General features: G+C 38.7%; 1 protein-coding gene across 1 annotated transcript; it reads left to right on the top strand.

Annotated features, from left to right (window-relative positions):
* Positions 1-30,305: 30,305 nt before the first annotated feature.
* RIPK2 (receptor interacting serine/threonine kinase 2) lies at positions 30,306-66,318 on the top strand. The gene is made up of 11 exons (XM_043880021.1): positions 30,306-30,715; positions 39,640-39,793; positions 43,799-43,954; positions 51,052-51,209; positions 52,201-52,250; positions 53,084-53,245; positions 57,830-57,915; positions 60,904-60,993; positions 62,038-62,131; positions 63,866-64,021; positions 64,578-66,318. The coding sequence occupies exons 1-11, from the start codon at positions 30,543-30,545 to the stop codon at positions 64,919-64,921; spliced, it is 1,623 nt and encodes a 540-aa protein (XP_043735956.1). The 5' UTR covers positions 30,306-30,542; the 3' UTR covers positions 64,922-66,318.
* The last annotated feature ends 5,771 nt before the right edge of the window (positions 66,319-72,089 follow it).

The raw sequence follows: 72,089 nt of genomic DNA, 5'->3' as shown, positions 1-72,089 counted from the left end.
TTAAAAATGACCTTTGTTGGTGCATTGGCTGTCTCCATGCCCCTGGCTCCCTACCTTCAAATTAGTATCAGCAAAGAAGTTCCTTCCGGGGACACGAGAAGAAAATGTAATTCTTGAGAAAGATATGATTATACAAGTGAAGAGAAGGAGGAGAGGGAGAGGGTCTCACTCGAGCTATATTTGGTACTAGACATAAACCTTCCATTTTGTTTTCTCATTTGTTCAAATTTGCACAACAAAAAACTGTTTATTTAAAACTCAAACTTTTAAGTGCTCATAAAAAGACTCCCTTTCTCTCTAATTGACATTTTTTTCTTCATTTAGCCATTTATATTGTCCCCAGACACAGTCTTTTGTGTCTAGCTCTTTGCTACAACTATCAAAATAATAAACAAATTCTAAGAAAACAACTTGCTTTTTCTTACCCTCTCCTATTACTTTCTTTAGAAACATAAGAGACAGTCCATCTCATCGTTATCAAATTACAGTTATTTCAAAAAGATTTTTTTCCATATAACACTAAGCCTGTTATAATATTCTCTAATGTTAATCTTCAGGTCTAAACATGTTTCCCAAATAAGAAAAGAAAGTAGAAATCATAAACCCACTTCTTCTTTACTGAATCTTCTGTTTTTTTGAAGAAGCAAACCTTCTCCTTTGGTAAAATATGCCAGCTGGTTCTGACAAACACTTGTGAAACTCCTGTCTTCTTGAAAATAGCAAATATCTGAAAATTCACAAAATTTTTCACAGATTATAAAAAATTAGTTGGAATAGGTGTGCTCTCAGAGGCCCAACCTCCCAAGTTCCAGCCCTGCTTTTCCAGCGGTCTCTCCGGCATTATCAGGTGGAAGTCCTGCGAAAACTTACACTCAGCTTGTTCAAACATGCACTCTCCACCCTGTCCTCCAACCTTCCTCTGACGGAAAAGGGCGTCCTCAGCTTGCTTTGCCAATGTCTTCAGATGCTCCCTCCTGTTTACTACTTTAACTCAGGTCATCGCCGAGGGCTGTGTCTTGGAGTCAATGCTCTGACCTGTCTCCTGTCTTCCATACGCATTGTTGGACCCTTGCTGTCTCTCAAATGACCTAGTGCAGAAACCTTCTGAGTGGTCTTCTTCACCTAATACTCTTCACGCAGTCACCAGCATTATCTTCCTAAAATACAGAATAATTTCCAGCTCCCCACAGAAAACAGTCAGGACACAGCCTAGCATTCATCTCCTCTCTGATCCCATCTCATTCCAGTCTCCCCACATGGCAGATGACACAGCCACAGTGGAAAACTCCCTGTGGCCCCACCATGCTTCACACTTCTTAGACAGTCTGCCTCTGTTGAAGGTAACCTCTTTTCCTGGAATACTCAGACAGCCTATCTCAATGGCCAGCATACCCCTCCTTCTCCATGCTTTCCCTGACTTGTCAAAGTCAAATCCCTCTTTGACTCATCCCAGTGAACACTATAGTTCTTCACAGTAGCCAATATGATTTTTTTTTTTTTTTAGTCAAACAATATCACTTCCCCACTTAAATGTTTAGAGGCTTCCACTAAACTCAAAGTAATTAATTAGACACTTCTAACCACAAGGCCTTCAAACTGTGGTGCTGGAGAAGACTCCTGAGAGTCCCTTGGCCTGCAAGGAGATCAAACCAGTCAATCTTAAGGGAAATCAACCTGAAAACTCATTGGAAGGACTGGTGCTGAAGCTGAAGCTCCAGTATTTTGGTCATCTGATGTGGACAGCTGACTCACTGGAAACGTCCCTGATGCTGGGAAAGATTGCGGGCAGACGCGTAGAGGGCGTCAGAGGATGAGATGGCTGGACGGTATCACCGATGCCATGGACATGAACTTGGGCAAACTTTTGGAGATGGTGAGGGACAGGGAAGCCTGGCGTGTTGCAGCCCATGAGGCTGCAAAGAGTCAGACATGACTGGGCAATCCGAACAGCAACAACCGCAATGTACAAGACTTTGCGCTTTTGGTTCTTATCTGTGTCTCCAGATCTCAGGTCACCCTGCTTGGTTTGCCATCTCTTTATGCTTCCACCACACATCTCATTTTTATTCTTTAAAACTCCAAACCATCCCCATCTCATTGCCTTTGCACTTGCCTTTCACTCTACTTGGAATACTTTTTCCAATCATCTTAACATGATTAACTTCTACAGGCTTTCAGAAGGCCTTCAAAAAAGTAGCTACACCAAATGGGTGTCACAAAACTCTACATTTTCCTTCTAACATGCGTTTCCATCTATAGCTAAATCTTTGTGTTTCTCGTCTCCTTCAAGCCCCTTGAGGACAGGTAACTTATCCTTTTGTTTACCTCTGAAAACTCCGCACCTAACACAGAAGCTGACACATTCAATACATGTTTATTAAAAGAAGTAAATGATAAAACAGAGATTTCATTATCCATCGTGTTGAATTTCATTAAATCGTATGTCTGTCTAATTTTCACCCCAGATTGTAAACTTCTTGAGAGCTAGGGACAATATATTAATTATATATTCCCCCCATAGTATTTAGGATATCAGATTGCCAAGTAGGTATTCAATAAAATTCTCTGATTGGAATTGAATTGAGTAACTCTGTCCTTCCTAAGCTATACTTATTTTCCCAAATGTATAAGTCATTGAATTCAGGAAACCTTGGCCCCAGCCTCAGCTCTGCCACTTAAGAACTATGCGACCACTGTCGAGTGGCTAAACTTCTCTGCATCACTGGTGGCTCATATGAAAAGTACGAACGATGAATGCCTCTGCCTAATACACATGGTGGGTATGAGGACTAAATTGTGTGTGTGTTTTTCTCTCAGACTGAACTTACAAACTCTTCCTCATCTTTATAGAGCAGCTTCATACTTTTGCATGCAGATCAGCCAATAATAGCCACCGTTTATTGAGCACCTACAGACTCTAATAAGCATCTTTCATAGGACACATTAATTTAATCATTAAAAGAACCATGCAAAACTAAATGTTAGTATCTTTATTTCATAGAGAAGAAAAATTGACACCTACAGAAATGAAAAAATTTTCATAAGACTGTAGAGTTAGTCACTGTCTATGCTGGGATTTGACTGCAAGTCTGTGTGAACAACTAATTATAAGTAGTAATATTTATCTTTTGTTTTAATTACCCCAAAATTCATTCTTTTCCTGAGAGTTCGCCAATTGCCTTATAAACCCTGTTATCTGTTAGAAACCCAAAGAATCCCTGGAGCCTCTTTTGTTCACTTCCTCCCACCCAGGGTTCTAGGACAGCGCGGGTGTGAGCCCATGCTGAATTTGGCCGTTTCCCCCAAGGCACTGAGTCTTGATCAAGGTGAGAGAGAATGAGTTCATTCTTACCAGCAATGGTTCCTCTACAACACTGTTCTCTAGTCCCTTGACATTTACAACTTCTGAGGTATGCCTCTCTTCTGTTTCAAGCCTGGTTCTCCATTCCGCCCCTCTATAAAATCGCATTCCCTGATAGCTTTCCCTTTTGTCTTGAAATTCACGAGTTTCTGTTGTTAGTATAACAGAACTCCAACAGATAGGCTATGCAGAAAGAAAATAATAAGAATTATAATAAATTTTCAAAAACATAATGAACAAATAAAAATTTTGCTAATGAATGACTGTCCCTATTTATATGTAAACATGTAAACTATTAAGTCACAGACTAAACACCACATAGAAATACATCATAAAAGAGAAATTCTGGGTTTCCCTGGTGGCTCGGTAGTAAACGGTCTGCTTGCCAGTACAGGAGAGGTGGATTCAGTCTGAGATGGCCCCACTTGCTGCGAGCAGCTCAGCTCAAGGCCCTGGGCACCAGGACTACTGAGGCTTTGCTCTAGAGCCCGGGAACCACAACCATGGAGGCCATGCACCGCCACCACTGAGGCCAGCACGCCTTTGAGCCCGCATCCCACGGAGGAGGCCACTGCCTGAGAAGGCCACGCACTGCCCCTGGAGAGGAGCCCCCGCCCGCCGCGATTAGGGGAAGCCTGTGCTGCAACAAAGACCCAGCAGGGCCAAAAACAATAAACAAATACCCCCAGGAGGCCTTTGGCAGTGCACGGAGACATTTAAGGAAAAAATGAATGCCATAAGATCGCCTATGATTAATTGCCAAATGAATAGTTTAGGATATAAAAGAAGGAAAAGAACACAGCACGTTTGCGTAACCCAAGGAACGTTCAGTAAGTACTCACTGAATGAAGTCTGAATATCGCCTTCTAAGGCAAGCCTGAGGCAACTCCACAATGGCAACGACCAGCTCAGTGGTTGGACCAAGAAGAAGCTTCAAAGAACTTCCCAAAGCCAAATTTGAACCCCCAAAAAATGTCATGGCCACTGTTTGGTGGACTGCTGCCCATCTGATCCACTCCAGCTCTCTGAATCCCAGCGAAAGCATTACATCTGAGAAGTATCCTCAGCAAATCAATAAGATGCACCAAAAACTGGAACGCCTGAAGCCAGCATTGGTCACCCGAAAGGGCCCGATTCTCCTCCACAACAGTGCCCGACAGCCTGCTGCACAACCAGCGCTTCAAAGGTTGAACGAGTTGGGCTGTGAAGTTTTGACTCATCTGCCGTATCCGCCTGACCTCCCACCAACCGACTACCACTTCTTCAAGCATCTCAACAACTTTTTATAAGGAAAATGCTTCCACAACCAGCAGGAGGCAGAAAATGCTTTCCAAGAGTGCATTGAAACATGCATTTTTATGCTTCAGGAATAACCAACTTATTTCTCGTTGGCAAAAATGTGTTGATTGCAATGGTTGATTATTTTGATTTTGATTAATCAAGATGTGTTTGAGCCTAGTTATAATGATTTAAAATTCATGTTCTGAAACTGTTTGCACCAACCTAATATCTAAGTGTAGAATAAAGACAAATAAAATACTATGAAAACAATGCATAATTGCACATAGAGAACTGCCTAGAGACTGAGAAAGCTCTTAAACGAGCCACTTTACCCAACGGGAACACAAGAAAGACTTAGAAGAGAAATACCTGTCTAGATGTTCAAGCATGAACAGAATTGACAAAGGAAGAGGCGAAGAAGGGATATCTAATAAAAGAGTTAAATATATGCAAAAATTTAGAAACAAATGGTGTTTCTGGTATACAAGCGGAGTGTGAAGGTGGTGGTGATAAGAGATTAGATCCAAATGGAAAGAAAGAGTTAGATTATGGAGGGTCTAGTATGAGATGACATTGTAGACACAAGGATATAAACCTCTCATTGACCAGATCTGAGTCTCATACCTGCCTTTGGAAGCTGGAAAAGAGCCAGTGTCATTCAAACCACCTGAACTGAATGTGGAAGGGAATTTCACTTGAAATACCCTGGAGGAAAAAAAAAAAAAAAGAAATACCCTGGAGGATCATCAGGGCGCTATCATCAGAAAAGTAAATAGATGCAAGGTGGGAAATAGCTGATCATACCTATTATTACCTATTATTATTTCTCCTAAGGAGAAGATTAAAATAGCTACATCACAATCTGTTAAGCCTTAGAATTCAATAATATTTATACTTTTACTCATGAATAATAATTTAAGTTTCACAGTGTGTTGACATCTGTGTAAATCTGCTAGACAGCAAACACCTACAGGGCAAGGATATTATCTGTCTTGTAATGATCATGTTTAGTGCCCAGTAGGTACTCAACTAAATGTATCTAATAAACAAATGAATGAATAGATATATTACTTTACTTCATGTTCACCATCAATTTTACAAGGTGGGTAGTTTTATTTTCATTTTATAGATAAATTTTCTAGGTAACTGATAAACTTTTGGGTGAGAAATATATAATCAGATGATTTTACTTTTAGACACTGAATATTAAGATGGAACTTATAGAATTTCTCTAATAATGTTGTAATGTTTCCTAGAGGGGAAAAAAAAAAAAATGTCGTTCTAAATGCCTGGTTTCTTTTGCTATAGCGACACCTACTGTTACTGCCAATACTTTGCTTTTAGAAAGAAATATTTGAAAAATAACGATATGTTTAAGCCCTAATTAAGAAGACTCTTCATATGATTTTTATTTTAATGTTTTAACTTAGAAATTGTAGTATTTAGGAAGGTTAAAAGAAAAGGTATATAATTTATACACTTATAAAAGTGTATAATTTATACACTTATAAAAGTGTATAATTTATACACTTTTGAAATATGTATGAATGAAACACTATCAAGTACTGTTAAGTAATTGACAATAAAACTATCATTACCACATCTCTCTACATATATGAACACTCATATATTCATATTGCATATGCACATATAAGGCATTTAAAAAAATAATTCTAATACTTTTAATTGTAAGCCTAGAAAACTAGACATTTTGTCACCTTAGTAAGCCTTGTAACATTTGAAATGCAGTATTAAAATTGTAGAATGTTTATTCTAATGTGCTAAAGAATAACATTAAAATGTATATTTTGAGTATTATTAAAGATAGCTTATGTATTCACTTATACTCACTGTATTGAATGAAGTTTTCATTCAGGTTTTTCTCTTTTTTAAGGACTAGAAAGAACACTAAGAGGACACTAAGCCCATCCCACAGAACCTAAGAAACTTGCAATTTAATTAGCTTCAGAAATGTAAGTAACTCCTCTATTTCCATAGCACTCTGGAAACATAAAGTTGACACCTTACTTACTTTGTATATGTCAGTATTTTTAAGACTTGTTTGGTTTTCATTTTTTGGAAACAAAGACAATAATTTATCTAAAGTTGTCTAGGTTAGGAGTTCAGTTCAGTTCAGTTCAGTTCAGTTGCTCAGTTGTGTCCAAGTCTTTGCGACCCCATGGACTGCAGCATGCCAGGCCTCCCTGTCCATCACCAACTCCCGGAGCTTACTCAAACTCATATCCACTGAGTCGGTGATGCGATCCAACCATCTCATCCTCTGTCATCCCCTTCTCCTGCCCTCAATCTTTCCCAGCATCAGGGTCTTTTCAAATGAGTCAGTTCTTCACATCAGGTGACCAAAGTATTGGAACTTTAGCTTCAACATCAGTCCTTCCAATGAACACCCAGGACTGATCTCCTTTAGGATGGACTGGTTGGATCTCCTTGCAGTCCAAGGGACTCTCAAGAGTCTTCTCCCACACCACAGTTCAAAAGCATCAATTTTTTGGCACTCAGCTTTTTTCACAGTCCAACTCTCACATCCATACATGACCACTGGAAAAACCATAGCCTTGACCAGATGGACCTTAGTTGGCAAAGTAACATCTCTGTTTTTTAATATGCTATCTAGGTTGATCATAACTTTCCTTCCAAGGAGTAAGCGTCTTTTAATTTCATGGCTGCAATCACCATCTGCAGTGATTTTGGAGCCCAAAAAAATAAAGTCTGACACTGTTTCCTCTGTCTCCCCATCTATTTCCCATGAGGCGATGGGACCAGATGCCATGATCTTAGTTTTCTGAATGTTAAGCTTTGAGCCAACTTTTTCACTCTCCTCTTTCACTTTCATCAAGAGGCTTTTTAGTTCCTCTTCACTTTCTGCCATAAGGGTGGTGTCATCTGCATATCTGAGGTTATTGATATTTCTCTCGGCAATCTTAATTCCAGCTTGTGCTTCTTCCAGCCCAGTGTTTCTCATGATGTACTCTGCATATAAGTTAAATAAGCAGGGTGACAACATACAGCCTTGATGTACTCCTTTTCCTATTTGGTACTCTTAGTCATTTGGAGCAATTTCCTTTTTATACAGATATTTATAGATATTGATGAATGTATATGATGACAGCTACAGAGATATGGATCCATATCTACAGCCAAACTTAACCCTCCTGCCTGGTCTTCTACATTATCACAAAGCTGTGATTTCCCCGGTGGCCCAGAGGGCAAAGAGTCTGCTTACAATGCTGGAGACCCGGGTTCAATCTCTGGGTCAGGAAGATACCCTGGAGAAGGAAATGGCAACCCACATCAGTGTTCTTACCTGGAGAATTACATGGACTCGGGCAGGCTACCGTCCATGGGGTTGCAAAGAGTCAGACATGACCAAATGAGTTTCACTTATACTAAGAAGAAAAAGGTCAATATTCATATTTTGAGGGGAACACTAGACAGTCACAAAGAAGGACAGAAAGAAATGCAAGAATGGTGAAAAATGAAGCAAGTTGTTAGAGATAATCTTCAGATATAAAAAGTAATTAACAATATCTGACGAAATGAGGAGTTTCATATATTAATAAATGGAATTTGGGAAGAAATGATAAGTTCCAACTTGGATTGTTGCAGAGGACTCCAAAATAAATAGGGACTATGAACTGGATTTTCTTTTTTTCAATGGATTGTCTTATAGTTGCAAAGAAGAACAGGGAAACTTTAGGGGTTGAAGGAAAGGAGTCAAGTTTAGAAAAAATAGTGTGAGGTCAAGACTATTTAACGTGCATTCAGAGAAAGTGCTGGATTAGTTTGCCTAGAGAGCAGGGATCCTAGACAGGCTGGAGGATTAGTGTCAGAAAAGGTAGATTCATAACTTACTATGAACTGTGCTGAATGTGCCACTAAAGAGTTGGTAGTCCATCTATTTGGCAATTTAACTTTGAAAGATTTTGATCACAGGGATGACATAAGTAGTCCTTTCACAAGGATAATGAAAGTAGTATTTTAGGAATAAAATACTATGAAAAGTACATGACAGACAGGGGAGGCTAAAGATAGAGGTGCCCAGATGAAAGTTGCTCATTCAGGTATTAGTTCAGGTATGAAATTGTAAGAGTCTGAATTACACTGGTCAGGCTGAAAGCAGTAAGGAAAAAAAAAGGATGATGTCAAGATTAAATTTAAAGGACTTGGCAAATAGCAAGGATCCTTATATTAGGCTTGAGTGTGGATGCAGGTTACAAAGAGCAAGAAGAAAATAAAATAGAACGATGACTCTCATAGATTGTCAGCTGTCCTGCAGCCTGAAACCTTCAGAATGGCACCCATCAAGTAGGTGTAAGTACTTCTAGAAGAAGAAAAGAGAATAAGAGCAAAATTGTTCAGAACAGAAGACCGGAAAAGTACACAGAATGTGCAAGGATTGATGGAATTACAGAATGAAAGGATATTCTGCAAATACTAATGACTATACCAGCCAAGCCCATTTGTACAAAATCTAAGCTACCTGGACTAAGCAACAGAAAAAGATAGAGGAGAGAGAAGAAATAAGAAAAAATGAGCAAATGGCAAGCAGCCAAGAAGACAAGCAAAACAACTGTCAGGGGAGAATGGAGGCATTGGAAGTGATGAAAAGCTGCCACATTGACAAAAAAGAATTATTATTAACAATGGAGATAGAGGTGCTAGTACAGCTCTGAAGTCTAACAGGACTACAAAATTCAATGCTAACCATTTAATCATCATTACAGTGACTATTTCCAGGAGCAAAAATTAAGAATCCATGTAGAATCAATCCAGGTTTACTCATAAATTCAATGGGTAGAATGCTAGGTGTTTGACACTTAAGGAGGTGGGAAGGAGAGAAATTAAGGGAAAAGAGATTCAAGTCATGAAAGTCATCTCCCAAGGCCCCTGCTGTCTCTTATAGGAAAGTTCTTCCCTGGGCTTTGCTGACAGCACCCAACTCAGCTTCATTCAGTCCCCGCACAAATGTCGCCTCCCCAGCCTCACTAGCTAAACGAACCCCTCACTCAGTCAACTCAGTCACTCTTTAACTCCCTAATATGCTTCTATTTTCTTTATATAACTTACTGTTATCGGAAATTATATTGTGCCTTTCGAGTATTTTATTTTCTGCCTTGACTGAGGGCAAGCACATCGTCTTGCTCATGACTGTATTATGCAGCTTTGAAAAGTGCCTAAGTGTTTGTTGACTGAATGCATAATAACATTTTCACATTGATGTTCTAATTGACACAGACCTAGGTTGAAATTCTAGGTCTGTGTGAATTAGCAATTTCCATCTCCAGATTTGTAGTGGAAATGTGTTTTCTTTCTCCCCAGCACATTTTGGAGAACCTCCCATCGCTAATCACAGTCCAATTGGCCCAGGAGAATGGACTCATCTTCCAGCTCCAAGGCCGCAACAAACACAGGATGGGCCACTCAGGGAACCCAATTACCCTGGCCTCGGTGGCTTGTCCATGGGTTGGCATGGAATCTAAATCAAGTCAGTTCAGACTCATTCCCAGGGCTTTTTCTGGAACTATCCGGTACATATACTCTCTGGGATCTCTTGCAATTAAAATGTAAGCTTGAAGCCACCAGCAACCCTTTGTGTTACTGCATGGGAGCAGCTACCAGAAAATAAATCCCACGTGGAGGAAAATCCACGAGATGCGGAAAAAGACAAATTTCTGATGACAAGGTTTGATTCCCTGTATTTGATGATGCTCACAGCTTTCCCAGAATGTGAGACAATCAAAGCCTCTGTTTAAGATAATTCGAGATGGATTTCTGTCACATGTAATAGAGAGAGTCCTCACTGGTGAAAATTGTGAGAATTTGGGAGAGTCTCAATTTCATTATTGGAAAAGCAGGGATAATAACACCTATGGGTGCTGGCAAAAAGTCAGTAATAGTTTAAATTATAGAAACAAAAATAAAATACTTCATACAGAGTAGATACCCAGGAAATAGTAAAAAGTGGCACCTGAATTATTTATAAAAATATCCTAGCAAGAGTAACAGCAGCAGAGGTCACAGTCTGTGGGGCGTAATTGCTAGTATTCAGAACAAGCAACAGAAAGACACTTTAATGTCAGATCTGTCCCTAAGGGAAAGTCTTATGTGAGGCAAGTTTGGACGTAAAATGTAAAACGACAGAAGAGAGAAGATAGATTCGAGACAGATATGGACATGAGGGAAAAATAAAACAGTAAAGCAAATTAGGTCAGCAAGTTAGGGACACAAGTTGATAAGAGAGGATAGAGAAGTGAGGTTTGAAATACTAGAGACAAAAAATACATATACAGGTGGGCAAGGGACAGTTGAGATGGTATTGTCATCATATGCACTCATCCTATCACAGAGACGCTGAGCTGATTCGCTGCACCAAAAGACACATCTTCAAAATGTCAGAAACTTTGCCTAATGTAGTATATCTTGAATCAATTTACCCCAATTAATCAAAGCTAGATACAGACATCCTCTTGAAATACATACTGTTTTCTTTCTCAAGCGAAAAACAAAGCTTTAAACAATCTTCCTCACTCTGAAAGAGAAAATGAATATCTGTGCATGACTTGAGAAGAGATAGTCCTGGAACCAGCTGGATCAATCCTCTACACTATTTAACATCAAAAAGGCAGCTGGTCACAGTATCTGTAATTCTTTAATCAACCAAATATTGTTGAGCATTACTGTATCGAGCAATTATGCAAGCAGTTCCCAGTGAGAAGAGGAATGTATTTCCCTATCATGGGTTCAAAGTTAAATGAAAATAAATATAAATGTATATATGAGCAAAAAAGAAGAAATGTCACTCAGTCGTGTCTGACCCTTTGCAACCCCTTGGACTACATAGTCCACGGAATTCTCCAGGCCAAAATACTGGAGTGTGTAGCCGTTCCCTTCTCCAGGGGATCTTCCCAACCCAGGGATCGAACCCAGGTTTCCCGCATTGCAGGCCAATTCTTTACGAGCTGAGCCACCAGGGAAGTCCGTATATGAGCAAATGTAATTCATTTATCTACAAGCCTTGTCTGATGAGGAATTTGAGAAGAAACATCAGAGAAGACTAACAACAACAGGTTAAGAGAGACTTCACAAAACTGTGTGCCAAAAAAGTAGAGTTTTCCAGTGAATCCAGATTAAAGTCAAAACCTCACTCATCCTCTAAAATCTAATCCAAATGTCACTTCCTCCAAGAGGTCTTTTTGGTATCGTACCTTCCCCTAAAAGAGCTGATTTCTTTTTCAACCATGTTTTGTCCATAACCCTGTTAGGACATTCTTCACTATAAAGTACTCTTTCTTTACTTTTTTCCCTTTCACCTCCATTAACTCAGTCCCAAAACTATGACCTCGTTAAAAGCACATCCTTGTAGACCTAGAACTTAATGCAAAACCTGGCACCAGGCAGGTGAGCAATAAGAGAATGGCAACTAAAAGAATGGGCACAGCAAACCTGAAGTGCTTTACATTGCTACTCAAATGAGCCAGTTTTGGCAAACCTTATCATTATTCTGACAGCTGTCTGTGAATTAAGATCACATGAGTTTAAAAGGATAAGTGAATTGATTGTTTGAGCATTTGCTAATCTCAAAATTTCTCATAACTTAAAAAATACCATCATCTAGGAGCTTCAAAGATATTTTCTTATTACTTACACATACAAGTTAATTCATGGATGAATGAATGAAAAATATTCTTGTGTCTTTATCATCTTTTCATTTCTTTAGTGGAAGTTAATTTCAGACCTGTATGCTTAGCTGAAGATAGCAAAGCTATTCTACTACTATAATATTGAAGAATTCACTCCTCAAATGCAAGTTTACTGTCTGTTAATACTCACAGCATTTTCCTGTTCTCCATTGTTACCTCATTGAGTCAACCAATGGGTCAGAGTGTTTTCCAAAATATGAAAATGCTATTAAGATTCATCTGAAGGAATAACCTAAGAGTTCTAAGTTCATTACAATATCATAAAGGCAATTCCTGTGATATTGCATATACTGAGAATTCAGAGTCAAATGTTACAGACAACTTAAAGGGAAAATGTGACCCAAGGTTAATATGCAGACTTGTTAATGTAGAATAATGAGTGGTTAAGAGCACACACTCAAAGGTAGTGTGTTTGAGCTTGACTCCACCACTTGTAGCTATGGAATTTGAACAAGTTACTTCATCCTTCTAACCATCTTTATCATCTGTAAAATGAGAATACCAATAATAATGCCTACCTACAGATTAGATATTCCATGTGAAATAAAACTTTCAGTACATTTTTAGCTATTACTATTATTATTATTATTGCCCTATGATTATGAAGATATTTTAGGCCACGGGTTTAACTGAGTCTTTCTAAAGCTTCCTGACATACACAGTGAGATAAGGATTATACCTCTTTCCCACAATAAGGCAAAGTTGTTGTCTGAGGAGGCTTTACAAGTATCTGAGAAAAGAAGTGAAGTGAAAGACGGGGGAGAAAGGGAAAGATATGTCAAATGAATTCTGCAATGTTCCAGAGAACAGCAAGGAGAGATAAGAAAACATTGCATTGTTCTTAAGTGAACAATACAAAGAAATAGAGGAAAACAATAGAATGGGAAAGACCAGAGATCTCTTCAAGAAAACTGGAGATGTCAAGTGAACATTTTATGCAAGGATGGGCACGATAAAGGAGAAAAGGTAAGGACCTAACAGAAACAGAAGATATTAAAAAGAGGTGGCAAGGATACACAGAACTATACAAAAAGAGATCTCAATGACCTGGATAACCATGATGGTATAGTCACACAACGAGAGCCAGACATCTTGGAGTGTGAAGTTAAGTGGGCCTTAGGAAGCATTACTACGATTTGTTTGTAGTGGAGGTGATGAATTCCAACTGAGCTATTTCAAATCCTAAAGATGGTGCTGTTAAAGTGCTACACTCAATATCAGGAAATTAAGAAAAATCAGCAGTGGTCACAAGACTGGAAAAGGCCAGTTTTCATTCCAATCCCAAAGAAGGGCAATGTCCAAGAATGTTCAAACTAACATACAGTTGAGCAATTTCACATGCTAGCAAGGTAATGCTTAGAATCCTTCGAGCTAGGTTTCAGTAGCATATGAACCAAGAACTTCCAGATGTATACGCTGGATTTAGGAAAGAAAGAGGAACCAGAGATCAAATGGCCAACATTCATTGGACAATGGAGAAAGCAAGGGAAATATATATATATATATATATATATATATATATATTTCTGCTTCATTGACTATGCTAAAGCCTTTGACTGTGTGGACCACAACAAACTCTGGAAAATTCTTAAAGAGATGGGAATACCAGACCACTTGTCTCCTGAGAAACGTGTATGCCAGTCAAGAAGCTACAGTCCTGGACATGGAGCAATGGACTGGTTCAGAACTGGGAAAGGAGTATGTCAAGGCTGTATATTGTCACCCTGCTTATTTAACTTATATGCAGAGCACATCATGAGAAATGCTGGCTGGATGAAGCACAAGCTTGGATCAAGACTGTTGGGAGAAATAACAACCTCAGATATGCAGATGACACCACTCTAATGGCAGAAAGGGAAGAGGAACTAAAGAGCCTCTTGATGAGGGTGAACGAGAAGAGTGAAAAAGCTGGCTTAAAGCTCAGCATTAAGAAAGATAAGATCATGGCATCTGATCCCATTACTTCATGGCACATAGTAGGGGAAAAAGTGGAAACAGTGACAGATTTTATTTTCTTGAGCTCCAAAATCACTGTGAATGGTGACTGCAGCGATAATATTAAAAGATGCTTGCTTCTTGGAAAAAAAAGCTATGACGAACCTAGACAGCATATTAAAAAGAAAAGATATCACTTTGTCAACAAAGGTATGGATAGTCAAAGCTGTGGTTTTTCCGATAGTCATGTGAGGATATGAGAGTTAGAACATCAAGAAGGCTTAGTGTCGAAGAATTGAGGTTTTCAAATTGTGGTGCTGGAGAAAACTCTTGAGAGTCTCTTGGACTGCAATGAGATTGAACCAGGCAATCCTAAAGGAAATCTACCCTAAATATTCACTGGAGCTAAAACTCCAATACTTTGGCCACCTGATGCAAAGAGAAAATTCATTGGAAAAGACCCTGATGCTGGGAAAGATTGAAGGCAGAAGGAGAAGGGGACGACAGAGGATGAAATGGATGAATAGCATCGTTGACTCAATGGACATGAGTTTGAACAAAATCCAGGAGATCATGAAGGACAGGGAAGCCTGCCACGCTCTAGTCCATGGGGGTGCAAAGAGTCAGACACTGCTTAGTGACTGAACAGCAAGCAGCAACTCCTTCACACCCAGCAAACTCCAGGCTAATAAAGTAGATATACAATTCCTGAGTCAACAAAGAATAAATTATTTAGAATTGGATAATATTAACCTTTGAAGGGACACTGCCATCTATACAGACAAGGAAAAAAAGAGGTTTCCAGAAGGCTTGAGAGCCATCTGGTAAAATGTTCTTCATCACAGAAATGCATAACACTACACTGAGGGATGCTCACTCCAAACATTGCCCTGAAACTTACTTCTTGATTTGTTTATTTTAATCAGAGGATAATAGGTTTACAATACTGTGTTGATTTCTGCTGTAGAACAAAGCAAATCAATCATAAATATATATATATATATCCCATGGACAGAGAGACATGTCTAACTCCTTGCGAACCCGTGGACAGCAGTATGCCAGGCCTCCCTGTCCTTCACCATCTCCCAGAGTTTGCCAAGTTCATGTCCACTGAATTGGAGATGCTACCCAAACATATCATCTTCTGCCACCCTCTTCTCCTCCTGCCCTCAATCTTTCCCAGCATCAGAGTCTTTTTGCAATGAGTTGACTCTTTGCATCAGGTGGTCAAAGTATTAGAGCTTCAGCTCTAGCATCATTCCTTTCAATGAGAATTCAGGGTTGATTTCCTTTAGGATTGATTGGTTTGATCTCTTTGCTGTCCATGGGACTCTCAAGAGTCTTCACCAGCACTACAAATGGAAAGCATCAATTCTTTAGCATTCAGCTTTCTTTATGGTCCAACTCTCACATCCATACATGACTACTGGAAAAACCATAGCTTTGACTATATGGACCTTTGTTGGCAAGTGATATCTTTTTTTTTTTAATACATTGTCTATTTTTTTCATAGCTTTCCTTCCAAGAAGCAAGTCTCTTCTAATTTCACGGCTGCAGTCACCAATCACCATGACTTTGGAACCCAAGAAGAAAAAATCTGCCACTGCTTCCACTTTTCCCCCTTCTATTTGCCATGAAGTGATGGGATTAGATGCTATGATCTTAGTTTTTTTTTTAATGTTGAGATTTAAACCAGCTTTTTCACTCTCCTCCTTAACACTTATCACACGGTTCTTTAGTTCCTCTTCACTTTCTGCCATAGAGTGGTATCGTCTGCGCATCTGAGGTTGTTGATAATTCTCCCAGCAATCTTGATTCCAGCTTATGATTCATCTGGCTGTGTATTTCGCATGATGTACTGTGCGTATAAGTTAAATAAGCAGGGTGACAATATACAGTCTTGTCATACTTCTTTCCTACTTTTGAACTAGTCAGTTGTTCCATGTAAGGTTCTAACAGTCTACAGCTTAGGACACCTTAGCAACTAAACAGCAACCACTGGGGGCCCAGTGGGAACGAATCTGCCTGCCAACGCAGGAGACACAAGAGATGTTAATTTGACCCCTGAATCAGGAAGATCCCCTGTGTAAGAAATGGCAACTCACTCCAGTGTTCTCGCCTGGGGAGAGGAGCCAGGCAGGCTTCAGTCCCTGGGGTCACCAAGAGTCAGGCGTGAGTGCGTGTGTGTTAATGCTACTTTCCCAATTCTTCCCATGCTGTCCTTGCCCTCTGTGCCCACAAGTCTGCTCTCAAGGTCTGGGTCACCATTCCGCCTCTGCAAATAGGTTCATCAATACCATTTTCCTGTATTCCACGTATATCTGCTAGTATACGATATTTGTTTTTCTCTTTTTGACTTTCTTCACTCTGTATAACAAATTCTAGATTCCTACACTTCATTACAAACGACTCAAGTTTGTTCCTTTTATGGCTGGATAATATTCCGTTGTATATATGTACTACAACTTCTTTATCAGTTTATCTGTTAATGGGCATCTAGGTTTGCTTCCATGTCCTGGCTATTATAAACAGTCCTGCAATGAACATTGTGGTACATGTGTCTTTTTGAACCGTGATTTTCTCAGGGTATATGACAAGTCATGGAGATTGATGGATCATATGGCAGTTTTATTCCTAGTTTTTAAAGAAATCTCCATACAGTTCTCCATAGTGACTGTGTAAATTTATATTCCCACTAACAGTGCAAGAATGTTCCCTTTTATCCACATCCTCTCCAGCATTTGTATTTGTAGATATTTTATGATGGCCATTCTGATTGGTGTGAGGTGACACCTCACTGTGGTTCTGATTTTCATTTCTCTATTAATGAGTGATGTTGAACATCTTTTCATGTGTTTACTGGCCATCTGAGTATCTTCTTTGGAGAAATGTCCATCTAGGTCTTCTGCCCACTTTTTGACTGGGTTGTTTGTTTTTCTGGTATTGAGCTACATGGGCTACTTGTATATTTTGGAGATTAATTCTTTGTCAGTTGTTTCATTCACTATTATTTTCTCCTTTTCTGAGGGCTGTCTTTTCACTTTGCTTATAGTCTCCTTCACTGCGCAAAAGCTATCAGCAGATGAATGGATAAAGAAGTTGTGGTACATACACACAATGGAATATTACTCGGCTATGGAAAGGAACACATTTGAGTCAGTTCTAATGAGGTGGATGAATCCAGAGCTTATTATACATGGTGAAGTAAGTCAGAAAGAGAAAGACAAATACCATATATTAACACATACATATGGAATCTAAAAAGATGGTCCAGACAATCCTACATGCAGGGCAGCAAAGGAGACATAGACATAAAGAACAGACTTTTGGACCCATGGGGAGAAGGAGAGGGCGGGACGATTTGAGAGAGTAGCATTGAAAATATGCATTACCATATGTAAAATAGATGACCAGTGAAAGTTTGATGTATGACGCAGGGCACCCAAAGCCGGTGCTCTGCGACAGGCTGGAGGGATGGAGTGGGGAGGGAGGTAGGAAGGGGGCCTCAGGATGAGGGGACACATGTGTGCCTGTGACTGACTCATACTGATGTATGGCAAAAACCATCACAATATTGTGAAGTAATTATCCTTCAAGTAAAATAAATAATTTTTTAAAAAAGAAAACAACTCCTTAATCATATTGTGACTTTATTAAAACCATAATGTCTAGCTCTTGTAAACAATTTAGAAGTATACATGAAGATTACATAAATAAACACAAGTTACAAGCAGGCAGAGGAGAGATAATAAATCAAATCTGACTAGCACAGCTAGACCCTAAAAGCCAATTTGGTTACTCTTTGAACATCTTGCCAACTTCCATGTGTAAGATAACATGCTACATTGGGTGAATTTAAGTGTTACATTTAATTACTTGATCTGCCTGTCTTATGTTAGTCAGTGGAGAAATATTTATTATGCTCCACACAGATGAGTAATTTTAGAAACCATGTTAGCAGGAAACCACCCAAGGGTGGAATCAATGCTAAGCCTCTAAAAAGTGTTCTCTCTTCTCTTAAAACTCCTGGAAGGCAGGAAATACCTTGTGTTTTTCTCTATGTGCCTTGTCCACCATTCACCCTCAAATGACACTAACCTAGAATAAAGAAGACATTAGAAGAGAGCTATCCTTCAAAACTAACATTAATTAATATGTCACAGTTCACAGAGTACTTCTATTATGAGTGAGGAAAGCTAGTTTCAGTAAGGATAAGCACTGCAGGTACTAAAATATGGAACCCAACTCTTAAAACGCTTTATTGCCCAGAGTGTAGTTAGGCAGGTCCAGACTTCACTCACCACTCAATTGCTCTTTTGCAGCATGCAGACCCACCAGCTGTCCTGAAAGACGTGATTCTCATTCTTGGCTATTGTAGCCCTCTACAAAATGTACCAAAAAGCCTCTGAAAATAACTAAAGTGATTCTTTCCTTTGAACTGGCTTTCAGATCATCCTTTTCCATAAATTTTTCCTGGTCATTCACACTCTGCAAAATAATAGTGATTCAATTCCTCATTCACTAACTCTCTGGTAACTGCCATACTTCAGCATGGATATAACTGAATCTTTTTACAGTATTTCCGTTAAGTATTTGTATGTAAAATCGTATGTACACTCTGCTTTGTCTCCAATGATAGCTTCTTAATGACTGAAGTATTTCAGGCATTTAATTCAGTGTTCTGCACAGTTTGAGTACTCACCAAATATATGCAATGCTTTTATTCTAATAAGCTACCTGTTGAGCCACAAGGGAAGCAATGTTCATTACCTAATCACAAAGCAAATGTAAAGAAGGCTGCAAATTTATGATGTTTGGCTTTGACTTTTATATATATAAGTCCTAGTTATATTGTGACTCTAGGATACTGTATGATAGACCTCATTAAAAAGGGTCCCCTGATGTAATAAACCTGAAATAAACCATCACGTTTACTCCCAGTTCTATCACTTGTTACTTTTAATACTTGAAGTTAGTCAGTCTACTCTTAGACTCAGTTTTCCCATCTTTAAAATGGAAATTGTTGGGGAGAACACTTACCACCATCCACTCATTCCAGATATTCTCTTCCAGGAGGAATTCTTTCATTGGAATAATATTCCCCGCCAATGGCTGCATCATCCATGCCCCCTCCTTCATCAGGCCTGTCCTCCTTCTAGGAGAAAAGGAGTATTTTGCCTGACTTTGAGTTTGGTAACATAGTAGCTGATATTCCTTTTCCTTCCCTTTCTTTTTGGAATCTTCCTGCCTTCATGTTATTTATTACCGCCATCAAATCTCAAAAGGGAAAATATTACAACACAAGCTTGTCTTATGATATTATATTTGGTAGAACATAAAACATTTTTATGTGTGAGGAGTTAGTATTTGATTTTAATAATTCTATCATTTATTTCATAGTAAGTTTTTAAAGGAGATTGATTTACTCATTCAATCAGATGATGGCTTTCACTAAATCTACTAAATAAACTTAAATACTAAATAAACTTAAGTGAATATTTGTAACTGTGCTTGAAATGAAACCTCTTCCATCCAACAGATTCCATTATACGTGGTTTATTTAGTAATATTTTAAACTTCTAAATAGCTGAAAGAAAATGCTGGATACAGTCTAAGAGTTTAGAGATATGGCTTAGATTCAGAGAGTCATCAGAATATTGGCTGCAAAGATTTTTAAAAGTCTGGTACTTTTATCATAACTTTACCTCTGTGAACTTTACTGATTTTTAAACATGATCTTGTAACTCTGAAAAAACAAAAACTTGCAATGAGCACATCAGATAATTCTGCATGCTTTTCACCCAAGAACTGCAGTCTTCTACTGGCCATAACATCCTTCCACAGCCTAAAGTGACAATAGGTAAATTATTATGACTTTCATTCATTGTCCTAAGTAAGGTTGAACAAAACAGATATAGCCCATGTTTTCACAGAGATCACATTTGAAACAAGAGCATGGCTACACAGTTAAGCCATTTTTCAGTAATTCATAAGCCAACCTTGATAATCATAAAGTTGATAGTTCTCACTTAAACTAAAATTGTTGTTGCTCTTTTAGTTGCTAAGTCATCTCTGACTCTTTCTCAACTCCGTGGACTGTAGCCCACCTAGCCATCTCTTCATGGGATTTCCCAGACAAGAATATTGCAGTGGGTTGCCATTTCCTTCTCCAGGGGATATTCCTGACCTAAAGTCAAACCCATATCTCCTGCATTGGCAGGTGGATTCCTTACCACAGAGCCACCTGGGAAGCCCAAACTAAAATCGGCAAGACTCAAACTCTTTATTTTTGAAATAAAGTAATTTTTGAAAGAAAAGTAGTATTTATTGGGTATAATCTTGTAAACATTATCTTATTTAATTCTCTTAAAACACTTAAGAAAAATATTGTTTTCACTCTTTAATACATGAAAGAAATGAGACTCACTGAGATTACAAAATACGAAAGAGGTCATACACATTGGTTAATGAAGAAAGAGACATTTCACTCCACTAGATATCAAAGCCTCATATATCTCTGCTAGAATCAGATAAGTTAATGCCAATTATATCCCATGGACTTCCCAGGTGGCTCAGTGGTAAAGAATCCATCATCTCAATGCAGGAGCTGCAAGAGACACTGGTTCGATCCCTGAGTCGTGAAGATCCCCTAGAGGAGGAAATGGCAACCCTCTCCAGTATTCTTGTTGCTGGATAACCCATGAACGGAGGAGCCTGGTGGGCTACATTCCATGGGGTTGCAAAGAGCTGGACATGACTGAGCGCACACACACACATGCATTCTAGGGTTCAAATTCCTAAAGAGAGATTTTTTACAGCATTGCCTTGATCTGGTCATATCCCAATTCCAACTTGCTATTACAATAAGGAAGATTTCTAAGGATAAAAATGATGTATATAAAGACTTTAGTCATAACTTTTGTAGATAGCAATGTAGACTTTACTTGTCCTGTGTGTCCCATTCTATGTACCAAAAAGCCATTCACACCATAGACAGTCAATAAATGTTGAATTAAAATGTTAATACATAAAAGATAAAGCAAATTATAGCCAATAGGATTGGTTCCATAAAGTTTACATTATTCTTAACAGATACCATTATCAAAGAGACATATCAACACTTTAGGATTACTAGACCGAACTTCTTTAAAAGATATCCTTGCTCACATATAACATAACTCTTCATTTAAAAGTGTGCTGAAAGTGTTAGTCAATTGGTCATGTCTGACTCTTTGCAGCCCCCTGGGCTGTAGCCTACCAGGCTTCGTATCCATGGAATTCTCCAGGCAAATACATTAAATATACAAATTCTCCAGGCCATTTTCTCTCCCAGGAGATCTTCCCAACCCAGAGATCAAACCCGGGAATCTGCATCACAGGCAGGTTCTTTACACTCTGAGTTACCAGGGAAGCCCTAAAATTGTGTTCAGTGGGGCCAAATCAGTCATGCTCCATCTCTCAGGACTCTATTTGTGAGAACAGTTGAACTGAGTCAGAATACAGCAATATAATTCTCTGGTTCAGTTGCTGGCTGGCTCTGCCTCTTAATAGCTGTGGGGCTTTACACAAGTAATTAACATCTCTGTGCCTTGGTTTCTACATCTGCAAAGTGAGAATGATAATAGCATCTATTGTATAGTGTTGTTGTGTTAAATGAATTACTCTATGGACATTGCTTACAAGTGTACCTGACACATAGCAAGCATTATATGTGTTAGCTGTTATTGCTGTCGCTATATTGTCGTTGCCATTTTAGAAATTCAGTACCTCATGTCCATAACCCCATAATCCACAAAGGGCTTGAAGGATGAGATTACGGCCAGCCAGAATCTCTTCCTCAGGAGTTCTGTGTTGTGAAACAGACCATAGACGTGTCCCTACAGAAGTTAGAAGAGCTGAGATGCAGAAAGTGAGGGCTCCAGGCTGGGCAATAACTGCTCCATGAACCTGTCAATGTCCTCTAGTCAAAGACCATCAGCAACCCATCTGCAGTTCTATGAACTGGATTTACTGACTCATTGCAAAAAAGCAGGAGTTCTGTAACACCAGGCATCACAGGACATTTCAGTAAGAGGATATTAGAAATAATTTGCTATAGGATTTGGGCTTATTGTAGGTGATTTTGAGGAGCATTCAAGAAAAACAGGTATCTTCCCTGCATTGGATACTATCTGGAAGAGGAGTGATTCTCTGATTGGATATCTTAATTTGTATCTAGACAATGAGAATAATAAGATCAAGTTAAAGCTAAAATTGTTAAAGAAGCAGTAGGTACTCACTATTAGCCAAGCAAGGGGGATGTTTGTTCATTTTTGTGGTTTGAACAATGCTTTTACCTCTGTCAGTTCAAACATGATCATGAAGTGGTCTTATTTTTCTTGCTCTCCAGTGGCAAAGGAGTCTTGTCTGAGGTTGCTGTTCTATGAAAGTTTCTTAGATTGAACAGGAGAATGCCGCAGATTCACTGAGAATGCCAGGCCAGCTCCCAGCTAATAGCGGCTGCTTTTCTCTTTCTCAGACTAGGTAAGAATGTTTTGCTTTAAGGGCAAAACTTGTAAAGTACTATTATACTATTTACATAGATTGACCAGTTTAGAGTTCTTTTATGTTCATTGTATAACTTGAGGCTCTCAGAACAATTCTGGGAGATGGGTAAGCTAGAGGGCCTCCACATTGTGTAACACTAGGGGGCCCATTTACACTGTATTGCACGCTGGCACCTCCCCAGCAGGAATAGTGTCCCCTGGAGTTGTACAACAGGGTTTCCCTGGCAGGGCAGACATTTCTATTCCTTTTTACAACTGGGAAAATTAAAAAAACTTCCTGCGTGTTCCTTAGTTCCCAATAAACCTTAGAGTTCTCTCTGGTAACCTGTTCAGCTGCTGCCACTGGATCCCTGCTTCAGTCATAGTTTCTGAGTCCAGACAATTACACCAGCCTGTGCTGTTATGACCTAGACTATATTGGCTACTACAATAAGAAAGGTTCTGCCTTCTTCCACAGTTTTGTCTGTGTCTGCCCAAAAAAAGGATGCTAAAAGGGGTACTAAATTTACAATCTCTTTCATACAGTCACTGCCTAAAGCAAAAAAAAAAAAAGTGTGTGTGTGTGCATTGTCTAAAAAATATACCTTAGTATATTTTGCATACAAGGAGTGACAGAGAAAATTATTTTGAGCTCTGAAGTCATTTTGGAAAATAAAATATCCTGCTAAATTCAGAGACTAAAAATTTTAAATGCAGACGAAGTTACTAGTAATATAGCTTTCCACGCTTGGAAACCTGCCAAGTAAAACATCAAAAGAAAGTGGAATTTCCCATGAAGTGTCCATTAATAGCTAGTTTTGGTCCATCATTATCTTTTCGTAGCTGGGAAATTCCCTCTTGCTACTAAATTCCTCTCCTGGGACATCATATAATGTGAAACTGGAAATGGAATACTCTAGCAGTTCCCAGAAAGAATGTGAGCTTTAATTCAAATGGATTTGTGCAGGAATCATGTCTCTGTAATTTAAAAACTCTGTTGACTTTGGGTAGTTGCCTCACCTCTCTTCATTAAATTACCATCCAGGTTTCTTTCGCCTAGTATCCGAGTGTGCTCTGGACCTCACTATCATGTGCTGGACTTCCCTATCAGAACATGTATCACACGCTACTGTAACTGTATGCTCGGGTTCTATCTCCCTTAGAATACTAAAAGCATTTTAAGGATAGGGATCACACGTCTTTGGTTATCCTTGTAGCACCTACATTATGGCATATAATATTCGTTAAATTTACCTGTTGCCTTAGGGAGTTGGATTAGAGATCTGAAGAATCAAGAAAGCTTACCTCTCATTTACACGTGTGCGTGCTCAGTCGCTTAGTCGTGTCCAACTCTTTGCGACCACATGGACTGTAGCCCACCAGGCTCCTCTGTTCAAGGGATTCTCCGGGCAAGGATATTGGAGTGGGTTGCCATGCCCTTCTCCAGGGGATCTTCCTGACCTGGGGATTGAACAGGCGTCTCCTGCATTGCAGGCGGATTCTTTACCGCTGAGCCACCAGGGAAGCCCATCTCATTTACATACCTTTCTTATAATTCTTGTGGTTCTTTGTTATGGTAGTCCGAGGAAACTGATACATCCAAGTTCAACTTTTTAACATCTTTTATTTGGAGCTGATAATAGACTTACAGGAAGTTGCAAAGATAATACAGAGAGGTCCCTCATATCCTTCATCCTGTTCCCTCGATGGTTGCCAGATGCTTTTAGACCAAACAATAGAAAAAAATTAGAGTATGAAATGTTTTTAAATCTTGTATTTGTATTTTTAATAAGTGGTTTATTTCTCAACTTTTCTCTCTTGTTTCTAATTTAAGAAACTATGCGAGATTTCAAGCATACCACTTCGAGCAACTATGTCCCTAAAATAGCACATACAGCATACATAACTTTTATTCTCAATAAATGGAAAAATGTGTATTAATATGATTTGACAGAATTCTGAATAGATGAATTCAATGTATACATATGTTGAAGCCTAATAATACATTTAGCCTAATTTGCATAAATATCTCATTTTTTTGTTTCTCATTTAGTTGATATAGTTTAGCATCAGTATTCTTTAGATTTTCTGCCTTTAGCCATTCTTTATGGCCATTAATTAAACAATATACATACCACTAGCACTCATTTGAAATGACCCTGTCACTGAGAAAGATTGAAGGCAAAAGCAGAAGGGGACGGCAGAGGATGAGATCGTTAGACAGCATCACCAACTCAATGGACATGAATTTGAGCAAACTCTAGGAGACAGTGAAGGACAGAGAAGCCTGGTGTGCTGCAGTCCATGGGGTCACAAAGAGTCAGATATGCACACACAAGAGACATTTTATATATATATATATATATATATATATATGTCCACGTATATTATTCATTTTGTATTTAAATCTACTAACTTTTTATTGAAGTATAATATATATGTGTGCACATTGTATAACCTCAAAGAATTTTCATAACTGAACATACCCATGTAACTGGCACCAAGAGTCTAGGTCCTAGATCAAGAAACAATATTTCTATAACCCCAAAAGCCTCATCATGTCCCTTCTAGTCACTAGACCACCCTACAAGAGTAGCTATTATCCTGATTTCTAAAAGCATATGCTATTTTGCTTATTTTTGTACTTAACAGAAATTGACTCATAAAATGTATACTCTTCTGTGTCCAGTCTTTTCATCTGATATTTGTGTGATTCATCTATATTGTACATTGTTCAATATCATTGCTGTTTCATATGAAGTGAAGTGAAATAAAGTCGCTCAGTCATGTCCGACTCTTTGCAACCCCACAGACTGTAGCCTACCAGGCTCCTTCCATGGGATTTTCCAGGCAAGAGTACTGGAGAGGGTTGCCATTTCCTTCTCCAGAGGATCTTCCCCATCCAGGGATTGAACCCGGGTCTCCCGCATTGTAGGCAGATGCTTTACCGACTGAGCCACCAGGGAAGTCTGGGGTTTCATATTCCGTTGTGTAAATGTGCTACAAATTATTTACCCATTTTACTGTTTATGGATACTTGGGTAATTTCCAGGTTGAAGCTATTATAAATAGCATTACTATGAGGATTCTAGTATATGCTGTGATTAATCCCTCAGACGTGTTTGACTCTGCGACCCCATGAACTGTAGCCCGCCAGGCTCCTCTGTCCTTGTGGGTTCTCCAAGCAAGAATACTGAAGTGGATTGCCACACCCTCCTCCAGGAGATCTACCCAACCCAGGGATTGAACCCAGATCTCCTGCACTGCAGGCATGCAGATTCTTTACTGTCTGAGCCACCAGGAAATACACCTAGACAATAGAATGGGAAAGACTAGAGATCTTTTCAAGAAAATTAGAGATATCAAGGGAACGTTTCATGCAAAGATAGGCACAATAAAGGACAGAAGTGGTATGGACTGAATGAAAGCAGAAGATATTAAGCAGAGGTGGCAAGAATACAGAGGAGAATTATACAAAAAAGATTTTAATGACTCAGATAACTACAATGGTGTGATCACTCACCTAGAGCCAGACATCCTGCAGTGAGAAGTCAAGTGGGCCTTAGGAAGCATCACTATGAACAAACCTAATGCAGGTGATGGAATTGCAACTGACCTATTTCAAATCCTGAAAAATGATGCTGTTAAAGTGCTGCAGTCAATATATTAGCAAATGTGGAAAACTCAGCAGTGGCCACAGGACTGGTAAAGGTCAGTTTTCATTCCAATGTCAAAAAAGAGCAATACCAAAGAATGTTTAAACTATTGCACAATTGCACTCATTTTACATGCTAGTAAAGTAATGCTCAAAATTCTTCAAGCTAAGCTTCAACAGTATGTGAACCAAGAACTTTCAAATGTACAAGCTGGATTTAGAAAAGGGAGAGGAACCCAGGTCAAACTGGCAATATCTGTTGGATCATAGAAAAAGCTAGAGAATTCCAGAGAGACATCTACTTCTGCTTCATTGACTACACTAAAGACTTTGACTGAGTAGACCAAAACAAACTGTGGAAAATTCTTAAAGAAGTGGGAATACCAGACGACCTGAGAAACTTGTTTTCAGGTCAAGAAGAAATAGAACCAGACATGCAACAACAGACTGCTTCAAAATTGGGAAAGGAGTATATTAAAGCTGTATGTTGTTACTTTGCTTATTTAACTTCTAGGCAAAGTACATCATGTGAGATGCTGGGCCGGATGAAGCACAAGCTGGAATCAAGATTGCTGGGAGAAATATCAATAACCTCAGATATGCAGATGACACCACCCTTATGACAGAAAGCAAAGAGGAATTAAAGAGACTCTTGATAAATATGAAAGAGGAGAGTGAAAAAGTTGGGTTAAAACTTAACATTCAAAAAACAAAGATCAAGGCATTCAGTCCCATCACTTCATGGAAAATAGGTGGGGAAACAGTGACAGACTTTATTTTCTTAGGCTCCAAAATCACTGCAGATGGTGACTGCAGCCATGAAATTAAAAGACACTTGCTCCTTGGAAGAAAAGCGATGACAAACTGAGACAGCATATTAAAAAACAGAAACATAACTTTGCAGACAAAGGTCCATATAGTCTATAGTCAAACCTATGGTAAACCTATGGTTTTTCTAGTAGTCATGTATGGATGTTAAGAGTTGGACAATAAAAAAGACAGACAGTCGAAGAATTGATGTTTTCGAACTTGGTGCTGTAGTAAGACTCTTGAGAATCCCTGGGACTGCAAGGAGATCAAACCAATCAATCCTAAAGGAAATCAATCCTGAATTTTCCTTGGAAGGACTGATGCTGAAGCTGAAGCTCCAATACTTTGGCTACCTAAGGCGAAGGGCCAACTCATTGGAAAAGACCCTGATGCTGGGAAAGAGTGAAGGCAGGAGGAGAAGGGGACAACAGAGGATGAGATGGTTGGATGGCATCACCACCTCAATGGTGGTTTGAGCAAGCTCCAGGAAATAGTGAAGGACAGGAAGCCTAGCATGTGGCAATACATGAGGTCACAAAGAGTTGGACATGACTGAGCAACTAAACAACATACCTAGACAAGGAATAGCTGAGGATGTATATATATGTAATTTAAATAGATTCTGCCACACCATTTAAAAAGTTGATCATCCCGAATGACACTCCTATCAGCAATGTACAAGAGTTCCAATTGATACAAAACCTCACCCACAGTTGGTACATTCTGTCTTTTTAATTTCGGTTATTCTTGTATTTGTATAGTGTTATTTCATCATGGTTTTAACTTGTAGTTCTCTAGTAACTAATGATATCAAATACCTTTTCACATTCATTTACTATTCGCTGTTTAGATATCCCCTTTTGTGAAGTATCTACATCTTCTTCTTTTTATTGGGTTATCAGTCTTTTTAAATTTTTAAAATTTTGAACCACATGAATATAATACTATCTGTTAACTTTCAAGAAATATAATTAAACTATAAATTTTATAGCCTTCTATGCTGCATGTTCTCTCCTTCTTAGAGATTTATAATATACTAGTATTTCGGAAGCTCTAAAAAGTCTGAAACTTTTCACAACCACACAACAGTTTGGAGAAATGTTGCTTCCATTCTTGTATAATTTTTATTTTCATGGAATTAATAATTTTTTTCACTTTGCTATAGTTTTAAATCTCCCGCTCAAATTTTATTCATAGATTAGATCTATCAAATATCTAGCAATATAACTTTAAACATACTCAAAATTAATCATCTAAATAAATTCAATGATTTTTATCACTCTTTCTTCTTGGAATCTGCCATCTTCTTGCTCCAGTGAAAACAATTGCTCTCTAATCCTGCCACATATCTTTCACCTCGCATTTCTCTTCACATCCTTCTGGTCCTGTTTTCTGGACCCCATGTCTTTCTCGTTTTGCTGTCATGTTCTGTTGGAGTACATCCTCTAGTAGTTTTCTCTTTTAAAAAGTAGATAGATGAAAAATAAATGTTTTTACATTCTTATATATGTGAAATGTTTTCATTATGCTCTTATACTTGATGGATAGTTTGACTACAGAATTCTAGGTTGGAAGCTATTTCAATACAAACCTGCATAGAAGCATTATTGCTGAGAAATCAGATGCCATTCTAATACCCACCGTTTGTTCTTGTTTCTTCACTCTGAAATCTTAGAATCTTCTATTTGCTCTTAGGGTCTTGACCTTTTTAATGATGTACTTTAATATAGGTCTTTTCTTATTCACTGTGGGTGGTGTGTGTGTGTGTGTGTGTGTGTGTGTGTGCATGCACACGCTCAGCTGTATCAGACTCTTTGTGACCCCATGGACTGTAGCCTGCCAGGCTCCTCAGTCCATACGATTTCCCAGGCAAGAATACTCCAGTGGGTTGCCATTTCCTCCTCCAGGCAGTCCTCCCAACCCAGGCGTCAAACCGGTGTCTCGAGTCTCCTGCATTGGCAGGTAGATTCTTTACCACTGCGGCCACCTTAGCTGGTAGACCCTTTCAACATGAAGACCTTTGACCTTTGATCCTGGCAAAAATTCTTGAGTTATTATTTTGATAACGTCCTCCCTACTTTTTGTTCTCTTTCTCCAGAACTCTTAGTTTGTAAACTGGATGAATGAATACGAAAAGTTTTCTGAGCACTTTTTGTAGCAAAAACCTTATTTAGAAATAAACCACAGATTATCAGACCATAGCTTTAAAGCTAAGCAATTTATTTTAAATTACCAGATTTCAAAACAATCTTTATTACAGCTTCCATTAATTGCAAAATATATCATTGCTACTCACGTTTTGGGCAATAAAGAAATACAGGAAGCGTTGAATTTCCCTAGGCAGAAATCCCTGATTCAACTCAGGCATTTCCTATTAATTACGTTTTAGAACTCATTAAATGCCTAGCACGAATTTGCTATTGTGTACAATATCTGCACCACACGTTGCAAAACAGCCATTTCAGGTGTAGACAGGTGTTTAAGGTAAAAAAGACGAAAAGATGCTTCCATCGTTTTTTTTGGTTGGTATTAAATACTGCGTTCTTCCCAGATCTATGAGAAAGAAATGTTTGCAGTCTTATCTGAAATCAGAGGGAAGGACTCTCTCAAGATTATTTTTCGATCTCTGGCTGTAATACGGGCGTCGGGAGTAAACACGGATGAGGGGAAGAAAAATACGTTGCCAGCAGACCGGACCAGAGGAGCGTCTTCCAGGGCGGGAGGGCCTGCGGACCAACTGTGAGAGGGCTGAGGAGAAATTTCCTCACAGGAAACCCCTTCCAAACCCTCGCTGGTCGGGGGCGCAGAGAGAAGACGCACCGAGCGCCCCGGGCGCCTTTCCCACTCCCAGGCCGCCGCCCGCGCCGCGCCGGCCCGGGACACGCGGTCCGGGCTCCCCGCGGCCGTGACCTCGGGCTGGCGCGCGGGAAAGCCCCCGGCTCGGCGTCCGCCCGCTGACGTCACTGGAGCGTCTGAGGAGGGCGGAGCTCCGAGCGGCGGGCTCCAGTGGCGGCCGCGGCCTGGGGGGCCGGGTCGGCGAGAGGAAGCCGTCTTCGGAGCGCCCCGTCGCCTCAGCATTCACTTGCCTGCAGAGAGAGTTCGCCCGGGCCTTGGAAAAGGAGCGTGGCGCGGGCCGCCTGGGGGATGGACGGCCTGGCAACCTAGTATTCGGCCCCGCGCCGGGGCGGAGCTGCGGGCGCGGCTGGCACTTCCGGGAGCGGCCGGCGGCCGGAGGGCCGGCGCGGCCCGCCACCATGAGCGCGGAGGCCGTCTGCAGCGCCTTGCCCGCCATCCCGTACCACAAGCTCGCCGACCTGCGCTTCCTGAGCCGCGGCGCGTCCGGCACCGTGTCGTCCGCCCGCCACGCCGACTGGCGCGTTCAGGTGGCCGTGAAGCACCTGCAGATCCACAGCCCACTGCTCGACAGGTAGGGCCGCGGCCCTGCCCGGCTCAGAGGCTCTCATCCCGGGCACATGGGCTCCGGAGCCCCGACGACGGTGACCGCTTCCCCTCGAACCGGCCCGGCTCACCGGGGGGGAACGGCTGGCTTCTCTGGAGATGCCACCATCTCGCTTCTTGTCACTGCTTTGTTATTTTTTTTCCTGGGCTTCCTTTCTCCAGACACCAGAGCCAGCAATCACAGCCCAACTCTAAACGTCCTGTCTATTGATTTTCAGTTGTGTTCACTTCGTTTTTTTCTTTTGAAGTCGAACTCCAGGTTCGCACCGCCCAATGGGTAACTCTTAGCCACACATAGCTGTTGAGCGCTGAAAATATGGCTGTCTGAACTGAAATGTGTTCTTAGTGGGAAATACATGCTAGATTTTTAACACTTACTATCAAAACTTATAATATCTCATGTATAATTTTAAATGATATGCTTAGATGGTATCTTTTGATATGTTGTGATAAATATATTGGTAAAGTTCACTTCGCATATTTCTTTCTACCTTTTTTTTTTTTTTTTTTTAAGTGGCTACTTGAAAATTTCAAATTGTATAGGTGGGTCACATGTTTTTATTGACCAGCACCGCTGTAGAATCTGGGACGTTTTGCTTTGGGCTTTTTCTTGTGGTTTTTGGTTTACTACACGTAGTCAGAAGAGTTTAGACATAAAACTCAACTCAATTTAGTTTCTCCTCACTCTCACAGGAAAGGAAGGCTGTCTCTAGAGGAAACTTGTGTTATTTTTGCTAACAATAAACTGGAATCAGAAGACTGTTAAATGACAAAACTTTGGAATGCCTCTCCCATTGAACAATTTTAGTGTACCATCCAGATTTCATGGGAGGGCTAGCATTAGTTTCTGTTTCCAGGAAAACCTTTCAACTATGTGTATTGGTCAGTGAGTTTAGTCACCAGTCTGTTTTCCTTCCGGTAGAAATCTAACTAGGCTCTGCATTCAATTCTTAGCAAGTTAACATCCATGATTGCAAACATTCTCCTCTCTTCCCCCTCCCCCATGAAAGTGAAAGTCGCTCAGTCGTGTCTGACTCTGCAACCCCCATGGACTATGCAGTCCATGGAATTTTCCAGGGCAGAATACTGGAGTGGGTAGCGGTTCCCTTCTCCAGGGGATCTTCCCAACCCAGGGATCGAACCCAGGTCTTCCCCCTATATCATATAAGTGAAAATACATCATGCTAGATGCCTGATTAGCTGTCAGTGTCCAACAGCAGATAAATTCCTCAGCTTTAGTCCTGCTAATGTTACTGACTTTCATCTGCCTGTGTTTTTAATTTGTTCTCTTGCTATCAGGCTTGGATGGGCAAGGTCCCACAGTAAGTTTGAGATACCTCTAGGGATTGCTTCCATCTTTTGTGTACCATAATTCAGATTTAGTGATATACAGGGTATGTTTACTCTAGGTCTTGAATTCTGTGTAGCAAGTACAGGGCAATTCACATGTATGTGTATGTGTTATGTATATGTAGTCAACTTTGAAGGGTGGTGATTGACTAGAGAGGGTGGACGTATTTTAAAATCAACTTAAAATATATGGAAATCGAGCAGTTATGGACTCATTAGGTATTTTAAAGCAGATTGATCCTCCCATTTTGGATGCTGCTTCTCAAGATTTTAAGTTTTGTGCCATTTGGAGCCAAGAAATGAAAAGGGAGTTCACTTTCCATGTTCATTAACAATTTTCATAATCCAAAATTCCTACTAAATTGGGTAGGAAATTAATTCTGCCTTTAAAGAAGCCTTAAAGATCAATGCAACACTCTGGCATTACTGCATTGTGTATTTCCTCCTACTTGTCACCTAGAATGTTAACATTAGCTGCGTTTATGACGTCTTGAGCGTAGGACTGGATATGCAGTTGACTCACAGGATGTCTGTGTCCTCACTTACGAAGTGGGAATAACAAATACATGTACTCCTTGGGCTCTCGTGTGGATAGTGTTTGCATTGTTCTTTGAAAGAAAAGAAAAATAAGTTTATGTGCTGTTACATGTTCTTATTTTAGTGATTGGTGAGTCATTCTCTATAACCTGACTTCTGCCCAATGAATGGACCTTCCCCAACAGTCTCCCAGATCCTTATGAGTACATGAATTTGACTGGTTGTTCAAACACCTTGTGTAAATAGTTTAACTGTTTTGTGACTGAAATTTTCTTTTTTGCCATTATGTCTATAGAAGCTGTATTTTACATTTCTGGTTTGTTTCTTTGTTTTTTAATTGGGTTGACCAAGAAGTTCATTCAGATTTTTCTGCAAGATGACGTGGAATAACCTGAATGAACTTTTTGGCCAACTCAATAAAAACCTATTTTTAAACTGTTGTAGCTTACTCTGTTTTCCCACTCTCTCATTCTTTTTGAAATATGACTTCAGGAATTTTCCTTCTCTGATTAAGCAGTGATTGGAAAAAAAGCAAAGGAGTTAGAACCCACAATTGCAATTCAAATCTGACTGCAAACCTGCCACTTATTATTAGCATGACCATTAGAAAATTATTCATTTATCTAAGCCTAGTGTGCAACCCACTCCAGTACTCTTGCCTGGAAAATCCCATGGACGGAGGAGCCTGGTGGGCTGCCGTCTATGGGGTGGTACAGTCGGACACGACTGAAGTGACTTAGCAGCAGCAGCAGTGCTCTCATAGGGGTAATAAAACCAACTTAAGTAAAGTGACTGATACATAATAGGATCACAAGAGAAGGAAGAATGCCTCATACTCTTAATAGGAGGAGGAATTAGTATGTTAAGTATCACCAAGATTTCCCCTAGCATGCCCTCTCTATAATTCTCAGGGTATCCAGGAACCTTCAGGTCAGTCCTGTGTTTTCCCTGCAAAGGTGCTAGTCTATAACTGTCTTGTTGACCTACATCTCTTAAGGCAAATGCAGACCTGTTGCAATTTAGGGAACAAATTTAATTAAAGGTGGTCTCAGACTGGTATAATTGGTTGCCTCACAGTTGGAGTACTAGGTGTCTGAAGAACAGGAAGAAGGATAGAGGCTCTTTATGTATTTTTGTAACTCTTGAATTTTGAAACATGTAAATATATTACCTATTCAAAGCATGGATGGCTAAGATATTTTTGCTTTACTTTGTTTATTGTTTGTTTTTAAAGGAAGCCTCATAGTCTGGTCTGGAATGTGTTGTTTTTCAGCAGCCATTCATCAAGATCTTCGGTGGTTTAAACAAAAGCACCCGGAGAAATTATACATTATATGCAAGATGACAGTTATATGAATTTTTTTAATCAGCTTTTTAATGGAAGCATAACATGTATAGAAAAACACAAATGTAATTGTTTAGCATGACATCATAAAGTGAAGATAGCTATAGTCACCACCCACATCAATAACTATGTCCCTTCTTAGTCATTACTCGTCATCCTTCCCAAGGGTGATCACCATCCTGAATTCTAACACCAAAGATTAGGCTTGATAGTGGTTAACCTTGATATAAATTAAATGCATAATGTATCTTTAGTTTCTGGCTTCTCTTAGCTAACATTGTAAGATTTATCCATGTTGTTACCTGGAGCAGGTAACACTCATTCATTCATTTTCATTGCTATACAGTGTTCAGTATTCTACTTTATAACACATTTATTTATCCATTCTATTGTTAATAGGCATTAGAGATGTTTCCATTGTTTGACTATTAGGACGAGAGCTTCTATGAACATTGCTGTGTATGTCTTTTGGTGTACACATGTACGAAGTTGCGTTGCATTTTCTTATTATGTCTAGTAAACCACTTGAGGAATTTTTTGGTCCCTGCAGCTTCAGTCTTAGTGAAGGTTTGGAGGTTTTAGTACTGAAAGGAGGAATGATTCTTAGGAAACATGGTTTCAGTGAATTAGAAGTGGACATGGCTTGCTGGCAGGACTTTTTCCTATCATTAGCCAATGTGGGGCGGGGGGAACATCACTGACAGAGGAGAAAGATTCCTTTTGAAAGGGGGAACTTGGATTGCTGTTGCACAGTGGAGTAAGTCCCTGGAGAAGGAAATGGCAACCCACTCCAGTATTCTTGCCAAGAAAATTCCATGGACAGAGGAGCTGGTTGGATGAGCCACAGTCCATGGGGTCACATAAGAGTCTGACAAGCCGGAGTGACTAAACAACAACCATCGTCATCACTTGCCAAATAGCTTCTACTAGAAATTGAAAGTGAAAGTGGAAGTCGCTCAGTCGTGTCCGACTCTTTGCGACCCCATGGTCTGTACACCGCATGGAATTCTCTAGGCCAGAATACTAGAGTGAGTATCCTTTCCCTTCTCCAGGGGATCTTTCCAACCCAAGGATCGAACCCAGATCTCCTGCTGCTAGAGATGATTCTTTTTCTATTACTGCTGCTGCCAACACCAAATCATCCACAGCAAAAATTGATGACAAATCCAATTCCCTTCCTTTACATCTGTGTGTGCCATGTGTTATGTTTCCTTAACAAGTTATGTTATACCCCCTTAATCAGTAAGGTCAGTCAGTCATCACAGCCTGGGCATTCTACTCAGCTAGTGTTTTTCTTCCCATTTCCACGGCAACCTTTTTAGTTTCAGACCCTCATTGCTTCACATTTTTTGTTGTTGTTTTGCTTTTTTAAAATTAATTTTATTGGAGTAATAGTTGGTTTACAATGTTGTATTTCTACTGTACTGCAGACTGAATCATCTATATGTCTATGTGTGTGTGTGTGTGTGTGTGTATATATCCCCTCTTTTTTGGATTTCCTTCCCATTTAGGTTACCACAGAGCACTGAGTACACTGATGTATGCAGTAGGTTCTCATTAGTTATCTATTTTATACATAGTATCGATAATGTATATATGTCAATCCTGATCTTCCAATTCATTCCACCACCCCCTTTCCCCCCTTGGTGTCCAGTGTTTGTTGTCTGTCTCTCAATTTTTGTTTTGCAAATAAGATCATCTATACTATTATTCTAGAATCCACATATACGCATTAATATACGATATTTGTTTTTCTCTTTCTGACTTGACTTCACTCTGTATGACAGTCTCTAGGTCCATCCACATCTCTGCAAATGATCCAATTTAGTTCTTTTTTATGGCTGACTAACAATATTACATTGTACATATGTACCACATCTTCTTTATCCATTCATCTGTAGATGGATATCTAGGTTGCTTCCATGTTCTGGCTATTGTAAAAATAGTGCTGCTGTGAACACTGGGGTGCATTTATCTTTTGGAATAATGGCCTTTCTCTGGGTATATGCCCAGTAGTGGAATTCCTGGGTCATACGGTAGTTCTATTTTTAATTTTTGAAGGAACCTCCATACTATTCTCCATAGGGCTATATCAATTTACATTCCCACCAACAGTGCAAGAGAGTTCCCTTTCTCCACAACCTCTTCAGCATTTATTGTTTGTAGATTTTTTTTTTTTAATGATGGTCATTCTGATGGGTGTAAATGATATCTCATTATAGTTTTGATTTTCACATCTCTAATAATTAGTGATGCTGAGCATCTTTTCAAGTGTTGGTTGGCCGTAGGTATGCCTTCTTGAAGAAGTGTCTGTGTAGGTCTTCCACCATTTTTTGATTGGGTTGTTTGTTTTTTGTTTTTGTTTTTTTTACTTTAACTGTTTGTATATTTTGGAGGTAAATCCCTTGTCAGTTACTTCATTTGCCAGTATTTTTTCCCATTCTGAGGGAGAAAATATTGGCAGATATTTTCTTGTTTGTCTTGTTTATGGTGTCCTTTGCTGTGCAAAAACTTTTAAGTTCAACTGTGGCTCAGCAGTAAAGAATTCACCTCCAGTACAGGAGATGTGAGCTTGATCCCTGGATCAGGAAGATCCCCTGGAGTAGGAAATAGCAACCCACTCCACTATTCTAGCCAGGAAAATCCCATGGACAGAGGACCCTGGCGGGCTGCAGTCCATAAGGTGGCAAAGCCTGGCGGGCTGCAGACACAACTGAGCAAATGTGCTCATGTGTGCATAATAAGCACCGATTCCATTTGTTAATTTTGTTTTTTATTGACATTAAGAGGTGGGTCAGCAAAGATCCTACTATGATTTACGTCAAAGAATGTTCTGCCTATATTTTCCTCCAAGTTTTACAGTGTTTGGCCTTACATTCAGGTCTTTAATTCATTTTGAGTTTATTTTTGTGTATGGCATTAGAGGGTTCTAATTTCATTCTTTTACAAGGAACCATTCAGTTTTCCCAGCACTACATATTGAAGAGGATGTCCTCATTGTATATTCTTGCCTCTTTAGTCATAAATTAGGTGACCATATGTGCATTGATTTGTTTCTGGGCTTTCTATCCTATTCTGTTGGTCTGTATTTTCATTTTTGTACCAGTACCATACTGTCTTGATGACAGCTTTGTAGTATAATCTGAGGTTAGAGAGCCTGATTCCTCCAGCTTCATTTTTCTTTCTCAAGGTTGTTTTGGGCTATTTGGGATCTTTTGTATTTTCTACAAATTGTAAAATTTTCTGTTCTAATTCTATGAAAAATGCCATTGGTAATTTGATAAGGATTACATTGAATCTGTAGATTGTTCTGGGTAGTATAGTCATTTTCACAATATTGATGCTTCCAGTTCAAGAACATGGTGTATCTCTCCATATGTTTGTATCTTTAATGTCTTTCCTCAGTGTCTTACAGTTTTCTGTGTACAGATCTTTTGCTTCTTTAGGTGGATTTATTCCTAGGTATTTTATTGTTTTTGTTGCAATAGTAAATGAGATTGTTTCCTTAATTTCTCTTTCTGATCTTTCTTTGTTAGTGTATCGGAATGCAAGAAATTTCTGTGTTTTAATTTTGTATCCTGCAACTTTAGTAAATTCACTGATGAGCTCTAGTAGTTTTCTGATGGCATCTTTAGGATTTTCTATGTAAAGTATTGTGTCATCTGCAAACAGTGACAGTTTTATGTCTTCTTTTCCAATTTGTATTCCTTTTATTTCTTTTCCTTTTCTGATTGCTGTGGCTAGGACTTCCAAAGCTATGCTGAATAATAGTGTTGAGAGTGAATACCCTTGTCTTGTTCCTTATCTGAGAGGAAATTCTTTTAGTTTTTCATCGTTGAGAATATTTGCTGTAGGTTTGTCATATATGACCTTTATAATGTTGAGGTAGGTTCCCTCTATGCTCACTTTCTGGAAAGTTTTTATCGTAAATGGGTGTTGAATTTTGTCCAAAGTTTTTTCTGCATCTATTGAAATGATCATGTGATTTTTATTCAGTTTGTTAATATGGTTTGTCATATTCATTGACTTGCATATATTGAAGAATCCTTTTATCCCAGGGATAAATCGCTCTTGATCATGGTGTATGAAGCTTTCAGTATGTTGTTGGATTTGGTTTGCTAATACTTGGTTGAGGATTTTTGTGTCTGTGTTCATCAGTAATATGGGCAAGAATACTGGAGTGGGTTGCCATTTCTTCCTCCAGGGGATCTTCCTGACCCAGGGTTCGAACCTGAGTCTCTTATGTCTCCTGCACTGGCAGGCAGGTTTTTACCACTAGCACCACCTGGGAAGCCCACTAATCATTGGAAATGCACAAGTCAAGACCACGATGAGTTTGTATGTTTCTTAAAAAGGTTTCTGGTTAGCTTGAGGTCACAGACTGTATTTTTGTATCTGATTTGTTATTTGCTTGACCTGTGCACACTGCTTTGTTTACCTTTGGCTGGGCTAGGTCTTCGCTGCTGCATGTGGGCCTTCTCTGTTGGCAGAGAGCGGGGGCCCCTCTAGCTGTGGTGCGTGGCCTCTCGTTGCGGTGGCCTCTCCCGCTGTGCCGCACAGACTCAGGCGCGCTGGCCTAGGTGGCTGTGGCACAGGGGCTCGCCAGCTGTGTCTGCAGGGCCTGGAGCGTGCAGGCTTCAGTAGTTGTGGTGAATGGGCTCAGTAGTTGTCGCCCACGGGCTTAGTTGCTCCATGACATGTGAAATCGTCCCAGACCAGGGACTGAACGCAAGTCCCCTGCCTTGGCAGGCAGATTCTTAGCCACTGCACCACCAGGGAAGTCAGCAAACATGTTTTGTTTTGTTTTTTAGCTTAATTGTCTCCATAGGGCTGAGCACTGTGGTTTATTCATGATGAAAGTTCAACACTTATTTCTTTTATGAGTGAATAAGGAAATATCTGGAATCCAGAGTTAGCCCAGGAATGTTATAAGCATTTATCTTTTCTCAGTGTTCTTTTCCTGAGTTCCAGCCTATTTCTGAGTGTTTTTGACCCTTATGCAACTATTATCATCTAGTCACTAAAATCTACAACATTTAAATGTTTTAATATTCAGGATATTTAGAAAATTTTTACATGGTATGCAGCTGTAACTGGAGAAGGAAATGGCAACCCACTCCAGTACTCTTGCCTAGAAAATTCCATGAATGGAGGAGCCTGGTGGACTACAGTCCATGGGGTCACAAAGCGTTGGACACGACTGAGTGACTTCACTTGACTTGACTTGACTTGATGCAACTGTAAAATTTAAGGTAACAGTCTAATCAAATTTTATCATTTTAATACAATGGAAACTTATGTAATTAGGCCAAGCATCTGTCATTTTAATACAAATACTTTATAAACAAACATTGTCTTCTTTCCCTTTCCTAGGAAAAGTACAGTTTTAATCCATATGTAGCACTTTTTTTTTTCACATGTAGCACTTTTTTCTGTCAGTGGTTTATATATGTTATTTTGATCTCTAAACAGACGTATGGAGTATGTAGGGTAGATATTATCCCTCCTTTAAATATGAAGAAACTAAGAAAAGTTGCCTAATTTACATAAGGTCAAAAGCTAATGAATGAATGAAAGAATCCAGAATTAAATAATATTATGGGCATGATAATTGTGTATTTTTCATTATTTTGAAATAATTATGCTTTTTTTTTCTTTAGTGAAAGAAATGATATCTTAAGAGAAGCTGAAATTTTACACAAAGCTCGATTCAGTTACATTCTTCCAATTTTGGGAATTTGCAATGAGCCTGAATTTTTGGGAATAGTTACTGAATACATGCCAAATGGATCATTAAATGAGCTCCTACATAGGGTAAGTACTATACATATTCAGTGGCTAGAATTCTGTTAGTTAACCTATACAGTGCTTTGGTTTTACATGTGAGTCAAAATAAGAATAATGACAAACAGTTGCAGTGGTAAAATTTCACCATTTCTGGCTTCTTTTGTGTTGTTAAAAATACTGTGGAGCCAGACCCTGCATTCTAGTCACTTAGATTATGCTGCTTAGGTTCCTGAGGCTTACACTGAATTTCAGTATCCACATGTATATATATGTGGGAGAGGAGCAGGAGAGAGAAAAGATAGACTCTGCACACTGTACAGTTTATTGTTGGTTTAAGCCAACTTTTATGTTAAAGACAATTTAGTATTCTAATTAAATGTTAATAATATCAGTTCACAAAGTTCTGAATTAATAGGCCAAATTGTCTATCTCTGAGTATCAAATACATGAGTTTTTCCAATAATAGGCAGTGGCATGAGCAGTATTACCTTTTTTTCAAGGTACCAATTACTCTGTCTTTAACTGTGAAAGCCATTGGTAAACAACTTTGAGGGGGCGAGGTCCTCATTCTCAAAATGTGTGTATTCATCTACTATTGTTTGCTTGACCTTATTAAGATTATCTCTAGCCTGCAGTTTCCCTCAAGAAATATTTTTAAATACCTGGGTCTTTTTTGTGAGGGTTGCTTTACTTAAAACTGAGTAGTAACATAATCTGTAAAATCCAGTCACTGAACACTCGTAAATTTTGGTGCATCACAATGTTCTATGAGCAAATGAGGAAGCATGGGTGCCCCTATCACCACTCATGGAGTGACTTCCTCTTTATTTTAGGATGCAACACATTCTGTTTGTGACGGCACAATCTAAAACAAGGGCAGAGGAAAGTGACTAGTGTCGGTGCATAAGATTTGTGTAACCAACACAGCATTTAAGATACAAAACACAATTTCCTTTTTTTGAATGAATGTAAGCATAGATTCTAATGTTTCCCTCCCATACCTTAGCACCCCAGTAGATACTCTGGTACCCAAATTTGAAGCCCGTTAGAAATTCTAGAGCCTCCTAAGGGACATTGCTAATTTCTGGATGGAATCATAAAGTACAAGTTGAGCACTCATCTGCCATCTTCCCCAGTGATTATCTACTTCTTCTGAGTATGTTCATCTTCCTGGGCAGCTGTATTAATGTTTAAGTTAGGAAAACATTTAAGAAAATTCAGATGACTGTTATTTGTAAGTACCAGGAAATAAAGGCGTTACATTTGTAATGTTTCTATATTATATATGAAATGCAAAAGTAGGAAGTCAAGAGATACCTGGAATAACAGGCAAGGTTGGCCTTGGAATACAAAATGGAGCAGGGCAAAGGCTAAGAGAGTTTTGTCAAAAGAACATGCTGGTCATAGCAAACAGCCTTTTCCAACAACCTAAGAGATGACTCTACACATGGACGTCACCGGATGGTCAATATAAAAAAAGATCCTTGGTCTTTGCGGCCAAGGATGGAGAAGCTCTATACAGTCAGCCAAACAAGACCTGGAGCTGACCGTGGCACAGATCATGAGCTCGTTACTGCAAGATTCAGACTTAAATTGAAGAAAGTAGGGAAAACCACTAGGCCATTCAGATATAACCTAAATCAAATCCCTTATGTTTATACAGTGGAGGTGATGAACAGATTCAAGGGATTAGGTTTGGTAGACAGAGTGCCTGAAGAACTATAGACAGAGGTTCATTACATTGTACAGGAGGCAATAACAAAACCATCTCAAAAAGGATGCAAGAAGGCAAAGTGGTTGTCCAAGGAGGCTTTACAAATGAGGAAAGAAGAGAAATGAAAGGCAAGGAAGAAAGGGAAAGATATACCCAACTGAATGTAGAGTTCCAGAGAATAGCAAGGAGAGATAAGAAAGCCTTCTTAAATGAACAATGGAATGGGAAAAACTAGAAATCTCTTCAAGAAAATTGGAGATGTCAAGGGAAACATTTCATGCAAGGATGGGCATGATAAAGGACAGAAATGGCAAGGAGCTAACAGAAGTAGAAGAGATTAAGAAGGGTAGCCAGAGTTTACAGAAGAACTACACAAAAAAGGTCTTAATGACCTGGATAACCATGATGGTATGGTCACTCACCTAGAGCCAGACATCTTGGAGTATGAAGTCAAGTGGGCCTCAAGAATCGTTACTGTGAACAAACCTAGTGAAGGTGATGGAATACCAGCTGAGCTATTTAAAAGTCCTAAAAGATGATGCTGTTAAAGTGCTGCACTCAATATGTCAGCAAATTTGGAAAATGCATAATGTCCACGAGACTAAAAAAGGTCAGTTTTCATTCCAGTGTCAAAGACCGGCAATGCCAAAGAATGTTCAAACTACCATACAGTTGTGCTCATTTCACATGCTAGCAAGGATATGCTCAAAATCCTTCAAGCTAGGTTTTAGCAGTACGTGAACCAAGAGCTTATAAATGTACAAGCTGTATTTAGTAAAGGAAGAAGAACCAGAGATCAAATTACCAACATTCATTGGATCATGCAGAAAGCAAGGGAATTCCAGAAAAACATCTTCTGTTTAATTAACTATGCTAAAGCCTTTCAATGTGTGGATCACAACAAACTGGAAAATTCTTAAAGAGATGGGAGTATCAGACCACCTTACCTGTTTCCTGAGAAACCTGTATGTGGGTCAAGAAGCAACATTTGGAACCAGTCATGGAATAACTGACTGGTTCCAAATTGGGAAAGGAGTACAACAAAGCCATATATCGCCACCCTGCTTATTTAACTTCTGTGCAGACCACATCATGTGAAATGTTGAGGTGGATGAATCACAGCTGGAATCAAGATTGCTGGGAGAAAAATCAACAACCTCAGACGTGCAGATGATATCACCCTTGTTGCAGAAAGTGAAGAGAAACTAAAGAGCCTCTTGATGAGGGTCAAAGAGGTGAGTGAAAAAGCTGGCTTGGAACTCAGTATCATAAAAACTAAGATCATGGCATCCGGTCCAGTCACTTCATAGCAAATACAAGGGGAAAAGGTAGAAGCAGTGATGGATTTTATTTTCTTGGACTCCAAAACTCACTGTGGACTGTAACTGCAACCATGAAATTGAAAGACACTTGCTCCATGGAAGGAAGGCTATGACAAATTTAGTGTATTAAAAAGTAGAAACATCACTTTGCTACAAAGGTGCATGTAATCAAAGCTTTAGTTTTTCCAGTAGTCACATAGGGATGTGAGAGTTGGACTATAAGAAGGGTGGGCACCGAAGAATTGAAGCTTTCGAACTGTGGTGCTGGAGAAGCCTCTTGAGAATCCCTCGGACAGCAAGATCAATTCAGTAAATCCTAAAAGAAATCAACCTGGAATACTCATTGGAAGGACCGATGCTGAAGCTGAAGCTCAAATACTTTGACCATCTGATGGGAAGAGCCGACTCATAGGCAAAGACCCTGATGCCGGGAAAGATTGAAGGCCAAAGAAGGGGGTGGCAGAAGATGAAATGATTAGATAGTATCAACAACTCAATGCCCATGAATTTGAGTGCAAACTCCAGGAGATAGTAGAAAACAGAGGCACCTGGCATGCTGCAGTCCATGGGATCACAAGTAGTGGGACATGACTTAGCAACTGAACAACAACCTGGAATGAGAAAACATGTAGAGTATAAATACATGTGTCTGGGTATTATACAGATGAAAACAAACTATCTCAACTGGAGAAAGAGCCCATACCATGTAGTTACATTGCCAGTGTACACTAAAAGGAAATATTAGTACTGTAAAGGCATTATTTTCTCTATAAGGAAAATAAGATCCAAGGATGTTAAATAATGTCAAGTAGATACTGTATAATAAAATAAGTATATCTTATTTTATATTTATATTTACTTATTATATAAAAATTGCCCTATACTTAGTTATACTAGATATTTAGTTTATACTGTTCCTCATGGAATATTTCATTTTCAAAGTGGAAATAAATTTGGCCACTAATTTTAGTTTTATTTATTTTCATATATATGAAGAAAATCGAATATCCTGATGTTCCTTGGCCATTGAGATTTCGTATTCTGCATGAAATTGCTCTAGGTGTAAATTACCTGCACAATATGAATCCTCCTCTACTTCATCATGACCTGAAGACTCAAAACATCTTATTGGATAATGAATTTCATGTTAAGGTAATTACTGCTTTTCATAAAAGCTTATCTGTATCCTTGTGTTTAATAGATTTAAAGACTTTTTAGTTAATTTTTCTACCTTGCTGATTTAATATCTCTGCCTTTTCCATGGCCCCTAATTCAGTGCCACTTCTTCCTGCTGCAGTGGGTTAGTTATTCCTAGACTACAGATACTGATAAAACTATGGTTCAGATACAAAGTCATTATATTCTTAATTTAAATTGTTAAGTATACCTTTATTTACTTTTTATTTTGAAATTATTAGAGATTCTTAGGTGGTTGCAAAGTAAACAAGTCTCATGTACACTTCACCCAGTTTCTACCAGTGGTTACATCACATATAATTAATAGTTCCATTTCAAGGCCAGGAATTTGACATTGGTACAGTGCACATATGTAGTTTGTAGTTCTGTTTCACTTTATCTTGTGTAAATTTCTGTAACTATTATAGCAGTCAGGATACAACACTAGTCTATCACAACAAAGATACCACTTATACTATCCCTTTATAGTCATGTTCACCTTCCCTCCATCGTCCCTAACCACTGTCAACCAGTAATCTGTTTTTCATTTCTATAATTTTGTTGTTTTGACAATGAAATCATACAGTGTATGATATTTTGAGATTGGCTTTGTTCATTTAGCATAAGGCCTTTGAGATCCATTTGAGTCTTTGCTTGTGTCAAGAGTTGGTTTCTTTTTCATTGGTGAATAATATTCCATGGTGTGGGTATACTAGAGTTGTTTAACCATTCACTTACTGAGAGAGATTTGGTTATTTTTAGCCTTTGGCAGTTAAAATAAAGCTCCATTGAATAGTCCTATACAACTTTTTGAACAAATGTTAAGTTTTTATTCCTCTGTGATAAGTGCCCAAGAGTTTAACTGCATGGTCATATGGTAAAGTATGTTTAGCTTTTTAAGAAGCTAACTATTTTCCACAGTGGCTGCACCATTGTACATTTCACCAGCAATGTATGAAAGACCCATTGTATGCACCCTCACCAGCATTTGATATTATCACAGTTTTTTATTCTGGCATTCTAATGGATGTATAATGATATAGCACCATGACCTTAATTTTCATTTTCCAGTGATGTTGAATAGTGTTATTTATTTGCCATCTCTATATCCTTTTCAGTGATGTGTGTCTTCAGATCTTAAGACCATTTTCTACTTGGACTCTTTGCTTTTTTACTATTGAGTTTTAAAAGTTCTGTGTATTTTATTGATGTAAGTCCTTCGTCAGATATGTATTGATAGTTTGCAAATCTTTCCTGCCAGTCCAAAGTTTGTTCTTTTCATCCTTTTTAGCAAGGTCTTTCACAGAGCAAAAGTTTTAATTTTTTTCTTTTATGATCATGCTTTTGTTGGTCATGTCATGTCATGTCATGACCTTTTTTTTTAACTTTGTCTTCTAGCTTTGTGTCATCCTCAAATTTAATTAGCTACTTTTTGTATCTTCAAGTCATGATTACCTATTAGCCATTACAGTGCCCAGATCAGAGCTACGCAACATGGTTCTAAAAACCTCCCTTCCGGTCAAGATCAGGCCTTTTATTAATTAGGACTTTGGGAGAATAGACAGTCATTTTGTTTGGCATACTCCTAAAAGAGCCGTTACACAGTCCATTTTTCTCCTTTTTTTTCGTACAAGTGTTATAAAAGTCCTTCTCTGACTGCTTTCCCAAGTGTCCTTGTTACCATGTCCGGCTTTATACTGCTCACCACGCAACAGGGCCAGTAAATCAATAGATGAGGTGTTGGGGCAAAGGATAGCAACTTTATTTGGAAAGCCAGTAGACCAAGAAGATGATGGATGAGTGTCCCAAAGAACCGCCTCACCCAAGCTAGAATTCAGGCTTTTGTTTTTATACTAAAAGGCGAGAGGGTATGGATGGTGGTGGCAAGTTTCTTGGACCTTTTGTGTTTGCAGCTCTCCTTATGGGTCAGGTCATGATGTCCGTACAGACCTTCAACAAAACAAATGCTATTCTCTGTTCTGTAACTTTTTATCTCTCCGTGGAGGTATTTGCTAGTATTCTAACTAAACCTGAAATATATGTAAAATGAACTGAGACTTGTACTTTATAAACTTTTCAACCTCCTTGGACTTTATTTTCTTCATCTCAGTCCAGAAACCATCCTTGGTAGAGAAGACAGAAGCAAAGTAATAGGTGATAACGATCCCTACTTTCTCTTTTTCATTGATCATTCTCTTTTTCATTGAATACTTCTTCATAGTATTTCTTTGACATGAATAGAATTTAAAATAGTTTGGCTTTGTGTGTGTGTGTGTGTGTGTTTTAATTTTTATTACTCTTAGCACATACAAAACTGTGACCTTTCTAATACGGTTCTTATAAATTAGTGACACTTTTATATGTATCCTGTGTGTCTCTACTACTTATTTTATAAATGTCCTTTAAAAGTCATAGTTTCCATGACTCATGAAAAATTAAGTTATCCTATCTACCTGTCTTCTTGAAAGTCATTTAAATGAAATACAAAAAAATCTCTTGTAGTACTTAATGAGATTAAATGGAACCTCACACCTTGTTCGTTTTAAGTAAATTTTCTCACTGTAATGTTAATCAGAAACATATTAATAGTATCTAGAAAAAAAATATTTACTACTAGTTAAGATCAATCAAGACTTTTCTGCTTTCAAAAGAATACATTCAATTTGTTGGTCTGCTGGTCAGTATCTGTTGAGTGAAGTGAAGTCGCTCAGTCGTGTCCAACTCTTTGCGACCCCATGGACTGTAGCCTACCAGGCTTCTCCCTCCATGGGATTCTCCAGGCAAGAGTACTGGAGTGGGTTGCCATTTCCTTCTCCAGTGTTCCATTGAACCCCTTTTTTGGGGGGGATGGGGGTGGGCAAGAATACCAGAGTAGGTTGCCATTCCCTTCTCCAGGAGATCTTCCTGACCCAGGGATTGAACCCAGGTCTCCCACACTACAGGCAGACGCTTTACCATCTGAGCCACCAGGGAAGTCTCAGTATCTATTTGTGCACCTTAAATACAAATGAACCCATGATAGGCTTTTTTGAAATAAATATTTATGTGTACCATGTCTGATTTCTTTACTATTTTGTCAGTCCTGTGTGGAAACCAGACTGCTTGGAAGGTCTTCCCATAGCTTCTTACTAATGATAACATCATAGTTTTAAAGAGACAGATAGTATTATGAAATACTATGTAAATGAAAATAGCTATTCTGATAGGGTGGTAGGATTAGAGATGATTTTTATGAACAAAGTGTTTTGAATTTCCTCTGATTTTTAAAATTTTTTTAATTGAAGTGTAGTTGATTTACAGTATTATGTTAGTTTTAGTTATACAGCAAAGTGATTCAATTTTATATATTTTTCAGGTTATTTTCCTTTATAGGTTATTATAAGATACTGAATATAGTTTTCTGTGCTATACAATAAATTCTTGTTGTGTTATCATCTGTTTTTAACTAAACAGATCTGTTACGTTTAAAATGTATGTTAAGATCTTGTGTAGAAATGAAAAGTTCCTATTCTCTGTCTTTACTGTTGAATGACAAATATTTCAGGATCCTCAAGAAATCATAGAACTTGTATCCCTCTCATATTCTTCACTTTTTCTCTTCTTTGCAAGATCCAGATTTAATGAATCATGTGTTTTGTATATGATGTTTGTGATAGAGAAGGGGAAGAAATGTAGTTTCATTTCTTTCATTCATTGAAAACCAAACTAAATTAACTGATAAAGGGAATTCTGATTAATTTTTCTAGATAAGGTTTCAAAACACAAATGTGAAGTAAAAGGAGCACATAAGCAAACTAAGAATACATTTTCTGCAGCACTGTATTCAAACCAGTATTTAGCCCCGTAGTTTGCAATGCATGGTTCCAGTGTAAGAACCTGTTGTTGTTCGGTCGCTAAGTTGTGTTGGCCTCTGTGACACCATGGACTGCAGCACACAGGCTCCTCTGTCCTCCCCAACTGCCAGAGTTCCCTCAAATTCATGGCCATTGAGTAGGCGATGCTATCTTACTTCCTTCTCCTTTGGCCTTCAGTCTTTCCCAGCATCAGAGTCTTTTTCAGTGAGTCAGCTCTTCGCATCAGGTAGTCAAAGTATTTGAGCTTCAGCTTCAGCATCAGTCCTTCCAGTGAATATTGAGGGTTGATTTCTTTTAGGATTGATTGATTTGACTTCCTTGCAATCCAAGGGACTCTCAGGTGTCTTCTCCAGTACCACAGTTCGAAAACCTCAATTCTTTGGCACTCAGCATTCTTTGCCTTCTCATAGTAATGCTTATTATCCTAGCCAGTGTGTAACTGGAGCACTGTTTCTGCTTTTAGAGGATGAGTGAGAGTGGCAAGTAACAGTAACTGGGATACAGTTGCCCAGAGTCTTCAGTTCAGTTCAGTTCAGTTAAGTCACTCGGTCGTGTCCGACTCTCTGCGACCCCATGAATCGCAGCACGCCAGGCCTCCCTGTCCATCACCAACTCCCGGAGTTTACTCAAACTCATGTCCATCGAGTCGGTGATGCCATCCAGCCATCTCATCCTCTCTCATCCCCTTCTCCTCCTGCCTTCAATCCCTCCCAGCATCAGGGTCTTTTCCAGTGAGTCAACTGTTCACATGAGGTGGCCAAAGTACTGGAATTTCAGCTTCAGCATCATCCTTCCAATGAACACCCAGGACTGATCTTCTTTAGGATGGACTGGTTGGATCTCCTTGCAGTCCAAGGGACTCTCAAGAGTCTTCTCCAACACCACAGTTCAAAAGCATCAATTTTTTGGCACTCAGCTTTCTTCACAGTCCAACTCTCACATCCATACATGACCACTGGAAAAACCATAGCCTTGACTAGATGGACCTTTGTTGGCAAAGTAATGTCTCTGTTTTTTAATATGCTATCTAGGTTGGTCATAACTTTCCTTTCAAGGAGTAGCAAGCAAGCAAAGTCACTCAGTTGTGTCCCGACTCTGCGACCCCATGGTCTGTGGCCTACCAGGCTCCTCCGTCCATGGGATTTTCCAGGCAAGAATACTGGAGTGGGTTGCCATTTCCTTCTCCAGGGGATCTTCCCAACCCAGGGATCAAACCCAGGTCTCCCGCATTGCAGGCAGACGCTTTACCCTCTGAGCCACTAAGCGTCTTTCAATTTCATGGCTGCAATCACCATCTGCAGTGATTTTGGAGCTCAAAAAAATAGAGTCTGATGTTGTTTCCACTGTTTCCCCATCTATTTCCCATGAAGTGATGGGACCAGATGCCATGATCTTAGTTTTCTGAATGTTGAGCTTTAAGCCAACTTTTTCACTCTCGTCTTTCACTTTCATCAAGAGGCTTTTTAGTTCCTCTTCACTCTCTGCCATAAGGTGGTGTCATCTGCATATCTGAGGTTATTGATATTTCTCCCGGCAATCTTGATTCCAGCTTGTGCTTCTTCCAGCCCAGTGTTTCTCATGATGTACTCTGCATATAAATTAAATAAGCAGGGTGACAATATACAGCCTTGATGTACTCCTTTTCCTGTTTGGAACCAGTCTGTTGTTCCATGTCCAGTTTTAACTATTGCTTCCTGACCTGTATATAGGTTTCTCAAGAGGCCCAGAGTCTTAATTACACCTAAAAGTTTAGATTAAAGACCCTCAAACTGCATTCTCTGTTGTTGGTATTGTGTGAATAAGAGCAAGCTTTAGAGGTTTATTCCTGTATATAAAACATTAATAATACTAACACACATGGTTCACCCGTTATGTGTCAAATACTCTTCTGAGTGGGGCTTCCCTGGTGGCTCAGGTGGTTAAGAATCTGCCTCTGATGCAGAAGACTTGGGTTCAGTCCCTGAGTTGGGAAGGTCCCCTGGAGAAGGAAATGGTAGCCCACTCCAGTGTTCTTGCTGGGAAGTCCCCTGGACAGAGAAGCCTGGCATGCTGCAGTCCATGGGGTTGTAAAAGAGCTGGACGACTTAGTGACTAAAGAACATCTTGCATCGCCTTTAGAAATCAGTCCAGTTTAGCTCTTCATATCATGGCACCATTTTTTCTCTTGGTCTTTTCTAATTTTTTTTCTTAAGTTTACCCTTTCATTATAGTAATATATGAAAGATTTGTGTAGTCCTCCGTCCCTTTTTGGAGTGGGGCTATAATTTTTTAATCTCAAATTCATCTAAACACTAAAGAAATTATTTCTTCTGTTAAAGCTTGTAAGTATTTTAAGAGTTAAGCGATTGAAACACAAATGGTATGGTGGATGGCGGATGGAGCTCATTCCACTCTGTCAACTCCTAAATGGCGCAGTTTAAGGTCTAAGTAATTTAAATTAAATGTCTTCAAAGCTTTCCTTATACTTTTTTGTTCATTAAATATTGTTTCTGTTCTTACATTTTTGTCTCCCTTTTTAAAAATATTAGAGCATTTTAGGTAGTTACAAAATATTGTGTAGTATCTGCACAAAATTTTCAACTGAAGTGAACTATAAAGGACATGTCAAAAGTACAGAATGTCAGTCACTGACAATTCTTTAGGTACCACTTGGCATGGACATAAATATGTTGTATTGCTAACTACACTGTTGTCAACAGATATTCTTTTAGTGGTAAGCAAAAGTCATATAATAATGAGTTACACTTTAATGGAATTTTACTTATTTCAAAATATAAAAGTAGTATTTTAAGCACATATAAAGAATATATGCACAGTGACAGTCATATTAGATATGAGTAGTTTAGCAGTTTTGTGAGGTATAGGTAAATTTTGAAAGCACGTGATATAAAGCTACCTGTCACAAAAAGTAAAATGGATATACTCATTCTATTCTTTTATTCTAAATGCAAAAAATACTTCTATTAAATTTTTCAAATCTTAGTTTTTATGCTGAACTCTTAAGTCAGTTTGTGTTGCTTCTAGAGTTGTCGGGTTCAGCACTATGGAATCCAATTTGTTAAGAGACTGGTGGAATATATAGAAATAAAATATTAATACATATGTGTATGTATAGCATTTATTCTGGTCTCATGTCTAAACACTATAAATATAAAGAAAGGCAAACAATTCCTGGATTTTTAAAAAAGAAAATTTTTTAATTACTCTTTTCCCCTCCAGATTGCAGATTTTGGTTTATCAAAATGGCGTATGATGTCCCTCTCACAATCACGAAGTAGTAAGTCGGCACCAGAAGGAGGGACAATTGTCTATATGCCACCTGAAAACTATGAACCCGGACAGAAAGCAAGGGCTTCTGTCAAGCATGATATATATAGGTACAGTATGTTACTTTTGCTCATAGTTAACTTTGCCTAAAGTGAAGTGAAGTCGCTCAGTCGTGTCTGACTCTTTGCAACCCCATGGACTGTAGCCCACCAGGCTCCTCTGTCCATGTAATTCTCCAGGCAAGAGTATTGGAGTGGGTTGCCATTTCCTTCTCCATAATATTAATCAATCAGAGTTTTGAAGCTACAGTTTATTATTTTTTTTTTTGAAGCTACAGTTTAAAAGTATGATTTTTATGCTGCTCTTATAGGTGTGGTGAAAATAGATTAGAGACAGTGGTTAATATTTTTCAAATTAAAAATGCCCTGCTTTAAGGAATTCCCTGGCATCTTAGTGATTTAAGATTCCAGGCTTTCGCTGCCATGACCCAGGTTTAATCCCTGGTTGGGAAATGGATCTCTCAAATTGTGCAGAGCAGTCAAAAAGTAAAAATAAAAAAATATAAAAATAAAGGTGCCTCGCTTTAAGCTACTTTTACATCCTTAAAAAATATTAAAACATGTCTATTATTCTATTAATTTGTAATATTCGGGGGTTTTTAATCATATGTGACCTTGAGAGAGGGAGGGAAACAGTGTGAATAACATGTAACTTTACCAAAGGAGACAGTACTCACACCAGAAAAAAGTCAGTAGAATAGGGCTACCTGAGACAGTCTTTTTTATTACTCTTTATTTTGTGTGAATAATAGAATCATGTAATTAAAGGACATAGTATTAATGAATCATCCACAAGTTATATTGCTTGCCTATTACTTTGTTTTTATTGTACTAATTTCCTAATTTTTCAAATTGAATTATTTTCCTTTCAAAGTAAAACTGTATACAAATATTCAGCATCTTGGTTCTATATAGTGATTCTTTAAGCAGCATTTCACTACATTACTATTTTCAAAACTGGTATCTCCACTGTCAGCTTTTAAAATCGGTACTATTTAGTTTATTATGCATAGTTACTATATGTATGTTTTATCTTAAACAGCTATGCAGTTATTACCTGGGAAGTCTTATCCAGAAAACAGCCTTTTGAAGGTAAGTGTACTTTGACTTCCTTATTATGCCATCACGTTGGTAAATCATACTCAGAACTGTCTGAATAAAAATCACCTATTTTAAATCTGCCTACCACTCATTTTGTGGAAAACACACTAGGAAAGCATAATAGTTTATCAATGTGAATCCCATGTATATTGGAAAATACTGAATTAAAGATTGGAAAAATATAGATTCATTTTGTTCTGATAGTAATTAACTCCATTATTAAGCTGCTGAATCTCTTAAGTCCTCATTTTTTTCATCCGCAAAATAAGAATTTTGAATTCTTATTTCTAAGGTTCATTCCAACTACAAAATTCTTTATATGAAAATTTAATTAGTGCTCCTTCTAAAGACCAGCAGACATTGAAGAATAATTTGCACATTTTCTGATAATGCTCTCTGTTTCTTTGAGGTCCGTTCAGGTCAGTTTGCTGTGTCACAGCCTCAGAGTCTTGGCAGCTGACAGACTGAACGTGATAATGTCTCTTGTCCACACTAGACGGCTAGTTGCTGTGACTCTTCCCTGCTCTGCTAGCTCCGCTCAGCTCTGCTCAGCTCTGCTTTGCTCTGCTGTCTTCACATTCCATTGGCCCAGTCAGATCACGCGGCCAAGCCCAGAATTAAAGAGGTGAAGCTATAAACTCCTCCTGTAAGTCTGGGAATAGCTGGGATGTAAATATTCCTTTGACAGAAAGGGAGGTAATGAATTCTTCCTCAGGTTTTTAAGATTTCTCCTATTTTCATCTGGGTGAGGTTAGAATGTGATGAATGCATGAGACCATAATATGCTTCTGATGAATGAAGTGTGTCTCCGTTTGCTTTGGCAGACGTCACTAACCCTTTGCAGATTATGTATGGTGTGTCGCAAGGACATCGACCTGACACTAATGAAGAGAGCTTGCCGTCTGATATACCTCATCGAGCGCTGATGGTCTCCCTGATAGAAAGTGGGTGGGCGCAGAACCCAGATGAAAGACCGTCTTTCTTAAGTAAGTGTACAGTTTTAATCTGGACCTTTTGAATTACAAAAATAGCGAATATGCTGTAAATAAAGTATTCCTTGAACAGTCACACAAGTTAGATGACGAAGTCAAAAGTTTGTTGTTGTTTTTTTTTAATTCAGTCATTTTTATTAGATGAGATTGAAGTAGTAAGGAGAGACTGTTGGCTATCATTAAAAGATTAGAAGTTTATTCCAAATACAAGTTTTCAGAGAAAGAACATGATAAATTTAAAGTTTAGGAGCTACTTGCTGCTGTGTAAAAAAATTGATTGGAGAAGGGCAAGAGTAGAATCTCTAGACCAATCCTGGAAATCAAAAAATCAGATAGAATTAAGGTATATTTCAGAGGTAGAATGGATCATCACTTGAATATAAACATAGAAGAAAATCTTCATGACCTTGGGTTGACCCAAGAGCTCCTTATATATAACATCAAAAACAAGATCTATTTTAAAAAATTTTGATAATTGAATTTCAAAGAAATTGAAAATTTTTACACTTCAAAAGATGCTACATAAAATGAAAAGACAAGCTATAGACTGGGAATCTTCTTTCCAACTAGAAAAATAATGAAATATATTTTGCATTCCAAACTTATGTCTAGTGCTCATCAGCATTGTACTTAAAAAAAATCAAAATTTGCTGTAATAATGGATTAGCATTTTATCTCTTATTTCCAAGCACCATTTAATAGCAGATACATATATCTCCTTTGTCCCCAGTGCCACTTTCAAACTGTAATTCTTCTCCATTCCCTAAAGATTCTAGCTTTTCTGAAGATCATACCATTAGTCAAAACTTACTTTACTTCTCTCCAGCAAGAATACTCAAGTGGGTAACCATTCCCTTCTCCAGGGGATCTTCCCAACCTAGGGATCAAACCCTCGTCTCCTGCATTGCACGCAGATTCTTTGGGCCAGGAAGATATACTTAACTTACTTAACTTCTCTACAGACTTCCTAGCTTTTCCCTATTGTTCATTGAAAACACTGGCCTTTGGCTTAGTGAGTTCTACGTCCTGCATTGGTCAGTGCTGCTGAATATTTGAGAGGAGTGTTCTGCAGATCTCTGGAGTTCTCTCTACGCGTACTTCTCCTCTTTCCTACACTGTCCCATAAACTCTATCTGCCTTGGTCTACCCTGACTCTAAGCCCTGTGTCTTCAGTTTTGAGGTTCCACCAGGCTTCACCTTATTTGCCCGTCCCTGTAGTATAGCTGGAAACTCTCAGGTCAGGATGCTTGGGCAGTCAGGCTGTGTGGCAGGGCTCACCTCAGTTATCTCTTGTCACTCAGAGATCACTGTCCCTTTTTGTTGCCTGATATCTAGTGTCTTCATACCCACTGTTTCATGCGTTTTGTCTGACTGTCGGGCATTTAAGACAGGAGGATGGATTGGTCCTTGTTGCTTCATCTTGTCCAGAAATGAAATTCGCTGGTTTCTCTTTAATAGCTAAAACTGAAGTCTGAACACTACTTAGCATTCTGGTATGTTTTCAAATACATTCTCATAGATCACCTATCTTAAGTTGTGGTACAGGGACCCCTGGAGGTGGGGTTGGTCCCTGAGACTTATAAAGGATTCACAAAATCAAAACTTTTTCAAAATAATAAACATTAAGGTATTATTTTCCCTTTTCACTCTCATCCTCTGGAAAAATAGTTTCCAGAGACTAAATGAGGTGTAATGATATCATTGGGATAATGTCATGTATTTTCATATACTCTGATGTTTTAAAATGGTCTCAGTTTTAATTTCTAATATAGTAAATCTCAGTAGATATGATCAACATACACAAAAGCTCTTTGGGATAATTTTGAAGAGTTCTGAGACCCAAAAGTTTGAAAATTGCTGTCCTAGATGATCATCTTGAACTACTGCAGGAGATGCATAAGTCCCATACTTTATGTTCCCAAAGTGGAGATGCAATCCTGTTTCAATCTCCAAGAAGAAAAGCATGGGAGGAACATTTCCAGCTTCTGTCTGCCCTTCAACACTCCTGCTCATTCATTAATTTTGGAGAAAAACTATACTTAGCTAATCCATTCTCAGTTTTCTCCTACTTTTGGAAGTAAGCTTGTCTAAAAGATGCATACATTTTTCTGCTTCCCCATATGGAAGCAGGTGAGGCCTGTAGCTGAGTGAGTAAAACCCAGTTGAAGGGGCAAAATATTGCTAGTAAGCCCATATGCTACATATCTAAAAAGGGACATAATTCCATTTAGCTTTATCTGTAATAAAGGTGGTATTTTGATCACCATCTGTCATAATTGGGTAGCTTTGCTTAATAGATTCTGAACTCAGGAAGAGAAGACAGGTAATCCATATTGTACCTTATCTTCCCTTCTTAAGCTTCCTACACCCCATGTTCCATGTTTCTTTTGAGCACTGAGAAAGTAGAAACCATGAGAGAGAATTCCCTCGTAGTTCCACTACCAGATCTACCAGCTTAGCTGTACTTGACCCGTCTTACTGCCTGTCTCTTTTACAGTGGAAAGAAGAGTGTTTTTATACAACTCGAAGCAGTGTTTCTTCTACTCTGGATGCCATTCTCTTCCTCTCTCCAGCATTCTGTTCCTTAACATTCTTTCTGCTCTTTCATTGCCAGTCTATGCCTGTGTACTGGATCTCTCATCTGTCATACAGATCTATTATACTGTTAGATCCTATCTTTATATAGGATAAAAATTCTTGACCCCACATCATCCTTCAGCTACCACCTAATTTTTCCACTCGCATTTAGATCTAACACTTTGTAGGAATTGTCCATACTGTTGTCTCTACTTCTTCCCTTCTAGTTTATTTATTAACAGACTTACAGCAGTCTTCTGTTTCATATTGCCACTAAAGCTATGTTTGATCAAGTTACCAAGGAAAGCAGTGTTGAAATACTGATTATCTCACTTAGCCTCTCAGCAGAAGAGTCCTGGCTGACTCTCTGCCTCCTCAAAACTTTCCCTCTGATAGCTTCCAAGGCACCAGAGACCACGCTCCCTCCCTATTATTGTCTCTTCCTCTCTCTCTTTTTTTCTTCCTCTGCTCAGCGTCTAACTGTTGGAATGGCTCAGAGCTTAATATGGTCCTTTACTGTTTTCCATCTGCACTTTCTCCCTAGATGATCCAGTCCAAACCATGGCTTTCATACCATCTCTACCTTCTTGATGCTCAGTTTTATTTCTGGAGCCCTGACCTCTCCCTTGAGCAGCATGTATGTGTATTATTGTAGTAATAGCAGAATTATAGCTGTTTCTGCTTGTTGGCTATTATTAATCATCCTGCTATGACTGTTCACATGCACATGTGTTTGTGAACATATGTTTTTGTTTCTCTGACCTATGAGTGGCATTGCTTGGTTGTGTGGTAAATTTATCCTTCATTTTAAAGAAATCACCAAGCTGTTTTCCAAAGCGGCTGCATCGTGATACATTCCTACCAGCAATGTGTGAGGTTTTCCTTTTCTCAGCATCATTGTCAATACTTGTTATTGTCTGTCTTTTTAATTACAGCTATTTTAGTGAGTATGGAGTGATACCTCACTGTAGTTTTAATTTGCATTTCCTGATGACTAATGGTGTTTAAGCATATTTTCATGTTAGCTATCTGTGTGTCTCCTTTGCTGAAATTCAATCCTTTTCTCATTTTTAAATTGGGTTATTTGTCTTAAGTTGTTAGAGTTCTTTTTGTATTCTAGATGTAAGTTCTTTACCAGATCCATGATAAGTAAAAGTGTTCTCCTAGTCTGGGGCTTGTCTTTTCATTTTTCTTAATAGCATTGTTTTTCTTAATGCATCATTTTTCTTAATGTAAGTGTTTTGACTTTTTTGAAGTCCAGTTATCAAAGATATTTTATAGATCCTGTTTCTGATACCATATCCTAGGAATTATTTGCCTAACTCAAGGCAATGAAGATTTCCACCTATATTTACATTTAGGTGCATAGTCAGTGTATGCATGCTAAGTCACTTCAGTCCTGTCCCACTCTTTGCAACCCCATGGAATGGGGATCTGTTTGTGGATCCCCATGGAATGGGGATCAGTTTGTGGATCTGTTAACATAATTTTTGTTTAAAAGGGAAGCACATAAAGGATAACCATAAAATTTTGGTTTAAAAGGGAAGTACATAAAGGAAACAACTGCCCTCACTCAAACTTAAAATTGTAGCCCTCCAGGCTACTCTGTCCATGGTGCATAGTCCATTTCAAGTTAATTCTTTGTATGTTGTGAGGTAAGAGTCTAAAATCTGTTTTCGTGTGGGTATCCAACATTTGTTGAAAAGACTGTCCTTTCTTCGTTGAATTATCTTAGCAGCTTTGTCAAAGAATAATTGACCATACTTGCAAAGGCTTATTTTTAGACTCTCAGTTATATTCCGTTGATCTGTCTTTATTTAGATATATCTATCTTTATGCCTATAATAAACATTCTTATTTTGGCAGTAAACCTTCTAATGATTTTGAATGTCATCAGTTTGGGAAAAAATTGACTTTAAAAGGCCTTATCACGTAATGTTAGCATTTATGTTTTTCATTTTAATGGTTATAAGCAACCTGAGCTCTTTTTTTCTTATTTAGAATGTTTAATAGAACTTGAACCGGTTTTGAGAACATTTGAAGAGATAACTTTTCTTGAAGCTGTTATTCAGCTAAAGAAAACAAAGGTAAATTGTCATATGAAATGTTAGAAATTTAAAACTTTAAGTCGTGGAGACTTTAGTTTTTTTTTTTCCTTTAGTTTTACACCTTCCACAGATATAGGCTACAGTACTGAGGCAGTAGAATTTATTAGAGAGTATGAATGCAGTCTTAAATCTGTCACCAAAGAACTTCTCCATTTCATTCAAACAGCCACCTCCAGATTTCCAAGACATTTTCGGACCTCGCATATATCAAATGTAAATTTGAAATGTGCAATGAGTGCCTGTTGTGTATAATTATTACCCTGAATTACCACAGTTGTTGTTATTGTTTAATCAATGTTTATTTCCCTAAAGTTTTGATACATACAGAGTAAAAGATGCCTGGATTATTGTACTTATCTTTATTCAGGTTTCTTGGGTTTTTCAGAGGTTTATTGCCAATTAAGCTATAGAGTTTTTATTAATAATTGAGACCAAAATGTGAATGTTTTATTGCTTATTTGTGTTTTCCCACTCAGACACTCCATGTTGCAGGGACCAAAGTAGCAGTTGATATGAATTACCTAGAGTGGTTGTCTTATTTACTCTTTATGGCTCTTGTAAATCAGAAGAACAATGGAAGGGACCTATTACTTCAGGGTTTTCTTGCTGTTATTAAAAATTGTTTTAAAGAGCAACTACAGTCCTTTAGGGACAAGGCAGCTTAGTTTAACACTTGCTGGGTTTCACGAAATAGCATTTGGAATATGATAATAAAAACGTCATTCATTAGCTGAATTGTTAGGCTGTGACAGGCATAATCTACCATAGATTTATCACTAAATGACATTGCTTGCCTCTTGCAGTTTGTGGATCTGTTAACATAATTTTTGTTTAAAAGGGAAGCGCATAAAGGATAACCATAAAATTTTGGTTTAAAAGGGAAGTACATAAAGGAAACAACTGCCCTCACTCAAACTTAAAATTGATGTTGGCAGTATTAGTGCCTGAATGTTTTGAGGAACTGTGTTTTAATATTTTGATAAATTTTCGTTGACTTCCCTGCTTCTGAATAGGTAGTCTTTTTCCAGAACATTCCAGTCTCTCCACTTCGCAGTAGAAACAGACTTCTGATAATATTTCTTTTTGCTTTGTCTTTTCAGTTCCCTTTTCTTTCCTTACAACTTGCTGCTCTTTTGCCAAGCAAAGGTGGATAAAAGGATCTGTTTTCTTGTACCTTTTCTACCTTGATTATAAAAAACTGAACTGGAAGAGAAGCAGTTCAGTTCCTTTTTTGTCCCCAACCAACTTAAATACTAGGATCTATATTTAAAACTGTTAATTTGGGGGAGAAATTTTTACTTCTTAAATAAAGTGTGTATTTTCAAATACTTGAATATCATTTAATAATAGCATTACTATCTTTAGTCAGTATTTTTAAGTTGAGGTATTGTTTTCACTCAGAGCTGTTTTAGTTACATTTTTCTTTTTTTGGAATCTTGGTATCAATTCTCTAAAACTCTTAGGGAAAGAATATCATCTCCATTTTATAGATGAAATAACTGAGGTATAGGGAAGTAAGTCATATAACACTCTACACAGCTAACTAATGGCAGGGCCAAGAATAGAATACAAATTTAATAAGATAATAAGATTTTTCATGAAGAAACTTCTGAAAACAAAGATCACCATTTGGGGTGAGTTGTTTTGTTTGAACTTTCATTTTTTCTTTGAACTGGCTCCTATAATACATGTTTTCATGGATAGCATCTCATATCTTCAATAGTAAAAACTGAATCAAAGTTTTTTCTTCATATTTCATTGTATTTCTTTCTAGGGTCTGACTCATAAATAATTTGAATTAACTGATCAGTTATGAAAAATGATGTTTGTAATTGATGATATTGCATAATCATAAAGATTATCATAAATATTTTAATAAATTTAAAAGCACAGAAAAGATTTATATAACAGAAATGGATCTAAACATGAATTTAAAAGGTTCATATAAAAATCTGTTTAACATGTTCATTGGACTGCTGTATACAAAGTACTCTCAGATAGATTATGTACACAGATGGATAGTAGTTTTTTCTCTTAAAAGTTCTTAGACATGTTACAGATCAGACAGTTGTTAAGTATGAATAATGAAGGGCTGGGTATGGATCCCACCAATTTCTAAAGTTCTGTAGAGCAGCTGGTATTGTGTTGGTTTGGGGAAGAAAAACAGACTGATGGGTTTGTTTTTAAATCACTCAGTAGTGATGGGGACTAATCCAAACCTGGCCTAAAGAGACAGGCGTGAATCACTAGATGATTTTACTACAAAGGCATAGCATTTAAATAAATCATCTGCTTATTAATGGATATCATTTATTGAATGCTTACAAAGTAATCTTAAGGCCTCTGCATGTATTACTTCTAATCCTCGTTGCAGTAATCCACAAAAATAATATTCTTATCTCCAGTTTACAGATAAGTAAAGTAAGATTAAGTCTCATGCCCTGACTCAGACAGGATTCCTGGCATTCTAAGTCAGATCTGTTTGGCCCCCATCATTCTGTTAGGTCACTCTGCCTCCTTTACTTAGTCCAGCCCTCAACTTCTTATCATTAAAATAGAAATAATAATAGTACTTAGAATCATGGTGCCTAAAATATAGTAAATGCTTAATAATTATGGATAGATAGATATACACACAAATTGAAATATATAAAGTACTTAGTTTGAACTAGGTACTTTATAAATCTCTGGAATGATCCTGCATGTAAATATCATTCCATTTTAAAGGATGAATCTGTTCAAGGTAACCAGTTAATATGAGACAGAATTCAAAGCATATATCTCTAAAGTTATTTCCCCTATTCTACACTATCTCTACCTTTAAGTTAGATATTATATTCTCAACTGATTGAGCTTTTCTTTCCATTGATTTTGCATAAACATATAAAATATGTTAAGTAGATTGTATTTTACTCATATAACTTTCTAATCACCTCTAATTCAAACACATGTATGTATGTATTTCAGTTACAGAATGCTTCAAGAACTGTTCACTTAAGTGACAAGAAGAAAAGGGAGTTATCTCCAAACATACCTGTAAATTCTGGTCCACAGGAGGTAAAAAAAAAAAAAAAAAACTATGCTAATTAAACTCAAAATGTGACAAGAACATGAAAAATCATTTAGTCTATCTCACTCTTTTATAGATGAGAAGCTCAAGTCCAGGGAGGTTTTAGGATTTTAAGATGGCAGTCTCCAGTTTGGTTCATCTCATCAAATCACAGTGCTCACTTCTTTCTTGGGCGTTGAATTCTGTCCCTGTCATCGTTTTATGTGAAGACTGGTGTCCCAGGGTAGTACACAGGCAAATCACTGATACACTCTGCCACTATAAGCTGTACTACCTGCCTTGTTCTTAACTTTTTACAATGACTGGATAAAGGGAAAATGCCATTTAGGTGGCTGTTCAAATAGAAGGATTTCTTTAGTAGCATTTATTCAGAATTATTTCACATTAATCATTTCTTTTAGGAACATATAAGATATGTTCTCTTTATGGATTCAGAAAAGTAATAATACCTTCAAAATGAACCATAACACACAGTATGTAGTCTTTACATGTGCTGTCTCTTGAATCTTTGAGCCCATACATGCACGGTTTTAGATAGGTATACGGAAAGAACCTGAGAACCAGATTATGTAAATGCCTTGTCAGAGGTTAGGCAGTGACTCCATGGCACAGCTAGGATTGGGTCCAAGTTCAGTATTACTTCTTCCGTGAGTTTCTGCTCCTCCATGTTGAAGGAACCTGAGGCTTGAGAATAGGCATTTGATCTGAATCAATATTAGGTAATCAGAGTTACAGATCTCAAGTTTTTTATCAGCTGGACAGTCTGTGAGATTATATACAAAATATTGAAAAAATAATGATTTCTAGTATATTTAACTATTGCCCCACCCACCCAATCGACCTGATAAATCAAGTTCACTTTGCTTTTTGTTATTTCATACATGTGTTTAATTTGGTAAAGTATAATTTGTGTTAGTCTTGATTCTTTGTTTATAATAAGCCAAAAGCAAGACCTGTTTAGAAATTAAAGCTGTACAACTTTCTGAATAATTTTGCATTAACATAAATAATTTATCTTCTATTTATTTTAGGAATCGTGTGGATCCTCTCAGCTCCATAAAACTAGTGGTTCTCCTGGAACCTCAAGGTCCCTGTCAGCTCCTCAAGACAATGACTTTTCATCTGGTGTGTATATTTTTCAGTCAGTTATTACTTATAAGTTTTCAATTTTCTTACCAGACCATATTCTTGCAGGTAGCCATGGTTCGTATGGAACATGTCTTTGGTTTGCATTCATAACTTGTTTTTTAAAGTGACAGTCTGAAGATGTGAAAACAGTATAGGACGTTAAACAGATGCATTTACATATAAAGGCATTCTGTTAGACACCACAGAAAGATATTTATTAAAATATCTTATAAGAAAAATATTTCTAAATCACCATAGCAGTAGATAAAAAGCAATATGCTGTATGAGATATAGGGATGTAGCGCTATGGTAGTATAGTGGAAAAGTAACATTCTTATAAGTACTTTCACAACAACCTTGTGAGGGAGATATTCCTCATTTTACAGATTCTTAAGACCAAGACTGCTGGATCACATAGTTAGTAACTGGCACATCCAAGATTTGAACCCAGGTCTTTTTGATAAACATTTTCATGTTACTCTACTACACCATGTTGTCATCATGAAGAAATTATTTCTGGCTGAAAGTTGGACCTATAGTTATAAAGGATGGGCATTCCAGGCAAAAGGAACTACATAGAGGCAAAGAAGCAAGAAAACCCAGAGAACAGTGAGTAGTTGGGTCTAGCTGGCGAAGATGGTGAATGAAAGGTAATCAAAGATGAGGAGGGTGGAGTCATCAGGACGATTTCTAATACTAGGCTAAGCCATTTGGACTCATTTGCTTGGGTAGGAAGCAACTATTGCAGATTTTTGAGCAAGGGTGTGTGTGACATGATAAACTCTTTTCTTTAGAAAGATTCATCCTGGCTGGATTGTGTAGGATATTTTGGAAGGGAAAGGAGATTCAAGGTGGGGAGCCCAGTTAGGAGACTACTGCTGCTCAGTCGCTCAGTCATGTCCGACTCTGTGTGACCCCACAGACTGCAGCCCACCAGGTCCTCCATCCATGGGATTTTCCGGGCAAGAGCACTGGAGTGGGGTGCCATTGCCTTCTCTGACTGAGGAGACTATTGGTCTAGTAATGTACTCCATGAGAAATTATGAAACCTGCTCCAGAGTATAAGAAGAGGAGAATGGTGTGAGAAGCGTTACGGAGGACACACTGATAGGACTTTACAGCTTTTCATTTGTAGGAGAGAATAGGGGAAAAAAAGATAAAGCTTTGAACAAGTTTAGTTGGAAGAACATTGGTGCTGTTAACAGAAATAGGAGTTGAAATGGGTTTTAGAGTTAAGATGAATAATTGTTTTTAACGTTTTCCAATTTGAGGTGCTTAGCATATATGAGGGTGTTGAAAATGTAAGACTTAAGGTTCACTGAAGACAGAAAATTCCATTACATGGATTTGGGAAGGGAGGTGACCATTGAGATGTTGATGTTTAATAAGATTGCCAAAGGAAACTGTGGAAAGATATATATAAATTCACAGGGCACATTTGAAGTGCAGAACGGGGAAGATGACACAGAAGAAAAAATATGATATAAAGAAGTAAAATTCTATAATTTATAATTTATATAGGACAGACAAGCACAGACAGAAATATGGTTTTAAAAAAACATTCATCATAAACCTTTTTGATCTAATAACTATTTACTTGTGAGTTAGGTTTATGAACGAGCTTATGCAATGAAAATTAAGACATTAAATACCACCCTCTGTGTGATCCAGACATTCATATTTTAGCTAATAGGAATATTCTACCCCTAATGGAGATGTTGTGTTTTATAGGAAAAACTCCAGATTTTTCTGTGCTGCGTCAATGTTCAGTGAATCACAGTCAGGACAGTAACATTTGTGTGGATCATCGGGTAGCATTCTGTGATCACAGGACTGCCCCATGCTCTTTAGCAATAGTGAATCCTCTCTCAGCTGAGGGAAACTCAGGTAAATATGTGCTGTGAAACACTTTGTAAGTGATGCCGTTTACTTCACAACTGTATATTCAATAGATTTGCTATTTAACGTTTTGTGTTCTTCAGTATGGTATATATGTACCATAAGTAGGAAAGCACTCCAGTCCCTGAAGACGTGAGTGTTAACATGTGAACACAGGCCTAAACGGTATTCCATGAACATCTGTCTAGGGAGGGAGTGCTCAGAGGAGGTGTGACTTAATATGTCACTAAAGTAAATATATTTTTATTTATCAAATATTCAAATACCCTTTGTTTTTTTAAAAAATCTGAAAAAAAGTGACATTTGCTTCCATGATTTACAGAGAGTAAAAATGCAGTGCATTTTCTTGGAGGGGAAGGGAAGAGATAACCCAAATATCTGAATGTTTCCTGAAAATTAATAGCATCTTCAAAATACTGCTGTTCCATATTAGCATAATTACAGAAAAATTAGCTTTTACACCTTATTATTTTGTTTTTCATCTGATTTTACTCATAGCTGTATATCTGTCCCCACCTTTTTACCTGTCATTGCTTTTCTACAGGGCGATTTCAGCCTGGTATAGCCCAACAGTGGATCCAGAGTAAAAGGGAAGACATTGTGAGCCAGATGACCGAAGCCTGCCTTAACCAATCTCTAGACGCCCTCCTGTCCAGAGATTTGATAATGAAGGAGGACTATGAACTCATTAGTACCAAACCTACAAGGACCTCAAAAGTCAGACAGTTATTAGATACCACTGACATTCAAGGAGAAGAATTTGCCAGAGTTATAGTACAGAAGTTGAAAGATAATAAGCAAATGGGTCTTCAACCTTACCCAGAAATACTTGTGCTTTCTCAACCACCATCTTTAAATGTCTTTCACAATAAAAGCCATAAAAAGTAACTTTCCAAGAAAAGAAGTCAGTGTATAAAAGAGTATTTTATATTTCTTTTGCCTTGATAATGTTGTTTTTATGAGATTCATATGAGTATTTAAAACTTTAATGCGGTTTCTTCTTCAGATAAATATTAGTCTCCTTCCATGATATTATAGTATTTTTTTAAATTAATACAGTAGAAAGTTTGTGTTCTGCTGCATAGTTCAATTTTTGTCTTCTTTGGTTAATTAAAACTTTTTGATCAATAATTATATGTTTATTATACAAAACAATGTTTTCAGGTTCCACGTGTTTCTCATGGAAACCATTTTCACATACGCTTTCTTTGTGGATTATTTATTAATTGTTTGAGATGCTCCGCTCTTTAAAGTGTACCCCTTAGACTTAAATCAGATAGTATAGCATTCCTGCCCTACAGTCCTGGGTTCCAGTCCTCTTGAAAGAGTTGTTCATTAAGCTCTGTTATCCACATGACACATTTAAATGTTATTTATTGACTACTTTAAAAGGTTGTTTCAAAGATAAGGGAGTACAGTGTATAAAGGAAAAAAATCCTTCAACATGTGTTTGTACTCCTGTTTCTAGCCTGAACTAACAACCAAGGTAACAACCGAAATTAACAGATTAATATGTATCATTCTATCACTTTCTTCCTACTCATATTTAAAATATATGCTCATTTGGGGAAGGATTGTTTCTTAATATTATCATTGTTATAACACATCATACTTCAACCTGATTTTTGCACTTAGTACATCATGTGAAGCCTTCCAGATCACATTCAAGCTTAATTTGTAAGTTTTGATTGCTGTATAATGTTATTAGAGCTTTTTTTTTTTTCATTTCCTTAACTTGTTCAAACCAATGATATATATAGTGTGAGGTTTTTTTGGTTAATGGGTTACGTCACTAAGATGAAAACTAATAAGGAATTACAGCCCTTTGCTGAAAATGTTTATTAGCAATGTCAGCAAAAACTGGGATGTAAGATAAATTTGAAAGGACAGACTTTGAAGTTGGGCTATACAGTATGACCCACAGTTTGAAAAAATGAGTAAAATCAGTAGATGTCACTGAGGCAATTTAAATGTTTTATTAAAATAGATATTTTAGTCTCCATTTTGGAGCTGGACCTCTGGTGCCTCATTACTGTGTCTCTGAGAAATATGGCAATTACTAGGGAAAGGTAGAAACCAACTATATGAGTTATCTTTTATTATATCTTATTTTTAAAGTGTTTGGATAAAGATTTAATTTGGGAAATGAGGGAGAATATCATTTGGAGGTTTTCCCCTTTATATAGTTTTTTTTTAATTATTTTGAATCTTGATGGTTTCAAATTAACTTGTATATCAGTTTAATGATGTGGTATCTGGATTGATAAAGTGAACTTTGCCCTGGTTTTTTTTGTTTGTTTGTTTTGTTTTCATTTTCTGCCTAGATCTAAAAACTCAAGGTTTCCAGTCTGTATGCTTATGACTACATGCATATCAGCCACTTTGTCGCCTAACTTACTTAATATACGGGAAGCACAGATGTAGTTGTCCATCATTTCAGCTCTGCAGACTTTTTCTGCATGAATAATAACATTGTATTGATGAAGATGATGATGACAAGGATCAAGACGAATCTACAGTGAGCTCTCAGCCCCTAGGAGAATTGTTGCAGTCTCGGCAGGCAGTTTCCATTGTACTAACACCTGATGACGCAGTGATGTTTAGAGGAAGGTGTCACAGGGAGTTCTGAGCCTGACCTGTCAGTGTAGCACAGGGCCTGGCAGAGACCGTCTGAATGTCTCCTTAATGAGCGTCACTGGAGTGAAAGCTGGAGAAGAGAGAAGGAAGATGTTCCCTTGAAATCACACTTCCCAATGTAATGCGAATACAGCTGGCGGTGGATGAGACTGTTTTAGGGAATAAGCAGACAAACAGCACTAAATTAACGTCTGAGTCACATAGGAATTTCTTTTTAATCACGTCTTCTAGTTAAGTAAAGGAGAGTGAATGTTGAAATTGTGCTATTATCCTTTATCCCCTCTATCATCCTTTATTAACAAAAAGAGAGGACTTCAGGAACAACGTTCAGCAGGAATTTTGTAACTTTGAATTGTATTTCATTTGAAGATGACCTACATATGTGTCACCATTTTTCTATTTGTAATATATACTATATAAAGTTTTAAATATTCAAATAACAATTTGGATTACTAAATTGTAGGTAGTATATGTGAATGTGAACAATAGAATAAAATGACATTGATTCAGTCACTCTTAAGGAGGGAGCTAAAATGTTATAATTTTAACTAGGTAGTAACAGGTAATGCTCGTGCGTTCTTTGTGCTATATGTTGAGGCAGTGCTACCCAGAAGATTGGTCCACAGAGCAGCTGCCTGAAAATCACCCAGAACTTGTGAGACGTACAGACTCATGGTCCCTAACTCACCCAGATCTTTTGGATCACTCAGACTCAATCTCTGATGTTTGAGACAATTTGTTTAAAGAAACACACAGAGAAGGGGATGAAGATGACAGAGCAGAGGGGTGTGGAACTCCTTCCACAAATATTAGTACATAAAAAATACACCTACATGTGGAGCGATTCTTGCAGAAGACATACTGAAAGTCTGCAGGAAATCTCATACAACCTAGGCTACAAGTGAGACCCCCAGATAACCAGGTAAGATAAAGGGGAGAGGAGAGGAATCTGGACAGGTTCTACTGCCCAGGGAGAGAACTGGGGAAAATGTTTGCTCATCCTGGGAACCTCCTTCACTGGCGGGGAGGTCTGCCAGGACAGAGGAGCTACAGAAGCAAGTGCAGAAGCTGCCCTATACCCCGAAGGATAAAAAGAGCCCAGCACTGGCGGTCTTTGACGCGTTTCCAGACTTCCCCGCCCCAGAGGCACACCTGTTGGCGTGCCCAGCTACTCAGCGCTGAGACCTCGGCTTTGGCAGACAGACCAGGGGAGGGGACTCGGTCTGGCTGCACGGCCAGCCTGAGGGCCTGGGGTGTGCACGGGACCGTGTGGGTCTGCTACAGGAGCCATGCTGTCGACAGCAGGGAGGGACGGGGCGTGGGTCCACCAGAGCAGCCCCATTATCAGCTTGCTCACGGTGGGGCAGGGTGCCAGCTGCAGCAAGTTTGGCAGACTTTATGGGTGTGAACACGTGGAGGCGGGGCTGGTCCAAATTACTAGCATTCCCACGCTGGGCACAGGAACCAGCTTCTGCAGGTTTTCCTGCCAGTGGCCTTGTGAGGACACACGCAGGCCTACCGGACCTCCAAGCCAATGACGGCACCCCCGACAGTGGAAGCGGGCACAGAGGACAGGCCCGCAGTGGTGGTCTTCGTTGGGCATGCACACCCAGTGGCAGGCGGCCGCACAGAATGGCCTTTACTAACAAAACAGCTCTTGGAGAGAAAATGCAGTTGCTTCTTTCCCAGAGGGAGCTCTCCCGTCCTGTCCATCTCACAGCTCAGCTTAAAACTGCTTGAAATTTCAACAACTGGGCAAAAGATCCTGCCCCCAGCAGGGTGGTGACAACCCCAAAGAGGAGCTCCTGCCCTACATGCATTGCAAGCCCTGGTCACCGTGACCCCGGCCACACCCCCAAGGAAGGGACCAAGGAGCGCGCTCTGAGGAATATGTGGCAAGCATCCACGCCGAAAACAGCGCTTGCACCAAAATTCTGGGCTCGTACAGTCTCCACAGGGTCAAAAGAAAAGCCTTTCCTCACAGGGGATTGAAATGCAAAGTTAGGAAGTCAAGAGATGCCTAGAATAACAGGCAAGTTTGGCCCTGGAGTACAAAATGAAGCAGGGCAAAGGCTAATGGAGTTTTGTCGAGAGAATACGCTGGTCATAGCAAACAGCCTTTCCCAACAACACAAGAGATAACTGTACAAGTGGACATCACCAAATGTTCGATACCAAAATCAGACTGATTATGTTCTTTGTAGCCAAAGATGGAGAAGATCTATCAATCAGTTCAGTTGCTCAGTCATGTCCGAATGTTTGCAACCCCATGAATCGCAGCACTCCAGGCCTCCCTGTCCTTCACCAATTCCCGGAGCTTACCCAAACTCATGTCCTTTGAGTCAGTGATGCCATCCAACATCTCATCCTCTGTCTTCCCCTTCTCCTCCTGCCCCCAATCCCTCCCAGCATCAGGGTCTTTTCCAATGAGTCAGCTCTTTGCATCAGGTGGCCAAAGTATTGGAGTTTCAGCTTCAGCATCAGTCCTTCCAATGAACACCCAGGACTAATCTTCTTTAGGATGGACTGGCTGGATCTCCTTGCTGTCCAAGAGACTCTCAAGAGTCTTCTCTAACACCACAGTTCAAAAGCATCAATTCTTTGGTGCTCAGCTTTCTTTATAGTCCAACTCTCACATCCATACATGACCACTGGAAAGACCGAGAAGCTCTATACAGCCAGTGAAAACAAGACCTAAAACTGACTGGCTCACATCACGCAAGAAGGCAAAGCAGTTGTCTGAGGAGGCCTTACAAATAGTGGAGAAAAGAAGAGAAGCGAAAGGCAAGGGACAAAGGGAAAGATATGATCAACTGAATACAGAGTTCCAGAGAGTAACCAGGAAAGATAAGAAAGTCTTCGAAAGTGAACAGTCCAAAGAAATAGAGGAAAACTATAGAATGAGGAAGAACAGTGATCTTGTCAAGAAAATTGGAGATACCAAGGGAATATTTCATGCAAATATGGGCACAATAAAGGACAGAAATGGCAAGGATCTAAGAGAAGCAGAAGAAATTAAGAAGTGGAAAGAATATACAGAACTGTACAAAAAAGCTCTTAATGACCCAGATAATCACAATGGTGTGATCATCTAGAGCCAGACATGCTGGAGTGTGAAGTCAAGTGGGCCTTCGGAAGCATTCCTATGAACAAAGCTAGTGGAGGTGATGGAATTCCAGAAGAAAAGGAAATTTTCTGATTTCCTTTAGGATTGACAGGTTTGATCTCCTTTATGTCCAAGGGACTCTCAAGAGTCTTCTCCACCACCACAGTTCAAAAGCATCAATTCTTCAGTGTTCAGCCTTCTTTGCCGTCCAACTCTCACATCCATACATCACTACTGGAAAAACCATAGCTTTGACTAGATAGACTCTGTCAGTAAAGTAATGTCTCTGCTTTTTAATACGCTGTCTAGATTTGTCATAGCTTTTCTTCCAAGGAGCAAGCATCTATTTGCCATGACGTGATGGGGCTGAATACCATGGGACTTTTACATCTAAACAAACTCGAGCTTAATGCCCACAACAGGGAAAAACAATAAATAACTTCTATATGCCTATTCATAGGGCTTAGTTGTTGTTCAGGCACTAAATGATATCCATCTCTTAGTGACCCCATGGACTGCAGCACTCCAGGCTCCTCTGTCCATCACTGTCTCCTGGAATTTGCTCCAATTCATAGCCATTAAGTCAGTGATACTATTTAACTATCTTGTCCTCTGTCCCCCCAGCCTCTTCTTTTGGCTTCAGCCTTTCCCAGCATCAGGATCTTTTCCAATGAGTAAGATCTTTGCATCAGATGGCCAAAGAATTGGAGCTTCACCTTCAGCGTTAGTCCTTCCAACAAATACTCAGGGTTGAGTTCCTTTAGTATTGACTTGTTGGATCGCCTTACAGTCCAAGAGACTCTCAAGAGTCTTCTCCAACACCACAATTCAAAGCCATCAATTCTTTGGCTCTCAGCCTTCTTTATGGTTCGATCCGTACATGAGTACTGGAAAAACCATGCGCATGCGTGCTAAGTCACTTCAGTAGTATCCAAATCCTTGCTCATGGACTGTAGCCTGCGAGGCTCCTCTGTCCGTGGGATTCCCCAGGCAAAGATACTGGACTGGGTTGCCATTTCCTCCTCCAGCGGATCTTCCTGACCCAGGGATCAAACCTGCATCTCTTATTGTTGGGGTCCTTTAATGGACTGGAACCTGGTGGTACAGAGTAGATGATAAGAAAGTGAAAGAAAGAGACAAAAAAAGACCGGGGACCTAAGCTCTGATGGAGCAAAGGTGCTTTAATGATTTTTCTATGAGTATATATAAGCCCGTGGTACAAGAAACTTCTTTCGGGAATGATAGAGATCAGAAAACCAAACGTACAGCAACCATTACCAAGGGAACAAGGGGTAATGTTAGCCACAAGGTCAGGAGACAATCCATATCTCAAGAAAAGGGAACAAGACTAAGCAGTTTTGTCCTAAAGAGAATGTTTACTAAAGGAGACCCAAGCCTGCCTCACACAATGACCTCAGTCCCTGGGAGCAGCGTGCTGTTCCGCTTGAAGAGGGACAAAGGACTCATGAGAGACAGCACGTAGGAATCCTCCCGTCAAACATTCCCTGACATCTTATGTCTCTTCCATAGCTTTGACTATATGGACCTTTGTTGACAAAATGATGTCTCTGCTTTTTAATACACTGTCTAGGTTTGTCATAGCTTTCCTTCCAAGGAGCAAGTGTCTTTTAATTTCATGGCTGCAGTCACCACCCCCAGTGATTCTGGAGCCTAAGAAAATAAAATCTGTCAGTGCTTCCAATTTTTCCCCTTCTATTTTCCATGAAGTGACAGAAATGGATGCCATGATTTTAGTTTTCATAGGACTAATCATTTATTATTTTGCTGTCTACTGTTAGTCTTATTTTGAATGTCAATATTAATTCAATATAGGGAAGTAAGAAATAAATCTAACATTCAGAGTGAAAATGTGACACTTAACTCCCTTGTATTTCAAACAATAAACCATAGGTTATTACTTAAAATAAGAAAATAGTTTAATGTTTTTTAGGGGCAAATGGTTGTCTTGAATTATGGCTCAGGAATATGATTCTCTTCAGTGTTCTTCCTTTAAGGATAATCTTAAATATTTATAAAAGGTGGTAACCTGATTCTTTCTGCTTCCAAAGAGAAGGGAGAAAATTTTGCCATATAAGATGGGAGATGGAAGAACTTTTGTACAATGAGGCTTCTATGATAATGGATTTTTTTCCCCAAAGGGAAATAATGAAATTTTTTCCTTGGAATTTTTAATAAGAGGTCTGCCATATCCTAAAGTGTGCTGGGGAAAACCTCTATTGGAATGCCTCTGGGAGTCATACTTAGCAATATTTAGAGTAAATATTTCCCCAAATTGTGTTTCATTAATGTGAT

Source organism: Cervus elaphus, chromosome 21 (genome assembly GCF_910594005.1).
Source record: "Cervus elaphus chromosome 21, mCerEla1.1, whole genome shotgun sequence".
NCBI lineage: Eukaryota > Metazoa > Chordata > Mammalia > Artiodactyla > Cervidae > Cervus > Cervus elaphus.
The sequence above is the reverse complement of the archived record's forward strand: the minus strand, read 5'-3'. Positions and strand labels throughout refer to the sequence as shown.

Coding starts and splice junctions, on each gene's coding strand:
- RIPK2 (XM_043880021.1), top strand. CDS start 30,543: ATGAGCGCGGAGGCCGTCTGCAGCGCCTTGCCCGCCATCCCGTACCAC. Junction 52,251..53,083: donor CAGAAAACAGCCTTTTGAAG/GTAAGTGTACTT, acceptor TTGCTTTGGCAG/ACGTCACTAACCCTTTGCAG. Junction 62,132..63,865: donor AGACAATGACTTTTCATCTG/GTGTGTATATTT, acceptor TGTGTTTTATAG/GAAAAACTCCAGATTTTTCT.